The sequence below is a fragment of the Mixophyes fleayi genome, chromosome 2, assembly GCF_038048845.1.
Source record: "Mixophyes fleayi isolate aMixFle1 chromosome 2, aMixFle1.hap1, whole genome shotgun sequence".
Taxonomy (NCBI): domain Eukaryota; kingdom Metazoa; phylum Chordata; class Amphibia; order Anura; family Limnodynastidae; genus Mixophyes; species Mixophyes fleayi.
In genome coordinates, this window is record NC_134403.1 from 227,166,473 (window position 1) to 227,238,561 (window position 72,089).

Consider the following 72,089-nt stretch of genomic DNA (forward strand, 5'->3'; position numbering starts at 1 on the left):
CAGAGAGTGACCACATGGCATAACAACATGGTGGACAGACAAAGACGTTACAAAATGGAGGCTAGACACACATCTCTCACATGCAGGGGTGGATTGGTCATAGGCCTTATTGGGAACTTTCCCGGTAGGTCGATGACCTAATGAGGCCGCCTGACTGGTTTTATTTTCCGTTGAATGTTTTTTTTTACTTTGAACAAGGTCCTCAAGTGGCCCCAGATCTCCTGTATCTCCCTCCTGTGAGCAGCCTTTCACACAAGAAGTGTCCCATGTGAGCAGAGAAGCGCAGCTGGAAGCGTCTGAAAGGTAAATGAGCACAGCGGGGGGGCTGATTCCAGTGTGTGTGTGTGAGCGGAGAGGGTCTGATTCCAGTGTGTGTGTGTGTGAGCGGAGAGGGGGCTGATTCCAGTGTGTGTGTGTGTGTGTGTGCTCAGCGGGGGGAGCTGATGGCAGTATGTGTGAGCGGAAGGGGGGCTGATTCTAGTGTGTGTGTGTTTGTGTGTGTGTGAGCGAGCAGAAGGCGGGCTGATTCCAGTGTGTGTGAAGGCAGCAGGGGGGGGGCTGATGACAATGTGTGTGTGAAGGCAGCAGGGGGGGCTGATGGCAATGTGTGTGTAAAAGCAGCATGGTGGGCTGATGGCAATGGTGTGTGTTGGCAAAGGGGGCTTGTGGCATTGTAAAATGGGTGTGAGGTAGGTGGTGGCTAATTAATGGGGGTGATTTTGTTTGTGGAGTGATGGTGGGGTAATTAATTGAATGTGGGGGTGAGTTTGGAAAGAAATGAGGTCTATTTATTAAATGAGATTTGAATTATTTAATGCCAGTGATGGTTGCCGGAAATAGGTATATTTATTAAACGTAAATGCTATTCATTTATTGCTGGGGCTGTGGACGTTCTCTACTATAATTTGGGTGTTAGGTAGGCTAGTAATTTAATGGACTGCAGGTTGGAGCTAATTATTTAATGGTGGGTGCTATTAATTTATTTGTGGAGTTATGGTGGTGCTATTTAATTTAATAGTGGAGCCTATTGATCTAAGGTGAGGTGACGGGACCTGTAATTTAATGGTGGGGTAGTTTGGGGCTATTAATTGAATGTGGGGCTCAGTTTGGGAAGAGGGCTATTTATTAAATATGAATATGAGTTATTTAATGGCGGCATGGTCGTGGGAAATGGTTATATTTATTAAATGTAAATGCTGTTAATTTATTGCTGGGGCTGTTTGGAGGAAGAAAATAGGTTTATTTATTAAATGTGAATTCTAGCATTTTAATGTTGAAGCTGGAGGGAAGCCTATTTATTAAATGTGGGTGCTTTTGATTTAACACCAGAGCTTGTTGGAGTTTTATAAATTTCATGTACTCATATTTTTTCCAAATAGGGCCCCCTGCATTCCAGGATCCAGACAAGCGGAACTGATCAAGAGACACCAGCAACCATAGTCCTGATTTAGGACTCTGTCCCATGAGTGGGAATCGTGGGACTAAGGTGGTATGTAATGCGCAGTCTAGCAATATTCAGCCCTCTGATGGCATAATCAACTTTGTATTAATCCCGCCTCTTTTTGTGTTTGCCCTGCCTACACTTGATTGGGTCCCACCCACATGAGGCCACTTCCAGATTTTTTTACAGGGCCACTTTATGTTCCCAATACGCCCCTGCTCATATGGCTCACACAGGAGTCATTTTGCTCATTTAATTTATCCAGCACTAAACTGCATTGCACAATCCACAATCTATTCATATACAGCAATGTTTTAGTACAAAACTCCCTTATCTCAACTATTTCTCTTTCTAAGTAACAATTTCCAATATCACTTTCTAATCCAATCCCTTCTCAGTGTATTAAACTTTCCCATGTCACTTTCCATACAATCTTATCATTACTATTTCAGTTTCTCACTATCCAGTCCCTTAACACACAATTTAAAACAAGTACACTAAACACTGTCTTTGCCTAGCAGCCATTACAGCACCAAAACTGCAATACTTCTTTCATGTCAGTATATTTCCCATCTAAGTAACAATTGCCACAATCTTCACTTCAGGCTTTAAAAGTACAATGTAACCAACTAACTTCCATTGCAATCATTCTAATCACTTTCTAAGTAACTAACAATATCACATACAAATCAACTAAAAACTAACACATCACAAATACCTATGCTACATATTACAACAATTCCAGTTTTATGTACTCAGCCTTATTTTGAAACTCCATGTCTGTAATGCCATGTGCTGGAGCAGGAAGACAGAGATTTCCCGTGATGTTCCCCACTCAGTAGAATAAGAGTGATATCTGTGTGTTTTTACAATTGACCCCCAAAGGTAAGTGGAGTACCAGTACAGGATCTCTTAAGGGATGTTAATTAAGCAATGACCTAAGCAGCTCCTATTTCTTACACCAGAAAAACAGGTTTATTAAGAGGGGGAGGTGTGCACAGCTATGCTGGCCCCCAGCAGATCTGTGATACGTTGCCCCAAGGTGCGCGCTATTACAACGTTTTTAATATTGTGCAGGTGCAGTACGTGTGTGAAAATGCAGCACACATCATGAAATTACTTACTGCACACATGCCAATTGGTGCATGTGCGGTCTGCATTTAAAAACATAATATTCACATTGAGCCACGATTACATCATCACGGGTGGCTTGTTCAGGAGCAATCGTTCCTTCACAGGAACATAAAGCAAACAGGGCGTAAAGCACATAATGCAATACAGTAGCAGTTAATGAACCCCTGCAGATGAGGAAGTGACAATATGAATAGAATAAGCTACAATTGTAGAAAAACAGGTATGAGCAGTAGGTTACACTGTGAGCAACATTCTGAACATGAGTAGCGATAATAAAAAAAAAATATCAAAAAGGCATTCAACAACATTATTTGGTAACAACAAGTCTCAGAAAATGCTCCAGGAGTGGCCAGGACATGGCATCAGAGCAAGGCTACCCAATGTAACAATCACAGTAGTAGATCCAAAAGGATGAGTTACAAAGGGGGGGACACAGTCAATAGGGATGGTAAGAGTAAACATAATGTTCAGGAAAAACTTCTAAGTTAATCTGGTGCTTTCAATAATACCACATAGTAGGCCTATGTCATTAAAGAGAGAAATGCATAATAAGGGAGTAACTTTGCACCTGGGCAAAGCCATGTTGCATTGGAGGTGGAGGTAAATTTAAAATGTGGGGACAGATTTATTGTTAGGTTAAGGTATGTCCTAGATCAACTTTAAATTTCAGTGTAAAAATAAGTCAGTAGTTAACTTGTGTGTGCAAAATAATTTATTAATTTAAATCCCTTGCATTGTAACATGGTTTGTCGTTTGTCCAGGAGAATTTTTTACTTTGCATTCCCTAATGACTCAGACCCCAGTATGTTTAAAGTACTGATAAATAAGTGTTGTGTGGAACGAGGTAAACTATGAATAGAGATGTTCACTGACCCCCGTGTTTTGGTTTTGTCAAAACTGCCCTCGCGTGTTTTGGTTTTGGTTTTGAATCTGTATTTTTTAGAAAAATAGTTAAAATATGCTAAAATTACATATTTTTGCTAATTTTCATCTTCATCAATTTTCAATCAATTTTGACCACCCCACAGTTCACAACATTATTTTCATCCACTTTTGAACAAAGACTGCAGCGAGCTGACTGAATGTTAAGCGACAAAGCAACGACTCAAACACATGGCAGTTCATAGCACATCTAGGAAACATTGCCACACAGCAGAAAAAAAAAGAAAAGTTATGCAAGATGGAATTGTCTTTGGGCGCTCCCACCCACCCTTATGTAAGATATTAAAAATTACATGTACAGTTTAACAAAGCAGGTGCTCCAGCGACAAGGAGTGCCACTTTTGTGGCTGAAGTGCTTGGCTTGTTTGGGCCAACCACAAAACAAGCTACCAATTGATTAGCTGCCTTAAGCCCAATAATACTGTCAATGAACTTTACATTATTAAACCATGTCTGCTCGTGCTGCATCTTTAATCTCCTTCTCCTTTCTGGATACCTCCCTCTCATCCCTGAAGAACTGTCAAACTTATGTGTAGACAGGAATAGATATTACAACTGGAGTGGCATTACATCTACTTCAGACAGACTGTGACACGAAACATGTGAGCAGCATGGAATCCGTCATCTTGGAATACGCTATATTGAATAGAGATTTAAACCAATATATAGATGAAGTTGAGGAAACTGTACTTAAGTTAAAACGTGACCCACCGGATGAGATCCAGGATTTAAGAGAGCTTGTACACGTGAGATACACTGCGATTCAGAACAATAATACAGAGGAGGCCCTGAGGCAAGATCATAAATATGTCCAGTTTAAAGAACAGCTAAGAGACCTGAGAAAACAAATGGGTATGTCACCGGCACCTGCAGATGATGATTTGGAAGATGAAGATGAGAAGATCGCCGTCACCCAGAGCACGCCTATAACTAGAGATGGACGGACTCGGTTCCCCGAGATCCGAATCCTACCGAATTTAGCCTATCTGAGTACCGAGCCGAGCAGGCTCGGTACTCTCCCGCCCATTCGGAATCGAAATCGAGGCAAAAACATCATCGTGACGTATTCGTATTTCGGAGCTCGGTTCTCGCGAGATTTGAAAAGCATAAATACCCGCCTGCACAGCAATCCATCGCCATTTGACAGAGGAAGAGAGCAGGTTTAGGTCAAAGGCTATATTAGCGCAGGGACAGAGCAAGTAGTGTACACATAACTGTTTCTATCCTAATCTCTACAATTACAATATTAATAGCATTTGCAATTATTAGAGCAGTGATAGAGGAGGTTTTTTTTTTCTTTTGTGGGCACTCCAAGTGCTTTTGGGGTGTCTCATATTCTGCAGTGTTTTACACTAAATTGTTCTGGCTGTCAAAAAAAGTCATCTTTGTCAGCAATATCTATGTAATACATTATTTTGCACTGCAATTGTTTTGGGGTGTGCAATACTCCGCAGTGTGTTATAACTACTTTGCTGGCTGTCAAAAAAAGTCATCTATAACTACTTTTCTGGCTGTCAAAAAAAGTCATCTTTGTCAGCAATATCTATCTAATACATTATTTTGCACTGCAATTGATTTGGGTTCATTAAAATGGATTCAAATCAGTCCACATATGAGCAGAATCCGCAACCAGGTTCTGTCACCAGTCCTGATGGTAGTGTTCCCAGTACGTCATCTGGGAAAGGCGATGTAAAAGTACATAGTTTTTTTAAATCTGGGAAAAAAACACACACCAAAAAGAAATTTACCATGTTGAAGCGAAAAAGAAGTGTAACTGAGGAAAAGTTAACTGCCGACAAAAAAAAAATTGCCAACATGCCATTCTACACACGCAGTGGCAAAGAAAGAATGAGGCCTTTGCCTTTCTCTATTAGTAAAACAAAAAAATCCACTTCTTATGTGTGGAATTATTTCTACCCAAATCCAGACAACAATTATATAGCCATTTGCAGTGTATGTCAAGCCACAGTCAGTCGAGGGAGGGACCTTAACCATCTTGGAACCTCATCTATGTTATGCCATTTAACGAGAGTTCATGGCAAAGTGTTGGGAAAAGCTGAAAGTTCTTCCAAAAAAATTACAAGCACTCCATCATCAGCTAGGACCCTCCGGTCACCGACATCCTGACGGCTACAAAATTCACCCACCACATCATCCTCATCAATATCCTCAGTGGCGCTCGGAGTTAGCCCTGCATCCCACTTATTAAGGCTGGATGACTCCTGTACTATAATTGATTCCTCTGCTGCTGCTGTTGCTGCTGCTGGGGGTGAATCGGCAGCCCAGAGGCAGGCCAAGAAAATGAGCAGTCCTATATTTCAGCAATTAACTGTGAAACAATCATTTGCTAGGGGAAGCAAATATGACAGCAGTCACCCATTCACCAAGCGAATCACAAACGCCATGGCTGCCATGTTAGTGTTAGATCTGCGTCCTATATCCACAATAAACGCAGCTGGTTTTTCACAGTTAATTGAGGTTTTGTGTCTATGTTACAGAATTCCATCGCGACACCATTTTTCCCGTAAAGCTATTCCACAACTATACCAAAAAGTGTGTACAAATGTAGAGATTGCGCTGAAAAATGCCATTCTGCCCACTGTCCACTTAACCACAGATATGTGGACAAGTGGAAGTGGGCAAACCAAAGACTATATGACTTTGACAGCCCACTGGGTTGGTCATTCACCTTCACCAGCAGGAAGAGCAGCAGCATTTACACCACTACGTAACATTTGTCACAGGCAGACCACTTTTTGTATCACCGGCTTCACTAACAGGCATACAGCTGACAATTTGTTACGCAAACTAAGAGATGTGATTGATACATGGCTTATACCACTTGGACTCTCCCCAGGATATGTCATTTCTGTTAAACGCCAACAATATAGTGCGAGCATTACAGCTGGGTGATTTCCAGCACATTCCCTGTTTTGCTCACACTATCAACTTGGTGGTGCAGAGCTTCCTATGAAATAACCGTGAGGTGCAGAAGATGCTTTCGGTGGCCCATAAAATTTCAGGCCATTTTAAGCATTCTGCCACAGCATATAGGAGATTGCAGCAGCTCCAAGAGCAGTTTAACTTGCCCTGCCACCAACTTAAGCAAGAGGTGGTAGCTAGGTGGAAATCCACCCTGTACTTGCTTCAGAGGATGGAGGAACAGCGCAAAGCCATCCAAGCGTATTGCACAAGCCATGACATTGGGAAAGGAGGGGGGATGAATTTCAGTCTTGCACAGTGGGGAATCCTTTCAGTGCTGTGCAAGGTGCTGAAACCATTTGAAGTTGTGACGTGTGAAGTGAGTGCAGATTCTGCTAGTTTGAGCCAAGTCATTCCTTTAATTAGACTATTGGAAGAGCAGCTTGAGAAACTGAAGGAGGAGATGAAAGCAAGCAATTCAGCTAAGTATGTTGGCCTTGTCGATCAAGTACTTAATTCGCTTCACAATGATCCTCGAGTTATTAAGATCTTGAACTCGAATCAGTACATTTTGGCCACTGTGCTTGATCCAAGGTTTAAGACCTACATTGAGTCTTTACTTGTAAATGAGCGAGATGTGAACTTTTGCAAGGAGCTATTGCTCAACAAGTTGGCCGCTGAACTGGGCCTTGGCTTGACGACGTGTCCTCTTTCACTTTCTCAAGCAGCTGCTGCTCGTAAAAAATTAAATTTCCCAAAAAAAAGCAGGAAAGACGCAGGGGCCAGACCAGAACAATTTAACATCTGGGCTGGTTTGAAGGATTTTTCAAAAAAACGTGTCACCTTGCCCATACCTCCATCCAATACGAGTATAAACATGCAAAGGATGGTGGAGGATTATTTTCAAGAGGTAATTGGTATGGAAATGTCAGACAGTCCCTTTCCTTACTGGGAGGAAAAGCAGGCCATTTGGAAACCCATGTACAAACTTGCTTTGCAATACCTAAGCTGCCCACCCTCCAGTGTGTACTCTGAACGAGTGTTCAGCGCAGCCAGGAACTTAGTCAGTGATCGCCGTAGAAGGTTACTTCCAAAAAATGTGGAGAAAATGATGTTTCTAAAAATGAACTACATCTTGCACGAGGAAGGCCTTCACCATCAAAGACATCTAAGCACTGACTGTTCTCTAATGGCGGATTCAAGTGGCGATGAATTGATATTCTGTGATGATGACGTACACACTGATGAGGGTGAGGATGAAGCTCCAGATGATGACGATAACATCTTTTTAAACTTTCTATTTAAGTCTAGGGTGCAATCTACCCCCAAAGAGGAAAGGGACTTGGGGCATTTCCATATCACGTACCGTCCTGAAAGGTTGCTGTTTTGGCAATTTCTCATTATGGGTAGGGTGTCATACACAGACTAACCCCAAACTGCCTTTGTCCATTTCAATTAATATTGTACAGTCTATAACGGCTGATTTGTTTTGTATTTTCTACAAGTGGAGGGGGGCCTATAGAGACAGAAACCAAACTGCCTTTGTCCATTTCTTTACATATTTAACTATAAGTGTAGGGTGTAATATACACCCATAGACGATGGCTGCATTGCCAATATGCATAGATGGAGAGGAAGACAATCTGGTTTGTGTGTAGAATTAATGAAGGCCTACCTACCAGGAATTAAACTGTTTTTTTGATAATTTATTAGCTTTACAATTACATTACTTATCCAAGAAACAGGTGGAGCACTAAATTTGGTTATTGTAGGCCCAAAAACATTGATTTTCCAACAAAATACCAAAACAAAACCAAACAAAACCAAAACCAAAACACGCAATGGCGGTTTTGCAAAACCAAAACCAAAACACAACGGTAATCCAGATCCAAAACCAAAACCAAAACACGGGGATCAGTGAGCATCTCAACCTATAACACAGGTGAAGATGGTGAATCCAGTGAAAAAGTATGTGGTCACATGTACGAGAGAGAAGCAATTTAAAGGATGATTGAAAACAAACTTCAACACTTATAGCACATGTAGGTAACACTAGCACACAGTGGTAGCTGGAAGAAAAAGTGGTGCAAGATCGAATTGTCCTTCATTTTGTAGTTCATTTTGATGAACATCATCTTTTCCTCATCGATAGGAAGTATTCTCCTATGCCAATCGCCAACAAGGTTCTCGGCTGTGCTGAAAAGTCTTTCCGAGTACACACTGGAGAGTGGGCAGGTTAGGTATTGCAAAATGAGTTTGTACATGGTCTCCAATTTGCCTTTTTTCCTCCTGGTATGTAAAGGAACTGTCTGACATGTCTATTTCTATGCTGTCATTAAAATAATCATCCACCAAGCTTTGGATGTTGATAACTGGATCAGTTTGCATTACGGTAGTGGTGCCATAATTTTTTGGGCAATTCTTTTAGACCAGACCAGATGTCAAAATGTTCTTCAGAATCATCTACATCATCCTTGGGTCTCTTAGAAAAGCTTAGTTTTTTCCTAGCAGCAGTAGCCTGAGAAACTGAAGGAGGGGACGCCGCCATGTCAGGTACCTCTTCAGCTGTCAACTTGCTCACCAGGATCTCATTGCATCACTTATTATCTGGGAGAGTTGAAAGTAAAGAGAAGGCATAGCTCTTAAACCTAGGATCAAGCATAGTCACCAAAATGTAGTGATCCGATTTCCAGAAGTTGATAACTCTTCGATCCTGGCGAAGCGATTAAAGTACTTCTTCTACAAGTCCGACATACTTAGCGTAATTTCTGTTTCATCTCCTCCTTCAAATTTTCAAGGTCCTTTTCCAAAAGTCTAATTAAGGGAATCACTTTGCTCAAGCTAGCAGTGTCTGAACTCACTTCACAGGTGACTACTTCGAATCATTTCAGAACCTTGCACAACACGGAAAGTACTTTCCACTGCGCTGCACTAAAATACATTCCCCTCCTTTCCCAATGTCATGACTTGTGGATTAAGCGTGGATGGCTTTTAGCTGTTCCTCCATCCTCACAAGCATATAAAGTGTGGAATTCCACCTTGTTACCACCTCTGGCTTCACTTGGTGACAGGGCAAAATTAATTGTTCCTGCAGCTGCTGCAATCTCCTACATGCTGTTGTAGAATGCCGAAAATGTCCCGAAAGTTTTAGGGATGCTGTCTGTGTCTCCAGATAATTCAGGTCATTTTCGGCATTCTACAACAGCATGTAGGAGATTGCAGCAGCTGCAGGAACAATTAATTTTGCCCTGTCAACAGCATGTAGGAGATTGCAGCTGCTGAAAGAAGAATTGAATTTGAGGGGGAATGTACTTTAGTCCAGCTAAGTGGAGAATACTTTCCGTGTTGTGCAAGGTGCTGAAACCGCTCTGAGTAGTCATCTGTGAAGTGAGTTCAGACACTGTAAGCTTGAGTCAAGTGATTCCCCTAATTAGACTTTTGGAAAAGCAGCTAGAGAAATTGAAGGAGGAGATGAAAATAAGCAATTCCGCTAACTATGTAGAACTTGTAAATTAAGTATTTTATTCACTTCGCCAAGATCCGAGAGTTGTCAACATCTTGAAATGAGATCACTATATTTTGGCAACTGTGCATGATCCTAGGTTTAATAGCTATGTCTTCTCTTTCTTTCCAACTGACCCAGATCTTAAGAGATGCAATTAGCTCCTGGTCAGCAAGCTGACAGCTCAAGTGGCACATGACACGACGACTCTTAGTCCTTAATGTTTCTTTGGCAACTGCTGATAGGAAAAAACCTAGCTTTCCCAAGACACCCAGTGGTGATGCAGATGAGTCAGCACAACATTTTGACATTTGGTCTGGTGTAAAAGAATTGCCCAAAAATTGTGACAGCTCTGTTGTAAATGAACTACACATTCCACGGGGAAGGCCATTACCGGCAATTACATCAAAGTACAGAGACTTCTGGAATGGTGGATTCCAGTCGGGATAAATTAGTATTGTGTGAGGATGATGTACACACTGATGAGGGTGAGGATGATGACAGTGTAGATTGCAGGTGCTGGGATCTAGCTGAGGGAAGGGAGCTAGCTATGCTTGTTAATATGATGGGTAGAATGGCATGTTTTTTCATTCAAAAAGGTACTAGCTTTTTATTTACATTTTTCTTTCCCTGACTTAAAACCACTATGCACTTGAACATAGGCTTCAGCACATGAGGTAGAGGGATAAGTATCATCATGACTGAAGACTGGAGAGTGACAAGAACACTGCTACCCCTGTTTCTGTGTGACCAACAGCAGTGAGATTGGAGAGTGACAAGAACAATGTGACTGGAGACTGGAGAGTGACAAGGACACTGCCACCCCTCCTGTTTCTGGGTGAGCTATGACAGAGTAGAATGTGACTGGAAACTTTTAATAATACTGCCAGCCCTATTATTTGAATTTCTGTTTCAGCACTAAACACTGTCATCTCTCCTATCTCTGAGTGGGCTATGGCACAGCAAAATGTCACTGAGGACATATAAAAACACTGCCAGCCCTATTATTTGGATTTCTGTTTCAGCACTAAACACTGCCACCTCTCCTATTTCTGTGTGAGCTATTTATCTGTAGAATGTCACTGGAGCCTTTGAAGAACACTGCCAGCCCTATAATTTGTCTTTCAGCAGTGAAAATTGCCGCCTCTCCTGTTTCTGGGTGAACTATAACTCTAGAATGTCACAGGAACCTTTGAAGAACACTGCTACCCCTCCTCTTTCTGTTTAAGCTATGACGCTGCCCAACTACACTGGAGACTGTCAACAGGGCTGCTACCCCGACTGTGTCTCTCTGTCAAATGGCGCAGGATCTCCGTGGAGGATCCGACGATGCGATAATGACGTTTTGCTTCGTTTTCAGTTCCGAGGGCGCGCGAAAGTACCGAGTCGGCTCGGCTCGGTACTCGGATCGGCTAAGTTCAGGTGGGCTCGGGCATCTCTAACTATTAATAAAGCTTTCCCATGTTGTAAAAAGTTTTCAGTGTGTGATTCTTTAAATAACGATGCCTCCATTCTGTGGATTCCAAAGATAAAGAAAAGTATGCTCTTAAACAGAGACAAAGTAGGAGGTTGTTTGTGTATCCACTTGGTAGAACACATTTTCTAGCTACTGCCAAAAGGATCAGCAACAATTTCTATCCCCTTTAGATATTTTCAAGGAAGGATCAGTTATAAATAGAATGGCCCATTCAGAAGAGAATGGGAAGTAATTTAGGAGATGACTGGAGGCATAAATCTGAGCTTGTTTCCAGAAGTGTTTAATTCTGTGAAATTTCCACATACAATGTACAAAAGAAGCTCCAGAAGAAAAACCTTTTCAAGTGTCCCTTTCAAGCGAAAGGTACACTTGCGACAGGCTACGATTTTGGGGATGAAACATGGTGGGGAAGGGGCAGATATATGTAGGCAATGTACAGTAAAGGATTTCCCCTGCAGATATGTCTGATTCAAACTCGGACGCATGCAGAAGTACGCTGTTTTATCAGACATAGAGCCTGCGTCTAGCCTAAGTCCTAGTGTTGACCAAATACAGCATTCAAAACCTCTCCATCTAATGAGAGAATGAACTATTCACCTGCATACACCTGCACACACTCATCTCGTTATACAACAAGACTGCCAGAGGAAGATCACTATGATGTCATTTAGATAAATGACTGTTTTTACCAGTATTTGCTGAGGATTATAGCATTGTTATATACCAAAGAGGTAGGTACATTCTTTTATATTTAACTAGCACTGCATATCTATGTGGATTTTGTCTTTTTTTCCTTTCTTTTTTCATACATTTTTGTCAACTTTAACTCATGAGTCTGGACATTACCAATGCTTGTCTGTTTTTAAATGTCATGTGTGTCTTGTATAGTTCATTCATGCTTACATACATGTGTATTGCGGTTGCATTCTTTAAAATATGTAAAATATATTGTCATCTACTGTTTATGCCTATGTAGTACTTTTTCTTTTTCTTTCTTGTCACTCTGTATAGGCTTCCCCAAACTATTCCAGCTATAAAAAAATTTGATTTTATTATACTTTATGTGAAGGGTTTCTCTGGTGGCCATAGCTGCAATTGCAGTCAGTACTTTCTGCCCTGGCTAGCTGGTGGGTACGGGCAACTAATACCAGAGGATCCTCCGAATGCACAGGTGTTTAACACAGTCACATGTGGACAGACTCTAGTGCAGTGGTGTGGTACAATACAAATGAAATATTGGGCGCCAGGCCATCTCAGTTGAAAACAGAATAAAACTTTATTGAACTCCTCTTCTCTTCCAGCACAAAAGAGCATAACGTTTGCAGGTAAAGGTTAAAAGACCACTTCAACTCCTCCAGCACACACTTTGCATTAATAACATATTTCTGGCAATTCACGCACCTGATGTTGTAGGAGCAGTCATTACACAGCATCAGCAGAGCCAATCATTTTCACAGTCAAACTGTAGGCATGGTCCACAAGTTCTTGCACTATGCTCATGCACACCATCCCCTCAATCAGGGACCCTATTTTCCAATTTTTAGTCACTCTGCCGCCACACAGCAACCCCCCCTCAAGGTATCGGGGTACTTTCCAAGGAGGCTCCTGCTGCTACTGTGTGGAGTAATTCCCCGCTAGTCAAGGACCTCCCATCAGTCCTCTTCTGAAGCTATGTTTAACTATTTGGGGGAACACTTCCAGATTATTTTATACTTGTCACATATCCCAGTTGTCAGTGACTTTTCCATCATATACTTGTAGTCACACGCTGACTCACAGTACTCCCCTGACTGCAGGGTCCAATCGTACTGCTGCACGTGGCAGTCTCCCTCCAGATTAAGGACAAATAACTCAGTCTCACAGGACATTTGGCCATGAACTCTCTTCCCGCTGCTGACATTCTTCGGAGCTATATCCAGGGACTCTCTTCACTCCCTGCCATCACACAAATGTTTTTCTGTGTCAGCTGCCATGCTCTCACCCCTATCCAGAGTGTCTAGCTGCCATCCACCCATGTCTTTCTCTTTCAGGCATACGTTTCCGGCAGCTTCTCATCCAAAGGCTCTACCTATCTGCTGGCCTTGATAGTGGGGGACTCTCCCTCTCTTGTCCACTGTCATCCAGGAGGGTTGGGTACAGTTTTTCGATTCTGAAAAGCCCAACACCTAGTTGACCTACAAAGAAAAAATGAAAATGTTAAAAACTGAAGTAAATATTAATAGACTTACCTTGAAACCGACTCTGCAGATCACCAATTGAGCAGAATGCTGACCGCAAGTGATTTCGACTGAAGAGCTGTCGGGCACTACTGTTTAGTGTCATTGCGAGTTCTATTAATCTGAATTTAAAGCGGCAATGCTGGGCCCCCGCAGGTTAAGTGTTTAAACACTTAACCCAACATTGTCGTAATTGTGGTACTCTTGGGAGTACCCCTGAAGGTGGGGATCCCCCTCTAACACTGCCCCTTTCTCTGGGATTCTTTAATGCCCTCACTGGACCATTAAGTTTGCAGCTCTTTACTTGCACTCACTGGGCTCTTATTGCCAGGGGCACTGTCCCCCTTACAAGAGTGGTTCAAGATGTGGGACTCTACTGCTATTGTGCTGTTTCCTTCCCCTAATAGACTTTCCAGGATGTCCCCTCATGGTGCCTCGTGGTAACCGCCGCGTCCCCACCCCTTCCACTTGCCGGGAGCTGGGACTACCTCCTCCCTCCCAGGTCCCGGCTAGAAAATGGCTCCCCTCTCTCGACACCTATCCCCGTTAGCCATGACCCCATTGGACACGCCACCATCACTGACACAGCCACTCGCTTAACCAGGGGGCAAGGCCTAACGGTCGGCCTTCTTACACTTTACATGTATGTACCTTTTGGCCTTTGCTTCAAATGTAATGCTTAAAGTAAATGGACAAAAACAGGTTTTTTTTCAAAATAATGTATTGCAGCAAACATCAAAATTATTAAAGACAAACCACACGTAACAATTTTTTAGACCAATATTTATTGTCTTCAGCCCTGTTTTCTCCTTGGGCCGACATTCAGAAGGCGTTTGGGCAGCAGAGGGCGTTTGGGCAACAGAGAACAGAGGAGCAACATATGTCAGTGGAGCTGGAGAGGGCAGTGGGGCAGGGGCTGTAAATTTGGAAAGGATAAGGAGGGTAACTCTGGGGAGGCTAACAAGGGTAAAATTGGGGCATAGAGGCCTGGGGAGACATATATATGCTGGTTGAAAAATGTATATGCTACCAAATTTTTAACAAATTCTTTTTCTTCCTTACACTATGTTAGGTGAAGATGCACATACAGTGGAAGAGGAGGAGGACCTGGCAGAGATGACTCGTGTTGTGGAAGAGCCGAAGAGCCTCACACGTCAGGCCCCCGCAGGTTAAGTGTTTAAACACTTAACCCAACATTGCCACTTTAAATTCAGATGACAGTAAACAGTAGTGCCGGACACCTCTTCAATCGAAATCAATTGCGGTCAGCATACGGGTCCAACGCTCATCTGCAGAGTCGCTTTAAATGTAAGTCTATAAATATTAACATCGCTTTTTAAAACTTTCGTGGTTTTTTGTAGGTGAAGTGGGTGTCAGATTTTTCGAAAAACCGTACCCAACCTATATCAACATAGACATCCAACAAGGGAAACACCAGAAATACTTCTTTTAGATGCTATTTTTTATTCAGATAAAAATCGTTTACATGTGTGTTTTAAGAAATCAATGTGCTGTTGGAATAATGTTTATTGATTGTTCTTGGAAGGGTTATGTCTGCTTCAAAAAACCCAAAGCTTTATCTATTGATTGTAGTATACCATAAAAAGTGTATGTGTTAGGAGTTGGGAATGCCCACTGACGCAGTCCCTGTGACTCTTTGGCAGAGTGGAAGAACTTGAAAGAAGTGCAGAAGAGGTGGGGAAAATGAAAAAGTGCATAAAATGCTTAACGGCTGATAACCTTTCCTTACATTATACTCTTATCGTTTTAACCATAACCATAATAAAGACACGACAACTTAAGTATGGGGAAAGTAACACTGGATTTATTGCCAGGTATGGTGGTGGAGAAATAGCAGTCCGAGTCGACATCCGCCAGGCCAAACAGGATGCCCCAAGCCTTCCAGGGGGCATCCGCAAACGGGGGACAACCACACACCCCAAGGCGCACATATCTACCTAAACGGGGCTACCACCCCGGGCACTACAGAACCCTCCCCTTTTCTAGGCTAACGGAAGCAACCACAAGTCAACCCGGTCGGGAAGTACTTGTACCGAGACTAATAGCCTATTCCATTTGAAAACAGGTGGGTTAAGCGTGCCCGATACCGTCATGTGCCCTTACCACTGGCCATCGACTGTACTGCGATTTCCAGCCACTGCTCCTCCAAGATAACCACCACCGCCAAACTGTATCGGTACAGGATCACTGCAGATGACCATCTTTATCGTTCCATAGGGAGGGAGGGTGGGCAACGTCCAGCAGCCTTGAGAGAAAGATTCTTCTCCGCCCATTCCAGATATAACCTCCATAACTCCTCCCCATGACTCATCTGGACGTCATGAGCAGACCACACAAATTAACCCCCAGAGTACCAATACAGTTCAATACAGCCTTAGCTTTTATTATCCTTCGAGCTTAGATACAGCCCTCTGTTCTTAATACTAAAAGCAACTGACCTTTGTATCAAAAGGGATAGGAAAAGCACAACGAAAAGGTGTGGTTTGCAAAAACAGTGTGGTTTGCAAAAGAAGCACAAATATTGTGAAAGCAAAACAGATGGCATTTAGGAAATATAAGCACTCAGAATAATAAAGACAAAGCGGTATATCTTGTTAGACAGTATGAGACTTAGAAGGCATTCGGGATCTGCAAAGGCACAAGCTGAAGAGAAAAGGGCTAAGTCAGTAGGTAAAGGGGACAAAACTTTTTTTAGGCATATAATTGAAAGAAGAAAAGAAAAAAGAGGAATAATAAGACTAAAAACAGAGAGTGAAAGTCTTGTTGAGGGAGACAGGGTAATAGCAGATAATATTAATAGTTATTTTTGCCCTGTGTTCATTAAAGAAAGAGAGGGGAAGGGACCACAGTTAACTTGCAAGTATATTCATAAAAAGGAGTTAGATACAATAAATTTACAGAGGAGAAAGTCCTGACAGAACTCTCAAAACTGAAAGCAGCAAGACTTACTACTTTGAAAGAGGATAGAGACGCCTCTTATGAATATGTTGCTAAGTTACAAGAGGTGATTGCATACCAGGCCTCCGAACTCAGAGATCTCCGGGCAAAGGTAGATAATCTTGATAATCGGGGACGCCGCAACAACCTACGAAATAGGGGGATACCGGAAGACGTTCCTCCCTAGGGGATTGTAGATGTCCTTACAAAGATCTTCAATGAGGTGTTGAAACTTGATCCATCAAACTGCATCATCTTTTATAGAGCCCATAGAGCCCTGCGCCCCAAAGCCCTCGCTATATAAAAAAACAGAGACATAATTTGCAGATTGCATTACCACACCCAAAATGAAGAAATCTTGAAGAAACTCAGAGACCTGGACATCATTGACTTTAATTGTAATAGAGTCCAGATATTACAAGATCTCTCCTGGCACACTTTACAGGAAGAGCTCCGCAAACGCAAAATAAAATATCGATGGGGATTCCCTTTTAGTCTACTCGCCAACTGTGATGGAAAACAGGCCCTACTAAAAGACCCCACAGCATAGCCGTAACTTAGAATTCTAGCGCCTGAGGCGAGAAAGACAAATCCGCCCCCCTAGCCCTCAATTTTAACCGAATGAACCTAAAACATTTCTAAACTGCGCCCCCTTCAGCGTTGCGCCCTGGGCGGTCGCCCCTATCGCAGAGCCCTAGTTATGGCCCTACCCCACAGATCTTAATACTTTCTGCTCAACTTTGAATATTGCTCAGATACCCTTACCAGAGTTCAACGGGAGCAATGGCAACAAGTCTGTCACCCAAACATTGCTATTATATATCAAACCCAGATTTATGGTCAGGTTACTTACCTTTATCTAATTTCATTCAAATCATTTTTTTTCAGTTTCAGTGTTTATAATAGACTTTGTATTGTAAAATCTTGGGAGGGCAGTAGTCGCCTTACCCTTGTTCTATACACCACTTGATTTTTCAGACCTGTCACCATGTATTGGGTTGACCCCCACATGGTCCACAGGTGCTGTACATTGTACTTGTTTTCATGTTTTTTCCTTTGTCAAAAGTTTCTTCCCTCTTCTTATATTCCTGTGCATTTCTCATTATGTTCCTCTCCTCTCTATTCCCTTCTTCTCTCTTCTCTGCCACCACCAAACTCCTCCTGTCTTAAGAAGACACTCTACTTAGATCCCCCCTAAAAAATGACGCCAGTTAATAATGTTTTAGGGAATGATTTTACTTCAGGGCACCCCCTCAAAATATATTCCATTAATGTCAAAGGCTTAAATATTCCTGAGAAATGGTTACAGGCATTACATTCTTTCTATGCAAATCGGGCTCATTTCAATTTAGATTCAGCACCCCTTTTGCGGAATAAACATTACCCTCATGCTTTTTATAATAATAACCCTGCAGGGAAAACAAAGGGCGTCGTGGTTTTACTATCTAAGTATCTCCAAATCTCGGATTTATCACACCACTCCTTTGATGAGAGCAGAGGTTTACTTGTGAAATGTAAGATCTTTCATCAACAATTTACGTTTATCAATATCTATGTACCAAACATTAACCAGGCATCCTTTCTAGCAGCAACCCTGAACCATCTCGAACCACGATTGGAAGGTGTAGTGGTGTTTGGAGGTGATTTGACTTGGACCCTGGATCCGACTTTGGATACTTCGGTGGGAGCTCTGAGACATCCGGGTAGTATATATCGCAAAATAAGGTGTGCTTTCCATGACTTCCAGCTGGTAGACTCCTGGGGCTAAATGTATCAAGGTCCGATTTTGCAAAATCAGCGATTTTCTCTGGAGAGTTGAAACTCGCAGATGTATGAAGCAGAGATTTCATGCAAAATCACCAGAGTTGTGCTTCTGTCAAAATCGCTATTTCCAAAAGCACCAGAGATCAAACTTCCGACTGTTTGCCACTGCAGCTATACAAGTCTCAAATGTATGAAGCTGCGAGTAAGCAAACTCAGGAGAGTTTGCTTTCAATCACGCCAGCGTGTTGTATAAACACATCACTGTTACACTGCCTGTCAGTGTAAAAATTGTAAAGAATAGATGAAATTCAAAAAAAAAACACGTGAGGTCCCCCCGCTATTCCTGCTTAACCCTAGTGCTGCCTGACTACTGCTGGTCCCGTGAAAATCGGGGAAAAATTTTGCGTGGGGTCCCCCCGATTTTCACTTAACCAGCACTAGGCAAACCAGCCGTGGTTGGAGGCACTATAGCAGGGAGGACATGCAGCAGGGGTCCCCCTGCCATAATGACTAACCAACCCCAGGCTGCCAGGCTGTTCAGCGCTGGGCTGGATTCCCTAGGGAGTGGGGTCCGCCAAAAAAATGAGCGCCCCCCCCCAGGGACACCCAGCCCAGTGCTGATAGCACTAGGGCTCTTCCTACCCCCGTGGGCTGTGGGTAGTAGGGTAATAACGGCGATAAATACTGGAAAAAAAAAACAGACGCCATTTTGTTTTGTGGAACTACAAGTCCAAGCCCGCCAGGTTGCCCAAAATAGTGTGGGCATGCTGCTGCTTGTATAACTACAAGCACCAGCATACCCACGGCAACCAGGGCATGTTGGCACTTGGAGAACCACAAGTGCCAACATGCCCTGACATCCATGGCTGGCTGGGACCTGTAGTTCCACAAAACAAAATGTTTAAAAAACCACCACACCCTCGTAAAAACCACTAATATTTAATAAAAATAAAAAACCCACAATAAACACAGTAAGCACCCTCATTTACACCATATATTTTTATTAAAAATAATAAATTCCCTGATACTCACCGATGAAGTTTTCTTTCTTTTGTCAGCAGCTTTCAATCCAAAAATGGCTGTCACAAATGTTCCGATTTGTCTTTGCCTTTCCCTCTTTAAGAACCCAACTGCGCGTATTAAGATTAATGACTCTCTCTCTGAGCCAGTCATTACAATGGCACACGTCAGGGATGCCCGTTGTCACCGTTGATTTTTGTCTTATATATGGAGGCACTTTCCTAGTCAATTAAAAAAAATCTGGATATTTCTGGGGTGAGGGTGGGGACGACAGAGCACAAATTGGCTCTCTTCGCAGATGACCTATTAGCGACGATAACCAATCCCTTAATCTCACTACCCAATTTAATGCTTGAATTTGAAAGGTTTGAGACACTGCTAAATTTTAAAATCAACTATACAAAATCTATGGCTCTGAACCTCTGCATCCCACCGTTCATTGCAGAAGGTCTTAAATGCTCATTCCCCTTCACCTGGCATCCCTCTCAAATTAATTACCTGGGGGTACTGCTATCGGAAGACCTCTCCATCTTATACAAAATTAATTTTATCCCATTGATTCTCAAATTTCGAGCAGACTTTGGCCGCTCGCGTTCTCGGGGCTTCTCATGGCTAGGGAGGATAAATATCATCAATGAATGAATATTCTTTCAAAGATCTTATACCTTTTTCAAACCCTTCTGATACATATTCCTCCCCGATTCTTCTTAGATCTACAAAGATTGGTACGCAAATTTGTTTGGGCTGGTAAGCCACCTAGGTTGTGTCATGAAATTTTATATAGGCGGAAGACTCAGGGGGGCTTTCAGTTCCCTCACTTTGCTAAATATTATCAGGCAGTACTTCTAAACAGGGTGATGGAGTAGACTAGAACGACACCCTTTAAGCAGTGGATTCATATTGAAGAACATGCAATGGGGGTCTCCACAACTATATTTCCCTGGTTGCCCAAACTCGCACACACTTCACATCCCTCAATTGGGCCCACTCTTCAATGCTGGGCCAGACTCCGAACTTTTAAATTTATATCATACCCACTATCGCCTCTTACTCCCCTGACTGCCAATCCTGACTTTACACCCAGACTCACACCAGGGGCTTTTGGAACTTGGTACACAGACAAGACGCTTTGGATTGGCCAGCTGGTGGTTAATGGAGGAGTATGTGCCTTCTTCCTCTTACAGGACAGACTAAGCCTATCTGCTTCAGAGTTTTGGTCATAACTGCAAATTAGACACTATTTACAATCGAGAGATGTTATGGAGGGTGCGAGTAGGGGTCTGACCGGCTTTGAGGAGTTGTGCTGTGTCTCCACCGAACCCAAACATACCATCTCAAACATATACCAAATGCTCATTGTTAACTTATACTCCAAATTACCTGTTTATGCCAGTACTTGGGACAGAGAATTGAGGAGCTTTCCAATACACGATGGCAAGCTCCTCTAGCCTCTCTGTGGTGGAGACGCGATACAAGGTCCTCTCCCGTTGGTACGGATGCCCTTCTCAACTTAGCAAAATTCACCCGGATGTCTCGGGTCGTGTTGGAGATGTGGTTCAGGACCAGGAACTACCTTCCACATATGGTGGTTCTGCCCTGTGATAGCGACATTTTGGAGTAAGGTGAAAACTGTTACAGAGAAGATTTTAGGCACCTCAGATGGACTAGACTTCTGGGTATTTAGTATCTCAAATATACCAATTTTTCAATATAAAAAATCCTTACTTCGGCATCTATGTAATGCCGCCTTAGCAGTTGTCCCAGTCCACTGGCGGGCTCCTGTGCCCCCTGACATATGGGAGTGGTTTAGATGGATGGACCTTAATTTGCTCATGGAGGACATATACTTCTCCAGCCAAAAGAAGGGCACTGAATATGCGACAATATAGCTACGATGGCTTGAATTTAAAGAATCCATGTCTTACCGCTCTCTTATTGACTCGGGTTAACTATTCTCAGTTGAGATCTGAATGTTGATAGATGCTTATGCGAGAGGTCACGTTATATGTAAACCCTGTGGACACTATCTCTTTTATCTGGGCTTTATACACCTCGAGGAGTTACCACCCCCTCCCCTATCCACTATTACCTCCCTTCTCTTTGACTTTTGTTCGTCTTGTTTTATGTCTATGTCATTACATCTTTATATATTTGTTTTGTTTTATATATTTGTAAAAAACTAAGTTACTTTACTGTGTGGCTTAGATTATGAATCTTATCTGTGACTCTAAGTTTGAAACATGCCTTACTTGTTACATGTACTTCATGTTTCTACTAATTTTGAAGATTTAATAAAAAAGCAAATTACACAAACCTGAAAGTGGATAAATCAATGGGGCAAGATGGTATACTTCCAAGGATACTAAAAGAGCTTAGGGGGGTGCTGGTAACACCATTAACAGAATTATTCAATCAGTCACTAGCTACAGGAGTAATTCCAGTAGACTGGAAAAGAGCAAATGTAGTAACACTGCACAAAAGTGGAAGCCCGGGAGATGCAAGCAACTACTGACCAGTAAGGCTTACATGAGTAGTAGGGAAATTGATGGAAACACTCTGAAAAGAGAGAGTTGTATAATATCAAATCAAGTAAATTACAGGAACCTAAACAGCATGGATTTATTGGGGGAGATCATGTCAATCAAATCTTATTGACTTTTTTGACTGTCCCGCATTGCAGAGCGCCACTGGAGGAAATCTAGTTCCTATCTCAATTTCCTCCACTATAAATTCATCCTTTCATCTTACAGCACTAGCCTTTCAATTGCCAAACAAACATTTTTCAAATCTCTAATATCCACCCAGTCTTCTAACCCACGTCGCCTCTTTGCCACCTTCAACTCACTTCTCTGCCCACCTGCACCTCCTAGCTCCCTCACTGCCCATGATTTTGCCACCTATTTTAAAGACAAAATTTTTTGACAAGATATTTCCTCCACTCTACCCACCTTTACCTACAGTCCCCAATCCACCCTTAATTCATTCTCACCAGTAACTGAAGATGAAGTCTCTGCACTCATCTTATCATCTCACTCTACAACTTGTCCACTCGACCCTATTCCCTCCCAACTATACTGCTCCCTCTCCTCCACTGCATGTCCTCCTCTAACTCACTTCTTCAACCTGTCTCTCTCCACTGGCACCTTTCCATCCTCCTTTAAACATGCACTCATCTCACCTATTCTAAAAAAAGCATCTCTTGATCCAGCCTCTCTCTCCAGCTACCACCCTATTTCTCTCCTCCTCTTTGCCTCCAAACCACTTGAGTGATTAGTGTACAAACGCCTGTCTCACTTTCTCTCCTCTCATTCTCTGCAATCAGGCTTCCGCCAATAACATTCCACTGAATCTGCTCTCACAAAAGTGACCAATGTTCTACTTACTGCAAAATCTAATGGTAATTTCTCCATACTAATTCTCCTAGACCTCTCTGTTGCTTTTGATATTGTTGATCACCTTCTTCTACTACACACTCTTCACTCCATTGGCCTTCGTGACACAGTCCTTTCCTGGTTCACTTCCTATCTATCGAACCGCTCCTTTAGTTTTTCTACCTCTGGCACTTCCTCCCCTCCACTCCCACTATCTGTTGTGGTCCCACAAGGCTCTATTCTTAGCCCTTTACTTTTTTCAATGTACACCTTTTCTCTTGGGGCACTAATTCACTCATTTGGCCTCCAATACCACCTCTACGCTGATGACACCCAAATCTATATCTCTTCCCCTAACCTCTCTACTTCTATTCTATCTCATGTAACCAACTGTCTTTCTGTTATCTTCATATAGATGTCTCATTGCTACCTAAAGCTCAACATGTCCAAAACAGAACTTATTATCTTCCTTCCTGCCAGAAACACCACCTGCTCTCAAATCTACCTCACTGTCAATAACACCACAATTTTCTCAGTCTCCCAAGTCCACTGCCTTGGTGTCACACTTGACTCCACCCTCTGCTTTATTCCTCACATCCAAACTCTCTCCCAGTCCTGTTGACTCCACCTTAAAAACATTGTCAGAATACGCCCTTTTCTTACTCAACATGCTACCAAAGCTCTTATCCATTCTATCATCATCTCCCGTCTTGACTATTGCAACCTCCTGCTATCTGGCAACCATATATCCACACTTCAATCATCCTAAATGCTGCTGCAAGACTGATCTTCCACTCTCTCACCAGTCCACATATGCTGTACCACTTTGCAAATCCCTACACTGGCTCCCTGTATCCTCCATGTCATGTACTGGTTACTAGCTGGTATTGGTGCAGCCGTGCGTGGAGGCGCGGAGTCTAACGGACCCCAGGTATTCACCAGGCACCCCCACAAGGGAGTTTGGGCTTCGCTGCAAGGGGTGCGCAGGTCGTGGTTCTCCAACACGGCCACCAGCGAAGGAACAGAGTGGACTAAGCATAGTCAAGCAAACCGGTTCCAAAGGGAAATCCAAAGAATAGTCAGAGACGGGCCAAATATCAGGAAACCGGAATTCAAATTCAAATTACTCACCCTTACCTACAAAGCCCTCAACAACAACACCTCTGCATACATCTCAAAACTCATATCAAAACACTCTCCCTCCCGCCCTCTTAGATCTACCACTGAGCTGGCCTTTTCTCCTCTCTGATAACCACCTCTCACCAGGGCCACCGAGAGGGGGGGAGCGGGTACTAATTACCCGGGCCCGGTCCGGGCCCTCGCTGCCGACGATTTTTTTGGGGATTTTTTTTTTTCAAACTAAATTTTTGGTCGTTGGTGGGGGGAACAGGATAGTTAAAAAAATAAACTTACTCACGTGATCGTGGTGCCGGCGTCCCCCCTCTCTGCTCCTCTCTGCTCCATTCAGACTGAATGCTGGGAGTGACGTCATCATGTCACGCTCGGCATTCAGTCTGAATTGAGCAGAGAGGACCAGAGAGGACCAAGAAAGAACAGAGAAGAAAAGGAAACTGGGTGCATGGTTCCTTAAAACGCCACTAGGGGGCATTACAACAATATACCACAGTACCTGATAACCTAGAGGCTAAGGAGCAGGCACCAAAAAGTTCCTGAGTTCAAAGATAGTCTTTAGTTGCTTCATTTATCAATCTCTAAACTTTTCTTTCTCATTCTGCAGGTTGTTACTGTGTAACTAATCTAATACATCTCATATCCTACTGTGTCTTATGCTGTCTTTCTTCTTTCCCCCTGATCCCCCCTCCTGCACCCTTCTCCCACTCATTTGCTAGTCCTTTCTCTCCCCTTCTATCTTACCATTCTCTACTCTTTCAGTCTTTCACCATGTCTCCTCATTCCCATCCAATACCCTTCCTTACCCTTTGCACTCATCTTCATCCCAGATCTAGAACTCCCCATACACCAGCAACCCTGCTATTCTCATCCATATCTCTCCACTTTACTCTATCCCTTAATTCTGTGCTCTCTGGAATTCCAGATCCATCCACAATAAACTGTCCTCTATCCACTGTCTTTTCATCTCTAACTCTCTTAACCTTCTTGCCATAACAGAAAACTGTACTTCTTCCACTGATAATGCTTCCCTTGCTGCTCTCTCCTATGGGGGCCTCACTTTCACCCACTCTGTCAGACTTGATGACTGTCCAGGCGGCAGGGTAGACATCCCTCCTTTTCATTCTCCTCTCTTTGACCCCATCCATTACTGTGTATCAGTCATCTACTGCCCCCCTGATCCCACTTCACAAACTCTTGATAATTTTGTAGCCTGGCTTCCCCACTACCTCTCCTCAGACCCCCCTCCATCATCCTAGATGACTGTAACAATCAAACATCTTGCCCTTTCTTCCTTCTTTGGCCTCTCAAAATGGACCTCTTCCGCCACCCACTGTCTCAGTGATTCCCTTGACCTTGCCTTCTCCCATCAATGTGCTCTTTCTGACTTCTCCAACTCTCCCTTCCCACTCTCTGACCACAACCTCCTCTCCTTCACTCTTTCCTCACCTCCTGGACTCCTCCAATTGTCCAAATCAAATCTTACTAGATGCAATCTTGATGCTCTTGATTCTGCTATTTTGTCCTCTTGGCTTGGAATTCTTCTCTCCCCTCTATCCACCCTGGCATGTTTCAACCAGGTGTCCTCCCTCTACAACCGCACCCTCACTAAGGCTCTTCACTCCAAATTTACCCAGTACCTTCAAAAATGCACACGCACCGCAAAACATCACTAGAGGAAATTTCGTTCCTTGGGAGTTCATCCAAGTTCATCCTCTCATCTTATAGTTCCGTCCTCTCCCTCGCTAAACAATCCTTCTTTAAGTCTCTAATCTCTTAACAGTCCTCCAATTCCAATTGCCTTTTGCCACTTTCAACACACTCATTTACCCCACCCTCCTCCTTCCCTCCTATCCTCCCTTACTGACTTTGCCTCCCTTTTCAGTTCCAAAAGTGAGGCAATCAGACAGGAATTCTCATCCTCCTATCACTCTTCTGCCACCGATACTTCTCCACCCTCTTCTCCCTACCGCCACCACCTCTTGTGCTCCTTCCACACCACTACGGGTGACAAAGTCCATTCTCTTATATTATCCTCTCCGCCCTCAACCTACCCCCTGGAACCCATCACCTCTCACCTACTTCACTCCCTCTCCCCCACTGCCTGCTCCCACTTTGCTCATCAATCTATCCATCTCCACTGGCATCTTCCCCGCATTCTTCAAACTTGCTCTTGTCTCACCCATTCTTAAAAACTTAACCTTGATCTCACCTTACTCTCTACCACCCCATTTCTCTTCTCCCCTTTGCCTGCAAAATACTTGAGCGGCTTGTCTAAAACTGTCTCACCAGTTACATCTCTTACAACTCCCTCCTCTATCCTCTCCAATCTGGCTTCTGCCCCTTCACTCCACTGAACCTGCCTTGACCAAAATCACAAACAATAATCTCTCGGCTAAACCCAGGGGCCACTTCTCCCTGCTTATACTCATTGATCTCTCCATGGCATTTGACAACGTGGATTACCTTCTCCTACTGCACAGTCTTCATACCATTGGCCTTTCTGACACCGTCCTTTCATGGTTTGCCTCCTACGTTGCCAATCACTCCTTCTCTGTTTCTAACTCTGGTTCCTGCTCTCCCCATCCATCCTTCCAGTAAGAGTCACACAGGGTTCTGTCCTTGGCCCTCTGCTCTTTTCTCTGTACACCTCTTCCCTGGGTGAACTCATCAGTTCATTCAGCCTCCAATTTCACCTCTATGCTGACGACACTCAACTCTACCTCTCATCTCCTGATGTCTCCCCTTCCGTCTTCTCTTGGGTATCCAGATGCCTCTCCAACATCTCCTCCTGGATGTCCTTACGCTTTCTCAAACTTAACATGGCCAAAACTGAACTCATAGTCTTCCCTTCATCAAGAGTCTCTTCCCCTCCTGACCTCTCTATCACTGTCGACAACACCACTATATCCTCTGCTCCCTGACTCCGCTGTCTAGGTGTCATTCTTGACTCCTCCCTCTCCTTCGCTCCCCGCCCCCCTAACATTCAATCTCTTGTCCAGTCCTTTTGCTTCCATCTCCACAACATCACTCTTATCGGACCCTTCCTCTCCCTAGATGCCCCCAAAAATCAAAAATCTTGTCCACTCACTGATCATTTCTTGTCTCGACTACTGTAACCTTCTCCTCCCTCATTCCTATCTCACACCTCTTCGACTATTACTTACAATCAGCTGGAGAGTCTAGTCTGTGTTGAAACAAATAACCCTACAAATATGGAGTAAGTGTTTACTTAGTGTCGATTGCCCCGCCATCAGAAGAATAGCCAGTGAAATGTTTCACGAATTGGGTGAACATTTTTAAGGAATCTCCAAAGACACAAAGTATAAGTCGATTGATATATGGTGTTGGGTTCCTTACTCAGTATTTATGCTATAACATTACTACACTTGCGGTTTTTCCTTTTTTGTCTTTCCATGTTATCGAGAGACTCCATGAGAAAAATATGAACTGTAGGAGTTGTCCTTTATTATAAAAGAAAGAGACGTTATATTTCTTTGAACAAAGGCAATCTATTGACTAGTACTTTGACTGATTTATGAAAGATTTTGATTGCTTATGAATATTGACATCTATGGACATACGTGTCAAATTTTAGAACATATTTGGTTTTGCGCCTGTGATATACACTTATGTATGAAATTATTGTATGGATAAATAAGTGATAAGTGGCACTTTTTTTTTATATGTAAGCAACAATCCAAGTAGGAGCGCTAAGAGGAGGTCCTACATATAAATATATATGTAATTTTATATATATCCTTCCCAAGGTTTCCCTAATTATCCTTCCCAAGTTATCCCTAATTATCCTCCCCAAGTTATCCCTAATTATCCTCCCCAAGTTATCCCTAATTATCCTCCCCAAGTTTACCCTCATTTTCAGCCCCAAGGTTTCCCTTTGGCCCCACTGCCCTCTGCTGGCCCTCCACCATGATGCAGCATGTGCCCTTCAACCACCTGTAGCATCATTTGCTCCTCCACAATTATTTGTTTCACTTTATACACCATGTTGAAAAAAAAATATGTTTCCTTGTTTATTTGTCCATTTACTTTAAGCATTACATTTGAAGCAAAGCCCACAAGGTACTTACATATAAAGTATGATGAAATGACATATACTTTGAAGCCAGAATAGCCCTGGGAAACTTGTACACTTTGACAAATACATTTAGAGTTTCTTTAAAAAGGTGTATAATAATTTCTTCAGTATGAAAAAAAGAAGAAAACTGATACATCTGCATTACTAATTTTGAAAATATGGTAGGTCTCATGTAAACTGCCCTGTATACAGAAATGTAAAAAAAATATTGATAATCTCAACCAATGAGCTAATTATAGGAAGTGCTACTGAGTGAATATTTGACATGTACCTAAGGGAAACAATTTTAGGGGTAAATCTACGAAAACTGTGACACTCCCTGAAAATCATATACAGTCATCAGCTGTGCATACACCTGTTTATTTCTGCCAAATCAGCTTTTTAAGTTAAAGAAAGGTAATCCCTTAGAGACCCGCCCGTCCTGCTACAAAAGAAAGTCATCTGTGAGAAAGAGACATCCTGTCACTTGCTCTACACACGCTGAGAGAATGCACTACAGAATGTTGCTGCTGCTGGGCTCTATTATGCAGCTGGCTGCACTGGGGATTGCAGGTATGAAGTCATTAAAAATATTTGGAGAAGGTATCCTAACTATTCATTGCCATTGTCACACTTTTAAATATGCTGAATTTGATAATAAATACTGTAATATAAAAATAATAGATGGATAATTATCACACCCGCATATACTGACTGACATAAAAATTTTATTATGTAATAATATCTCAATTCACACTACTGATTGGGAAAATTGCCATAGCCAAAACCCAAATGTTCTCAATGAATGATTGTATGTTACATATTGTTCACCTGTAGTAACTTATTCTTATACCACACATGTAAATTTAAATGCTCGATGGGGAACTATTAGTTTGGAGCCTCACCATAAAACCATATATATTTTGGAATATTTTTAAACTGCCCACATATTTGTGTTAGATTAGCTACAATTACTGCAATACTTGGAGCATAAGGCTATATATATATATGAAGCTTGCGAGCAGGGTTCTCTTACCTCTCTGTATGTATTACCCAGTATTGTTTTATTAATGTTTGTTCCCAATTGTAAAGCGCTATGGAATTTGCTGGCGCTATATAAATAAATGATGATGATGATGATATATATCTATCTATATATATATATATATATATATATATATAATTACTACTTTGTTTATATATTATATGTACTTCTCATACCAGCTATTGGTTTTTTTTCTTTACAGGATCAACCCCTTCGTGTTATGGTGAGTTTTAAAAGCACGTATATTGAACGTATACTTGTTTCAACAGTCATTCTCAATACATCAGTCCAGCATGACATCTACTCATTTACATATATATAATCTTAGCATTTTTATGCATGTGTTGTGGAGGTCAAATGTGTTTTGATTCCTAATGGATAATGTTTCTATATTTGTAGATAATAAAACTGTTAGAGGTGACTATACAAAGGCTTGAGGCTGCATACCCAGTACCCTTATAGCCTTATAGAGGCCACTGAACTCTAAGACTAAAATCCTAATAAGTTAAACAGTGCAGGATATTTATGCGTATTTGTTTAGTCAGAGGCATCTCAAGATGCATTCTGCTCTTTACCAATAATATATAGTTCAGGCGCACTTGCACCCAGATACAGTTACAAACTTGTCAAAAGCACATGTTTTTTTAACATTTTGCTAACAAAAAATGCATTGGCTATTAGGTTTTATTTAAATAAAAAAAAACTGCTACAATAAAGCAGGCTTAATCTTTCTTCTTGTGTTCAAATCAAAGTAGCAAAAAATTTATTAAAAACAGACCCACAAAATCATATCATAAAGGCACGAGCAATAAAAAAGCTTCAAAGGTGTATCCGCAATCAGACAATTAGAAGTGGCTAGCTAGCCAGCTAAAGTGGCTAGCCATCTTTGGTGACCGTCCATCATCATCAGTACCCACAATTGATATGGCTACTGACAGATGTATCTGATTCTCCATGGTGGTCTGCCTCAGTCAGCAATTACATGAGCACACCTAACTAAACTCAGACTTCGTTTGCATGCCCTTTCCTTTCCCCATTCCACCTCTCAAAGTGTAAAGAGGCACCAGTACCAAATATGCATATGGATGTAGGCATACAATTCAGCATGAGCCCCACAATGCTCATGTTCGTTTTGCAAAGGGTATTTTGTGTTTCCTAACTCTTAGGGCTAGATTTACTAAGCTGCGGGCTTGAAAAAGTGGGGATGTTGCCTATAGCAACCAATCAGATTCTAGCTGTCATTTTGTAGAAGGTACTAAATACATGAAAGCTAGAATCTGATTGGTTGCTATAGGCAACATCCCCACTTTTTCAAACCCGCAGCTTAGTAAATCTAGGCCTAAGTGATTTGTAGTTAAGAAAAACACCCACTAATTTTGAAAGTGTTCCGTGATGGGATGTGTTCAGGTTCAGATGTGCTTCTAAGGCTAATGCCACATTGTTTACAGCACCCACAGAGAGTATCATTGTTTGTGTCTTAGGAACTCAATGCTTGAACACTATTTGCTTATTTGCCTCTCTCTGATTAGTATTTTACTGTCCATGCACCTACTTCCATTTTTTATGTCTTAAAATTAGTCCTGATAAAGTTATCTTAGCTTCTTTTTTATGTCCTACTGACAATAGGAGGGTTTCCAATATTGATACTTACACACAAAGCTATATTTCCAAGTCTGATACATAACACTGTTATTCTGGTCATTCCTTACCATGGCGAATCTCTGGTTTGCTATGAAGATGTAGGGAGTATAAACACTCTGACTAACAGGAGAAAAGTCTTTACATATTAACATAAAAAGAAAGTTTATGTTCAAAAACAATCACTTAAATAACATGGTGCTTGCCTCATTTACTTCTAAATTTAGAGGGGTAACAGTTCTAATCAAAAGGGGGTTACAAATCACAAAACGCATCCGTTTTGCTGATTATGAAGGCTGCTACGAATTACTGGATATTATCATACATGAACGTAGATTGATATTGTGTCAGTTGTACAATCCCAACAAAAAATGCAGATTATAGCACGGCTCCATAATTTTCTCTTGGTCAGGTTATCATGGGTGGATCCTTTAATATAACAGTTGATGCAGTTTTGGATTAAATAAGATATACAGCGTGAAAAAATGTCCTAGAATTGGTATAGAATATATTAACACACAGCTCCAGCTAGTGGATAGTTGGAGTACTATGCATCCTTAGGATAGGAATTATACATTTCTCACTAATGTTTTATTATACAAGTTATAATTTTCCTGGTAGATACACATTTTTATTAATACCATGCATGCCAATATTGAACCAGTTTTGCAATCAGGTAATGAATGTGTTGGTGTGGTCCTCAATGTCTTTAAAAATGGACAAATGCTCTTCTAAATTTTAGACATTTCCAGTAAGATTTGCTTCATCTCGAACCATGAGGACGTTTTAAGATTACAGTTGTGTGTAATTTTTGAATGATAATATAGGATCATCGATGGGTTATGGATTATTATGGGAAACCACTAAGGCTGTATTAAAATATGCTATTTATATAACAGCAAACTAACTAAAGACCTATTTTACAGCACATAATCTGACAGCTGCCATTGGTAATAAATAAATAAATAAAACCCCACAGAAATTTATTAAAGAAAAATGAAGAAATTCAATGTTATAATGCAACAAGTGCAAAAAATAGCAATGGAATTCCAGAAATTAAACTCCACAAATATGTTATTAAGCCCAGTAAGTTGTTATCAAATTAAGCAAAAGTGGAACAAATTAAAGCTAATGTTAAACCGTTAATGAAATTGGAAGTCTCCATCACAGAGCTAAAGTTTTGAAAATCTATTGAGAATGTCATAGCAAACTATATTGGGAAGAAGATTTTGACCATTTCTGAAATTACTATAATTTACCTTAAGTCACAGACACACAATTGTGAAGAGTAAATTAGGTAATAACTAAATAGTAGGCATTTTTGTCCTAGGTTCACCGGAGATTTTTTTAAATCCTTTAAGATAAAATTATATATATATATATATATATATATATATTTTTTAATACTTTATTGGAATTCAAAAAAACAACTAGAAGACATAACATTCAAGTTTACTGCATTGCAGCGCACCCAAAACACAAATCGCCATTAACCATCATTAAACATAAGATATGTGTACTAGTACTAAACAGGGCATATAGCATACAATGTGACATCTTACAGTATACATCATGTACATTATGTATTTATAGACCGCATAAAACATTTCCAACAAAGATCATGCAGTGTGATAGGAAGGCAGGGAGTGATCGCAGGAAATCAAGGGTTATCTTGAAAGACAGACACTTATAAGGGGGAACTGGTAAAAGGTCTAGAAGTCCACTTCTTCGTCAGGACGGTCTATGATGGAATATTCCTGGACCAGCATGTTCTCCATTTTCAATACATGGTTATTTCAGGCAAGCCATAAAGCATCCTTAACACAGCTCATAATGTGCCAGGCCTTCTGGATTCCTCCCTTACTATGAGTGCCAGGAAACAGTCCAAGTACTGAGTGTGTTCCTGAGCACACTGAGTCTGAGTTTATGCTCCAGGGCATCCAATAGTGCCTGTGAAGAGAGGCAGTTCAAAAATAGGTGCATAGATGCTTCCTTGCTGACGAAGCACTAGATAATGTCTATGTCTGCACAGGTTCCAAGAATGCATAAATGTCCTGATGGCAACATTGGCCAAGCTATTCATTACTATGGCAGCAGGAGCCTTGGAATAAACTCCATCTTGTCCACAGCATGCACAGTAAAACATTTAGGAATTTATAGTACAGCTAAGTTGCACTTACGCACCCCCTATGCCTGGAGAGGCAGATCGATCTGTAAAGCTACAAGTGCCAACATGATCATTGTAGCTGGAGCATGCTGATGCTTGGAGAACTACATATTCCAGCATGTCCTGGCAGCCAAAGCCTTCTGGGACCAGTTGTTCCACATATTAACAGTTATTAAACATGCTGACTCTGTATACAATATTTTTTTATAAAAATAACCAATTATTTTATTTTTCTCCTAAGGAGGCCAACACTTGTGGTAGTTGCTCTTCTGGCACCACAAGGAACAATATGCACGAGTCAATGGTCAAGAGTGACCATTAAATTTGAACATTTAACCCTGGTACCCACTGGCCAGTGTTACCAGGAGGAGCCAGTACTGCTTAACATTGGGCCGAGCATCTCTAGTGTTCAGGGACCAAACATTTGAGAGGATCAGTCCCAGAAGGGCCGGGCTATTTTTATAACATTCTTTATTTATTATTTTATTTTTACATGCCTATCACAACCACCTCTTTTTTTCCCATGATTTTTTTGCAGCGATTTGGAAAAAAATCTGAACAGTGAGAAAGATACTCTCTTGCAGGACACCTAGTTATGAGCCATAACTTATGACTCATAAGATATGTGCACTGGTTCATTGAATTCAGGTACTGTGAATTGCCAGTCACTGGGGGGGGGGGGGTTAATCGTGGCATCAGCGCAGTTTGACATAATATGTCAGCAGCTCAGCACCGTAAGAGGTGCGGGAGAAAAAAAAGAAGACGACAGGAGCAACAATCAAGAGGATTCTTCTTTTTATTGTGAGTATTATTATTATTTTATTATTTATTATGCAATTAAAAGCCCCAGCCAATTTATTGTTAAAGAAAACAAAGTGAGGGGAGTAGCATAAGAGCCATTGAGGTTGGACGTGTCTCTGTAGAACTCCTGACCGTCAGTGGTATCATCCCTGAACCCTCCTATTTGCAGATAGTGTAAAGGGGATCACTATCCACCTGCCTGGCTACCTCATATTGCCTCCGCGGCTGAATCCTCAACACTGTGGACCGAAGGCCAAACCACCTGTGAGACCCGCGTGGATACCCTTCAACATCCCAGCATCCTTGGAACGGCTTCCTCTGAGGCACGGTACCAGTTTGCCTCCCTTCAGCTCACTGGTTGCTAACCTCCTACTGCCGGCGGTTCTGCCCTCCATCTTACTGCATAGCGGCTGTGCGGCGTTGTGACCGGAGACCCATGATCGCTTCCCGAGTGGCGACGAACCCAGGGGCATATTTAAGAAAGCACGATAGTGCTTTTACCGAGTAATTAAGGTGCCTCCGTGTCCTCCGCAAATTTATTAAGGGTGCATCGCAGCAGATATCATGGATATCTGCTGCTTTGCATTCCTCTTCGTTTTTGGGAGCAGTCACCATTCAACAGAATGGTGACTGCTCCCAGCTGCAATCTAACAAGTTCCGAAAAAATATTTTTTTCGGAAACTTGTCTTGATAATGTACGCCAGCTGAAGCTGGCGTACATTATCAGAAATGAAAAAACCCAATGCTGTCAGCTCTGCTCCGAAGAGCAGAGCTGGACAGTGCATGTGTGGAGGGATCACATGATCCCTCCCTGTCACTCACCGCTCGCAGAATTGCAGAGAGACCGGGATCTTTGTGGAACTGCACATGCGCAATGGAAAGAAGAAGAGGAACGAAGATGACGTGAAGGAGATCCTAGAGACAGCGCGTCCCGAAGAGGGGGGTAAGTATGATTTTTTTTATCACAGAAACAGCAGTTTTCGGAACTGCTGTTTCTGTGTTCCATTTTTAATAAATTTGAGAAATAGATCAATCCTTATCCATGCGATAAGGATTGATAACTATTTCTCATTTCTGCCGATGATTGATAAATGTGCCCCCCAGTCTGTGCTCCAGCGGTCAGCCTTCGCAGAATCCACGGTCACCTGATCTCCCTTCGAATGGCTCTTCTATTTGGCCTGAAGCAATGCCTCATTGTGTGACCGAAAGTACCCGACGCTATAACTGGCTTCACTTCTGGCCCTCCAGCTTGAATGGGGATTGTGACACTCCTCCAGATTCCTCTAGCTACCAGTGGTCCTGCAGCTGGAGAAGGCCTACAGTGCCATTCCATCTCCCAACATTGTTGAAGTGGCTGTGCAACTAGAGTCCACTACTCTTCTGATCATTACTGGGCATGCTCACACCAGACCTTGCTTCATCTTAGGATCATTGCTGCCACCAGGTGATTATTATTTGTCATTGCATCCTGTGATTACTGAGTGCACACTGATATTTCTAGTACAAACTCTACACCATCCCTTTGTACTAGATGTATTACGGGGTACCTCGGTACTGGAGCCTGCCCAGTCTTGCATAAATATTCCCGTTCTGCTATACAGCTCCTACCTACACCACCTGACAAGCAAATAATTACCTCTACAGCGATCTTTGATCTTTGCTACTAGGTGTGCCACCTGAGCAGCTCCGGCAGTCTGGTGATTGTCTCCACGGTTCCCCGTTGGTCCACTGATGCCCTTGACTGGGGCTGATTCCTCTTTGGGAAAGATTCACTATAAATCCATAAGGATGTATGAATAATTACCTTTTCTGGGCCTACACTCTGACCTTGCACCCCTACATGCCATAGCCCAGGGGTCGCAACCCCCTGGCACGCCGCCCCCTGAGTCCTGGCACGCCGGCCGCCCGACTGTTCTAAATGACAGCCGAAGAAGAGCTGAACTGCTGCGCAAGCGCAGCAGTTCAGCTCTTCTCCGGCTGTCATTCCTTCCCCGACACTGAACTGCTGCACTTGCGCAGCAGTTCAGTGTCGGCTGCACAGTTCCTCCAGTTTCTGCAGACCGTTTCACGCTTGGAACAGGTAAGTATAAAATGAGATAATTTTTTATTCATTTTTTTTTTAGACAATTCTGAGGCCATAAGAGTCATTGGGGGCATTACTGTGGCATAAAAGATAATGGGGACATTACTGTGGCAAAAAATGTATTGGGGGCAACTGTGGCATAAAATGTATTGGGGGCAACTGTGGCATACTATGTGTTTCTGTGGGCAACTGTGGCATATTATGTGTTTCTGGGAGCAACTGTGGCATATTATGTATTTATGGGGGCAACTGTGAAATACTATATATTTCTGGGGGCAACTGTGGCATACTATGTGTTTCTGTGGGCAACTGTGGCAAAGTATGAATTGGGGGCACAACTATGTGGCATAAGATGAATTGGGGGCACAATTATGAGGTATGATGTGAACTGGGGCACTACTGTGCGACATAACATTTTTTTTTGCTGGTCCCTTACTGGTAATATGATATTAGCCTCATAAAATGAGAAATAATTATATATATATAGCCGCCAAGAGGGGAGGGGCGGCTACAAATTGCCTGGGCCTGCTTGGTGGCCCGAGTCCCCTCTGGAGAACTAATTTTGAAAAAAAATAAATATATATTTTAAAAGTACTTTTTTAAAAAAATTGTTATTGAGTGCAGGGGGATCAGTAGTGGCTAAATCCCCTTCAGCTCAGGTATCTTCAGATGCCAGGTCATGTGACTGCAGTGGTCACATGGTACTCGGCGGCTTCTGGATATCTTCCCATGCTGTGCAGTGGAGAATAAGGTAAGAAGAAGGTGTGCTGGAGAGGGGGCATGTGTGACGAAAGGTGATGGAGAGGGGCATGTGTCACTAAAGGTGCTGGGCAGAGGGGGGGCAAGTGTGATTAAAGCATGTGGGCAGAGGAGACATAGGTGAGCAAAGCTGCTGAGCAAGGGGGCATGTGTGTGTGTAATGCATTTTTTCTGTAAGAGGGTGGCCTGGTGCTTTTCACCTGCTAGACTTCCCCCCAATGATGTACTGCCACACCCTCAACTGTATAACCACCTGCACGGTAAAAAAAAATGTTGTGCCGTGCTTAGCTATAAAGGAGGACCCATGGAGTTGCTGTACTGGGGCCATGAATTTCTCTAGGCAGTGTTGTATGTATTTATGTGTGTGTATATATGTATATATGTGTGTGTATATATATATATATATATATATATATATATATATATATATATATATATATATATATATATATATATATATATATATATATATATATATATATATATATATACATATATACATATATACACAGAGCTGGCACACCTGGGCTTGACTATTTTTTAGCCGGCACTCCGATAGAAAAAGGTTGCCAACCCCTGCCATAGCCTATCTGGGCATCTGCTCTCGGGACTGTCTATATCTTTAGTGGTCACAGTATCCAGTCTGGTTCCTTCATCTCCTGTTGAGAACTTGCCGACTAAAAAGTTTATGCCGAATAAATCGGCTCCTCCATTAAACTTTACCCCACTCCCATCAGACGGCAAAAACGGTAAGGTAACCATCACAGGCCTCTCCTCCCAGGTCACAGCAGGAGCTCACCAACTCTCCAGAGGACTCCCAGTCTCTTGAAATGGATGGCCCCATCACTCTACGACCTAATCAATCCCTATTAATAGTCCTTAAAGCAGACATCACTTCTGAATTCAGGGCATCGATTAAAAAAATCAGATCATAGGTCGCAAGCCTTGGCGTTAGAACATCTCGAGAATAAGACAGAAGAGCTTGTTTCTTCCCACAATGACCTGATCTCTACTCATGACTTATTGCATGATGAAGTCTCTGGTATTAAGAACAAACTCATCTATCTCGAAGACAGGTCACGATGCAATAGGATCAAACTACGGGGTATCCCTGACTCTGTGGCCAATGCCGACCTGTATAAATATGTTACTGATCTTTTTCACAAATTGCTGCTATCAGCCTTGTCCAATGACCTTCTTATGGACAGAATACACCGCCTGCCCAAGTCCAGAAATGCCCCTGACTCTGCACCTAAAGACACTCTGTTTAGGCTGCATTTCTTCCGAATAAAGGAACAGATGCTGAGAGCATCATTACCATCCTCCCCCACACAAGAGGCGCTGGACAACCTACTCGAACATTTCTGCTGCTACCTTGACCAAACGTAGATTGCAACCTAATCCATAGGTCCTTGATTTGCTTTGACTCTCGTGACCATCAGCTGGTAAGACATTCTCCTCATCCCAAATACAACATCCGTCCCTTCTGTTGTTTCACAGTTCTACTCAATATATAGTGACTGCGACTGTTTTGATCATTACTATTATCCATTTGTTTAGGTTTTGTCATGTAAAGATTTACCAATGCTTGCAATTGTTTTACTCACATGTGGTTCTATCATTTAAGTATAGTAGGATATGTACTTTGTCTGTATAACTTCATGTGAGGTATCCATACTTTCTACATCTCCTCGAATGTTATGTTTCTGTTTAGATAGGTCAGAGTGTTTTAAGCCTGAGCTCACGCCCCCACATAATTACTTTATTCTGACTCATTATTTCTCTCCTATAGCGGCAAAGGTGTTAGTTCCCTAATGGGTACTATTTTGGTTTTCCTTTCTGTTCTTCTTCTTTTCTATACTTCAACCCCATCTTCCCCTTCCATTCCTGTTCAGTGGGAGACTGTCTGGAGGAGACGCCCACCTCGCTTGAGCTCCCTGAGGCGGTGGATCACGCATTTCCATATTATCACCAATGGTTAGATTTCTCTCCATAAATGCTAAGGGCCTGAATTCCCCTAACAAGCGTAGGGTTGTATTTTGCAGCTCAAAAAGCTGTTATTGTTGCTGTCAAGGAGATACACTCACTCTCCGCCTCAATTTCACAATTATAAATATCCTATATGTTATACTGCTTACCGGTCTATTGCGCTCCTTAATTCAGACCTCAAAATATTTGCCAGGCTCATTGCAAATAGGCTGAATCCCTTCTTGCCGCGTCTGATTAAACTAGATCAGGTGGGTTTTGTGCCTGGTAGACAGGCTCCAGACAACACAAGACGAGTTCTCAATGTCTTGAAGACCCATGCAGCCAACTCTGTACCCATGCTGCTCCTCTCATTGGACGCTGAAAAGGCGTTTGATAGGATCAGTTGGGCTTACCTGTCTTCTGTTTTAACCAAATTTGGGTTCTCTGGATTCTTTCTCCAGGCTATAAGCACCCTCTATTCTAGACCCTCGGCTAGACTATTCAGTAATAGGTTCCTCTCCCCTACCTTCCAGATTTCCAATCGCACTAGACAGGGCTGCCCCTTATCTCCCCTGATTTTTGCTTTAGCCATAGAGTCCTTGACTGAAAAGAATAGAACATCTGACTGTTACGGGGTCCCACATTGGCAATTATCACCATAAAATGTGCCTTTTCGCCGATGATGTCTAGTTATTTGACACTAAACCTGAGACTTCTATTCCCGCTCTATATCGAATTTTATTAGACTACTCTGCAGCCTCCTACTATAGTCTCAACCCATCTAATTCGGAAGCACTGGGGGTTGCACTTTGCACAGGACTCCCTCCAGTCCCTTCAAGCTGCATATCGGTTCCATTGGTGTTCATCTACACTGAAGTATTTGGGAATACTCATCCCCTCAGATACTACAAGTTGTTGAATGTAATTATCAACCATTACTGAAATCCTTAGAAATCCTACCCATGTTGACATGATGGCATCACGCATTTGCTGACTTATCAGCTGCATGTTCATACTGTGAATCTCCTGTTCCACCACATCCCAGAGGTGCTCTACTGGATTGAAGTCTGGTGACTGTGGAGAACATTGAAGCACACCAGAGTCATTGTCATATTTTAGGACCAGCTTCAGATGGTATGTGCATTGGGACATGTTGCGGCATTATCCTGCTGGCCATCCTAACATTGAAAAGCAATAGTAAAAGCAAGAAGGTGTTTATGTCTGCATCTCCTGAAGTGTGCCCATGTCACAATATATTATATACATGAGTGTGTGTGTGTATGTGTATATATATATATATATATATATATATATATATATATATATATATATATATATATATATATATATATATATATATTATACAATAGTCAGTGTAATATATTTTTATATAGATTCAAGTTCTATTTATTTATTTTCTTAACTTTTCATGTTATGCACTCTTTGCTTTGTTCAAAAAAAAAAACAGAAAAATTTTCATGTATGTTTCTGTTAAAGCACTTTATAAGTAAAAATAAAAAAAGTTTTTTTTCTAATCAACCATTGTTTGTATTTTTGCCTTCAATGGTCAGTGAAATAACATACCTTACCTCTAAACTGTCCCAATTTCATCAGGATAGTACTGATTATAGGCGCTATCCTGATCGGCCAGAAGCTTGTCCCGGCATGAGGGACAGCTAGGACATATTTCCACTCTTCACTTTACATACATGCTGTCTGAACCAGTTAGTGGTGCCCTCTTTATGTAAGTGAAGATAAGATGGTGATGTAGGTGGTTGGAGGGAAGTGCAACGTATGCCCTCCAGGGTGCTGGCCACACCCACACAGAACTGGGTACACCCACACAATACTGACCACATGTCCAGCGGGACAGCACTTCCCACAATAGGCCCTTGATGATATTCAGCTCCAGGCCTTTGTGGCCCTTATTTTCGCCCTGATTGAAAGTAGACATTTTGTGAGAATAATGGAAAACCACATGCTTCCTTCGTACATTATATGTTTCTTTCACCTGATATGTTTAAAAAAAGAGTAATAAAGTAATATAATTATAAAAATAAAGAAGAATTAAGAACAGAGGGAAGGGAATGTGGAATGAGCAAAAGTAAGTAATCTACTGTAGGAAGGGCAGAATAGGAGCGTAAAGCAACATGTCGGAAACTGAAAGAGACAGAGCAGGAAGAATATAAAATTAAAGCCCAAAAGAGAGATGAAAAAAGTAGGGCAATCTAGTCCTTGTTCTTACCACCACCTTGCAGCAAGCCACATATATGCTGGCAGAAAAGAACTGTTACTAATGTCTGTTTTTAGACTGGGAGATCTATGCTGTAAGAAAGGTGAAGAATGCTTAGAGTTTTTACATTGACTTTACACAAAAACAGATTTCAATTGAACATAACTAGAATTTTTTTTTACTGTGCAATCTTGAGGTAGTGTGTGTCTTTGCTACAAAATGTGATTAATATAATTAATTCAGCATTTGCCTTTACTGTAAAAATGCTATGTTTTTTTTCTCTTTCAGCTGGCATAAATGGGGATCCTGCTTTCTGTTCCACATGCAGCGGGAGCTGTACTGCCATGACTGGGTGCACATGTTCAACTTCTTTGGCATCCTGTCTTCCTGACCAACATACTTGTATCTTAAACTCCACAGCTTGCTGCCTCCCTAGTCTCTCCTGGTACCCAGACCTGGCCTGCTGTGTAGGTCAGTATTTATGTGACTGGGAAATAGGCACACATTTGGGAGGATGTATATATAGATTCATGTCTGAAGAAACCATTTGGAAACAGTGACATCTAGAGGCAGTACTGTATATATTATAGTAACCTAATAGGAAATATGATACAAATATTATGGCAGTGTGCAGTCTTCTCCACTCTCTTAAACCTGAGTGGTCTGAAACAGGGCCTGATAATAGCTCTGTGTGCAAGAACCATTTGACCCATTATTAAAATTTTATATTAGAACTACCATGGAAACTCATCTATTACCAGTGAGAGAAGCCTTTTTATAGCAGGAGAGATGCAATGCAATTCTCCTTTGTACTTCAGCAATAATACATCACTTAATAATAGTAATCAAGTAATGACAGCTAAAGTTCCAAATTACAAGCCCCTATATGTCAGAAGTGTCGATTTTAAAAATCCTCACTCAGGGCCTGATTTATTAAGGCAGGAAAATGCCTGTAAAAGTGCAGTATTTTGCGCAAAATCACTCAAACGAAACATACACCGAAAAACGGAGCAACATCCAAATCATCTTCTAGCACAGAGGACCCTGACTACAGCCTACGATTTCAGGGGCAGAACGGGGTGGGGCCTGGCGTATGTACATACTTAATGTACAGTAAGGGTGTGCTAAGCTCAAACGCATGCAACAGCATCTGATTCAAGCTCTTAGCATCTCGAAGATACATGATTTTCAGTCATATAACTTGCACCAGCTACAGGTCGGGTGCAAGTGTCGATTTCTAATAATGACAGTCACATACGCAAGCTAGGCGCTTGTAATTAGGAGTAACTGTAATAATGTATTTTATGTAATAGTAGACATTAATAACACCTCTTTTAATATTATTAAATCTTTGTCATTAATGACTATATAATTAACAGGTGACATTAATTGAACAGGTTTTTTTCTGTGCATTCTTTTGTGACCTAATATTCCACATATGTATTGGTATCCTGCAGTGTTTTTTGTCTGTTAGGGCAGAGTAGACCTAGACCCATATTAAATTAAAAGAATGCACAATACATTAATTCTGCCTTCCTTGATGAGTGAGGCCTTTACTACAGCTAGTACAGCAGGAGAATGAATTGTTACTGAAGCACCATGGTGGGGTTGGCAATCTCCCAGACAATAGGGAATCTGTGCATCACAGTCCTGTTCTGAAACTTGGGGTGAGATGATTTTGTAGGGCATTGGGTAATTATAAAATTGCTTTAGAAAACAATTATCTAAATCTGAATAAAAATGTAATTTCCAGGAGTAATAAAATATGCTTGGTAAAAAAGTATTTGACACAATGAAATAGAAGTTAGTAGCCTTGCACCTTCAATTAGATTATTCAGTCAGTGTTACACAGCAGTGACCACAAATATGTATTCAATAAAACTGTACATGGAGCTGAATGTTTCCCAATGTGAATTGTTAAGCTAAAGACTAAACAATAGTGATACATATTACAAAATTCAGTTATTGAGATGTAGGTGGATTTATAAGTAAATGGAATTACTCTTCTAGTTTTTATGGAGGCAGTTTGTATTTAGACAGTGATATTTGGCTTGCTTTAGTTCTTACTGACGCAACCTATTTTCATTTTTCCTCTGTCAGTTTTACTGATTATACGTTTTTACTAATGATGGCCTTTAAGTTACACTAAACTCCAATAAATTTCCTGTATTTTCAGCAAAATGTCTGCAACGGTATGCAAAAAATAACTAATATATAGTTACTAGAGATGAGCTAAATTTCCAAATCGTACTCAGTCTTAACACAAACTCTCCACACAGCAGATGGAATTGGCCATCTTCCCAGCTATATTTATAAACTACATACAAATGTACAAATTCAGTGCCATTTTGTTGAATGGTGAAAGTAAAAGTGGAACTTGTAGATTGTACTTTTGTGAAATGATTTGTTGTGCCGTGATCTCGATTTGCACAGCTTTATTCATCTCTACTGTTAGATCCAGTTTTGACTAAATTAGATTCTCTGAGTAATTACATGGGCATATATTCAAGCAGAAAGTTCCTGGTGAACAGACATTCTAACGTAACTCATTATTAAACTTCAATTAAATTATTTACCCTATTGCCCTGTTTCAGTGTACAATATTCAGCATCCTATGTGTTTACTTTAGTGCACAATGAATATTTATGGATTCCATTAAACTAAATGGAACTAGCACTTGTGTGGCATTTTCCAATGTCCCTATGTACACCAAATAAGCAACTGACATAAAAAATTACCATATTTCTGTGAAAATTATAGTGAAGAAATACCTTCATTGACTCTTAGAGCTGAGTGAACAAAATGTGTTAATTAGATCCATTAAATAGCAAACTGTGTATTTATTTGTGGATCACTGGTTCTCTTTGACCCAATTATATCAAAAGAATATACCAGTGATGTATCATTTAAAGTCTATTTATGTCTTCAAGCTGAGACCCCTAGTGTCTGTGTGTCACTTTTCTGGGACTCCATAAGAGACAGACAGATCTCAATAGTGTACTGACAATCAAGGAACCCAAAAACAGGTACTGGGACAAGACCCAAATGCTGTGCATGTCGATAATAGAGCACTGGCTGCTGGAATAATACCTATGACCAAAGCACCTTACTACACTTGTGAAATGCAGTTGTGAAATGAATTAATCATCTGAATGACAAATGCTTTAATAAAGCATAACACCTCTTAAAGCCCAACGTGTCTAAAACACTGGAAAATGTACACTATTGCGCTTGGCTAATGAGCTAGATTGTGAATGCGTGTGTGCACTGCAAACACGGGTTCCTCTACTAGTAAATATAGAAATAAATAAATACTTATCTATCTATAGCTGTGAAGAGTTCCATGGCTATAGACAGAGAAGTGTCTAAAATACTATACAAAGCATTTCATTGTAGGAGTTGCCATAGGTGTTATTGATCCCTTTGTCCAGGGGCTCGTGGCTAGCTGGCAAATTTTAGCATTGGGGGTGTCACGAACACCCCAGCCTGTCTCAGACACAGCAATCTGAACAGCTGGTCATGACTATTGTTACCTTAGTTAATTAACAATGAATACACCTTATCTGCCACCACGAAGGATTTATTATGGTGTCCTTACGTTCACCAGAACCACTTATTAATATTTCACACTTAAATCACATACACATGTAGCATGAGCCTCCCTGGGCTTCGTAAATTCACAAAGAATCATGGAGAACACACTAGATTAAATTTATTTAATCTGAAAAATGTTTCCAAGGCTTATTTACAAAATTAATAACAAAGACATACAATATGTTGCACAAATGAGTTTCAGATTTAAAATAGGAAATAAAAACCAGATTCCCTACTTACAAGTTCAGGAATTGGTGTGTGAGGAGTACACATTGAGAAGCATGGCACATTTCAGTCGTGATTCACCTACTCCAATAAATGAACACTGTACTACTGATACAAGGGATGTTTAAACCATTTCTTGTTGGCTCTTCACCCCCCACCTTAGGAATTTTACTTTCAATTAAGTCAGATTGATTTCCAAATTAACACAGTTTTCCCCGAAGTAAATTACCTATCACTAAGATATATGTTTGGACACCTTAGAGAATCGCTCACCTCTGCTCTTTCTGTCTGACTAAGTCTAACTCCTCTGCATACACAAACTACTCAGAGAGTTTATCTGTCTCTGGGCCTCGCTACTTTCAAAATACCATTGACACTTTCCTAGGTCAGACTTAGGTCAGTTAACCAAATACACTTTGAAAGGTTACATAAAATATTCACAGTGTGATACATAAATTCAAAGAAAATAACAATCAGTCATTAGATATACTACATTTCGTCACAAGGCGGCAAGTACACAGATCTGGCCCAAGAGCAGCAGCCAATCCCATAAAAGGTAGTTTTAGGTATAGAACTCAGTGGTTGATTTATCAAAGGCTGCAGAAAAATGTGTCAACCATCACTGTATCTCCACCTCCACCTATGCCACAATTGCAGGGAGAGAGATGCTAATCAGCTTTAGCAACTTTTTTCCAGCCCTTCTGCTACCTGTGATTTGCATAAACAGCACATACTTGGGATACAGAGGAGTGGAAAGTCCAAGAAAATCCACTTGAGTCACATGTCCTCTACTGAGCAGTATAGGTGTGATTCACAGTCTAGTTACATGTGAGCAGACTGGGTTCCCTAGCTGAAGGCTCAAACACTCGTTACTGTAGGTCACAGGCCAAGTAAATAGGCATTGTACTGTCCTCCACCTGTAACAAGTCCTGCTCATTTATGTAGCCAGTCCAGTTGTTGGTAAGCAGCGTACAGACTATGTGCAATTTGTTGATAATTAGAGTGTACGGCTAGGTGGGGCATGGTACATCTGAATTTCTTGCTGGGGGGGCTAACCTACGTGAGCCCTGTAGGGCCAATAATGTATTAGGGAATGACATGGCTGCGCATATGGCGGCCATTGCTGCATCAAAACTTACTGGGCTTGCCCATTATCAGCCCAAAATATTCAATGGGAGTCCCCTGGACCAGCCCATCCCTGCTTTGAAAACTTCATGTTACAAGTGGCATTAGCAACTTTTTTCCGCTGCTAATACTCCAGTAGTTAGCACTCTGATGTAAATGTATTCTCAGCATTGATTACTATAGATAGTGGCTATTTTCTCTTTACACAGTCAGTATAATAGTGGACCTGTCATTCCCAAACAATGCTTTACAGATACCTTTAAAGCATTGAATAAGGATTCTTAGAGGTGTGTAAGTGATACAGAAAGAGGACATTTCTTTCACGTTTTTCACGGTTCCTTTATATACTACCACCACAATCTTCTCAATCATATTTGTTGTGATAGATACTAACACTTCAGAAAAGGTGAACACATGTTTTAAATATATATAATTATGATGCAGTCATTTCTGGGATATTTTGTATATACTTGATAATAAATATTAACCTTAATTTTTACTGTTTTTACACTAACAGAGGAGCCTTACTGTACCCCAGCATGTCTAGCAGATGAAGCGTGCCAATATGTAAATCGCATTCCAGTTTGTGCAGCTAATACCACTTTCTACCAAACCCTGGGCCTTAGTAAGTTGATTTATCAGCACACTCATTTTCTTGTTTTTGGGTACCACAAAATTGAGATCTGGTACATTTGGTAGTATATTGATATCTTTCTGGTGTTTTTCTTCTTGGCAGCTGCGTATAATGTGAGCAATGTGGTGACATGCAGAGGTTCAAACATGACAGTGTCTGTGGGTAAGAATTTGCTGGAGGTCCTACACTACAATCCTTCTGCCTCTACTTTGTCAGAGCACAACTGTACAGGAGCAACGGTCAGCACACTGGATGGGCAGCGCGTGTACTCACTGACTGTGCATATCAGTGTAGGTACCTGCGGGAATATAATGACGGTAAGTTGGGAAATAAATTATGCAGTGTTATAGAATATAAGAAGTGCTAAGATTATCTTTGCTTATTCTTCTATGCTATCTCTTGAAATAATAGAATTTACATAAAACATGAAAAGGTATTTTTGAATTTAACTACAATGGTTCACATTCCTTTAGCTTACCACAGTTTTGAAGGTTCAAATCCTACATAGAATACTTGAGGATAAAATGGAGTACTGACTATCCCTTTTAAAATAATTGTAAAGTAAAATATAACAGCAATATGTTATTTGCCACTTATCCATAAGAGACTTTATCTGTGCTTCTAATTTAATTCTGATAACAACTGAAACTGGTAGACTAAACAAAATAATTATTCATACATTTTTCCCCATGGATTTGGAATTGTTTGAAATTTCCTCCTGTACCCATCTATACCATTGTGGCAGACAGGATTTTTTCTAGATTATCAAAACCTCAGTCATAGTCACTTCTACAATTTATACGGATATTGAAGGTCATTTATGAACCAAAAAATCTTCACACACGCAGCACATTTTATTTTGGACAAAATTACCTAATTGTCTGCATCATAAATAGCAATGAGCATTGTAGTTTTTGGAACGGCCCCATAGAAATTGTGGGCCTAATTCATTAAGGAAGGCAACGTGAACGCAATTAGTGTTATTTTTAATTGAATGGAAACTGCACGCAAGTGCGCCTGTGTTCAAGTATAAGCGGATCTCAATAAACGCTTCTAGTTGAATATGGGCGTAAGTGCGCTCAGTCTATACGGCACTCGCAGTATGCAGACAGACATAACATACTGCATGTGTATATATAAAGTCCCATCAGAATGCACAGATAAACAAAATATTATTAAATACATTAACACCTGTTAATAATGTAATCATTCATAAAAAGACACTGAAAAAAATTGTTTACTTTTCCATTTTTTTAACATGAAATACATTTATCATGATGTTGTTAATGCCTACTGTACAAGAATGCATTTTTACAGTTGCTGTTAATTGCAAACACATGTTTTAGCATACATACATGGCTGTCATCACTATTACTGAACTTTTACACCTGCCCTGTAGCTGGTGCAAGTGATACGGCTGAAAATCAAGTACCCCAGAGATGCCCAGAGCTTGAATCAGATGAATGTTTATGTGCTAAACCTTGGCCTCGTACTGTACATTTCCTACGTGCATACACCCCTTCCCTCCCCCATTACACCCTTGAATTTATAGGATGTCATTTGCGTTCAAGGACGAATTGTATGCACTTGCGTTCACTGGGAAGAGTCCGCTCTATAGGCCATATTGTAAAAGTCAGTAGGTTTTGCTCCAGGTAGCTGGTGGGTACAGGCAACCAATACCAGATGGACTCCCCCGAATACACAGGTGTTTAATAGTGCAGTGGTATGGTGCAGTGCAATGCAATATTGGGCGCCAGGCCCATTTTAGTTCACAACAGGAAAACATTTTATTGAACTCCTCTTCTCCTCCAGAACAAAAGAGCATGACAGTTGCAGGTAAAGGTTATATGACCACTTTAACTCCTCCAGCACACACTATTCAGCAGTAAAATATTTCTAACAGTTCACGCACCCGATGTTGTAGGAACAGTCTTTACACATCATCAGCAGATCCAATCAATACACAGACAGACGGTAGGCATGGACCAGAGGTTCTCGCACTACACTTGTGCACACCATCCTCTACGTCGGAGATCCTCCTTTTCAACTTGTTGCCACACAGACCCCCCTCAAAAGGGTTCTTTCCAAGGGGGCTCCTACTGGTGCTGTAATTCCACATTTCCAGGGACCTCCTGTCATCTCTCTCCTGAAACTGCATATAAGTATTTGGGGGAACACTTTCAGAATATTTTATAGGTGTTGCACATCATCATCACCATTTATTTATATAGCGCCACTAATTCCGCAGTACAGAGAACTCACTCACATCAGTCCCTGCCCCATTGGGGCTTACAGTCTAAATTCCCTAACACACACACTAAGACAAACACAGACTAGGGTCAATTTGTTAGCAGCCAATTAACCTTCCAGTATGTTTTTGGAGTGTGGGAGGAAATCAGAGCACCTGGAGGAAACCCACGCAAACAGGCAGAAGTGCTAACTACTACTTCATCCCAATTGTCAGGGATCTCTGCATCACTTTCTTTTAGACATATACTGTCTTGCTGACAGTTGCTTACAGCGCCCCCTCTCCTACTTTATTGCCCTTTCAGGCACTGTCCCCTTACATGGGTCCTGTATTTATTTGGTGCCCCCCTCCCCCATTTGTCGGGGATCCGGGACCACTGCCTCCCTCCCGGGTCACGGCTGCAAACTGACACACCCACAGTGGCGGGAAGCCAGAGTCTTTACAGACTCTAGCTCCCACCTGACCACCTCCGTCGCCCAGCGTGCTGCATCGTTGGCCATGCCCCCAACCAATGATGTGGCACTTGCGTAATCGAGGGGGCAAAGCCTAACGGCCACCGATGTTACAATTTTCTGAGTATGCGCAGAGCAAGTTTACGCAAAATATGGCACGTATCAGGATTTGCTTTCTTTAATGAATTGACATTTGGAAATGCACATAGTTGAAAGAGTGAAAATGTCACATGAACTTTTGGATCACTTAGATCATTAATTTGAATGTTAAAATATGGCTCAATTAAACTTATTTACATTTTAAACACAAATTGAAGGAACATCAGGGGGTAAATGTATGAAGCTCCGGGTTTTTCAACACCCGCGAGTTCGTCGTCTTCAGCGCTTAAATTTAAAGCGGCGCTGCCTTGTAAAGGGAAGGCAGCGCCGGTTTAAATTTAAGCGCTGAAGACGGCGAACTCGCGGGTGTTGAAAAACCCGGAGCTTCATACATTTACCCCCAGGACTCTCTTTAGTACATGTGTTACTCTTTAGTTCATTGGTAAAAAGACGCCTATAATGCACTTTCCTGTATAAATTGCAGCTGTAAGGTGTGCAGAGCATCCCATTCAAGGCCTGGTTCCCGTCACCTTCAATGTTGTGGTTAAACAAGTCTTAAAGGCTGTAGTGCTCCCATTCCAGCAAAATAATAAAATAGGAAAATCATTTTACTGTAGCTATATGGTTATTGAAGTAAAACAAGTAACAAAAAATATTTTTTATTATCACCATTCATTTTGCTTGAGACAAGGTTTCTGTACTGCAGGGACTGGGTAAAATATTCACCTTGGATCTCAGTGCGGGACCCATGTCAGGGCCCCAAGTTCTGCTGCTACAATTTTAGACCATTGTGCTAACCAATTACAACTTTTTCTTTATTATCCTAAAATATGGTATTATGCTTTATGCACTTTCACAAAAAATATCAGTGTTGCCTACTATTGTAAATACAGCAATGAACTAAGAACTAAGGGCTAGATTTACTAAGCTGCGGGTTTGAAAAAGTGGGGATATTGCCTATAGCAACCAATCAGATTCTAGCTATCATTTTGTAGAAGGTACTAAATAAATGAAAGCTAGAATCTGATTGGTTGCTATAGGCAACATCCCCACTTTTTCAAAACCACAGCTTAGTAAATCTAGCCCTAAGTGTGTTATCTAAATCCAGATTGGTTTTTAAATGGAAAGAACAAACATAAATGATTACTGGAAAGTCCTCTATTTCTTTGCAAGGTTTTAGGCTGAGAACTCAATAACAGGTTGCTGGTAAAATAAGTTACAATTAAATATGAAATATTTCAGATGCTACTAAAATATAGCTTTTAATTCTTTGCTATCTATTTGGTAAAAAGTATTTATACACCAAAGCCTTGTAAATAACATCCATTGGTGAAGTTAAAAAGGTCCGTTTTAATAAAACAAATTATATTAATATTGTGTATATCTTATTTGCAGAAAAATGCAACCCATGTGACATACACAAATACTATTAACATTCCCGGAAACAATATGAATGGAATTGTCACTGCCGGAAACATCAGCCTTCAGTTTTCCTGCACATATAATATTACCATGCAGACTGTGCTTTCCACTGTGATCAAACCAGTCATGAGGTATGTACATCTACTTTACACTTATTCAACACAAATCATACAATGCTTATAGTTAAATAATAAGTTGCATCATTTATTTTGTATTTTTATACTAATGATAACCCCCTATTACACATTGTAAAATTGTAAATTGTGTTGAATATCGCCTCTAATATCAAGGAAGATGTTTTAAACAGTTATCACTTGTCACAGCACAGAGAACCTTAACTCGGGAGGCACTGGAGGTGATGCTTTAACAACACTTGCAGCCTATGTCAACCCGTCGTACACCGTGCCCTTGCAACAATCACAGCAGCAAGAATTAGTTGTGGGATCAACTCTGTATTTTGGGATGAACACCCTGTTCCCTGACCCTGCCTTTGTCCTCCGGGTAGACCAGGCCTTTGCTACCCCTACTAGTGATGGCACTGGCTCACTTAAAATACAACTGATCCAAGGAGGGTAAGAAACCAATATACCAGATTGACTATGTAATGAGCACATAAAACCAACTAATGAATATGACTATTCTGTTACTCATATATTGTTGCCAGCATTTTAGAATATTTTTAAGAACATTTAAACATGACAGGTGCAATATATTATAAGTGTGCCTTTGTGCTCTATAATTCCAATTATGATAGGTTTACTAAACTTGATTAATGTTACATTTATGCATTTTAAATTATCTTTGTTTTTATTATGAAACAGTATTGAGAAGAAAATACATTTGGCTTGTACCTGCAGTAAATAAATTAAGCAGTATGATAGATTTGCTTTGTAGTTTTCACTCTAGTACTGTATATCTACTTTAGGTGTCTACAGCTAAGGATTTCACTATACTAGAGTAGGTCTGCTCTGTAATTTGCCCATAACAACTTTATTTTTGGGAGCAGAGGCCAATTACAACAAGGTATCCACTTATGAAAAATATTTACGTTCAACTGCTTACAACTTCCTGAACTTTTTGAGAGTCAGGAATCAATGTGCTACATAATTTAACCATTAAATTAGATTTCCTGAATAATTTACCTAATTATTCTGAAGCTACAACAACACAAGCCCTCAGTGATTGGATTGGCAAATAGAAAAAAAAACCTTTGAAACTGACAGCAAATTTGAGAAAATAGGAAAATATATATAAACATTATTACTTCTATAAACCAAATAAGTAACTATAACTATAAGTATGATTATTGTAATCCCTCTGAGCAGTGGTAGCTTAGGGGGTCCACTGGCAGTACCATCTACTATAGTCTGGAGGTCACACAGCAACAGAAAAAATGACAGTATTTGTATCCAGAGGGCTGCATGTCATTGTCAGCTTCTACCACTCCAAAGAGCAGTCAGGTGAACAATATTGGGGAAGGATATATTTTATATAACATATGCCTCACTTACATTTGTTCCTCTAGCGTTTTGAGCTGGATTGTGTTTTCCATGTCTCTACATCTAACACATTTGAATATGTAGTTGTTCAACTGATAATGGACCAAATATCCAAGTGATTGAAAATGGAGTATCCAAGGAGGTCAGGTTCAGCATTACATCTTTCGCCTTTCGGGGATATGATACTGTCTATATATTCTGTGATGCTCGGCTGTGTAATACTGCATCTGAGAGCTGTTCAGCAGTGAGTGATCTTTTTGTTTATCTTCACCTTTAATTAAACCCTTAATTTATCATATATAGAATACTTCCCTGCTTTTATGTAATTCTTTATTTTTATGGGTTTTTTTACTCCATGCAGTGCTCATCAACTCGTGAAGTTTCTGAAGGAGCTGTACAGTTCAGTCTGGGACCATTATCGTTCCAAGGTAAACATAATATTCATTGTTACTCTACACTTGCTAACATATGACAAAGAATTAACAGTAAGAGGAGAGTTATTGGACTGACATAGGGACATTTTAGTCAGGGTTGTTTATTAAAGACATGATAATTTACCATAGGTACACCAGTACAGGGAATCTACCATTAGATGTAATAGTAATGGAGCCTGGTAAGAGGAAAACTTAAAAAGTTTATACTCAGTCGCATGGTGCCCTAGGGAGATGAGAAGTCCTTCTTTTCAAAAAGGAGAATCTTTTCTTTCAAGCAAATTACTATGCAATAATATCCTAAGATCTCTTTGGTTATACTTTTGTTGTACAATTGTTAGCTACTCCTCCTGTATCAAACACATGTGTGGGGAACCACAAATGTGTAGTTTGCCCTGAGCCCACTTAAAACTTAAATCTTAAAGCGATCCTGATTTTCCTTTTTATACTACTTGACCTAATTCTGCTTGCATTTACTATTTTGGAAATCTCCTATAGCGGGTTCTTAGACTATTTGCAATATAGAGTGCACACCACTCTTATGGCATTTAAAAGTTCAGCTTTTTGGGGATTTAGAGCTTTTCCCATTTATCTTTTTCTCTTTACACTGGTAGTTATGCCAGATAAGGACAATGAGAAGTAGTAGTGAGTGAGACTACAAGTAAAAATATCATAGTCTGCTTAATTCTGCCTGCAAGATGGAGAACCTGAGTAGGTATGGTCCCAATTATAGAACATTTGGGGAGTCCAAGAAAAGATTTCTCATTATAACAATTAGTAATCATAGGAAGAATTTCAGGCAATTCTCCCTGTGAAGAACATTAAAATGAAGCCTCTCCAAAAGGAGCGCAGACCAAAATGGATCTATCTACATGTGGATATGCTGTGTCAGCAGAAACACATGTCATGTTCTGGAAACACATTGGGCAAGACATTAACTAAAAGATCTGTCTCATAGATGTAATTTTCCAGATGTCCCTCTTTTAGGTGAGCCTTACTTTAGGGAAAACTCTAAAAGTAAAAAATGGAATACCATGAGACTCTAAACCCAAGAGGTTCTATAATAATAATGTGTAAATTGCATAAATATTTCAATATTTATACTTTTTTTCCTTTGTCTTTAGATAACCTAGCAGATTCTTCTGGCCATCGCACAGGTAACAATGGTGTAACAGATGAAAAAACACTTTTTAAAGCTTCAGACAACTGTTATAAAAGACAGTCTATGCAATTAACATTAAAAGTGTAGCATGAGTAAAGTTTCTTATGTTCGAATGTAAAAAATTTTCCCAGGCAGGTAGGCTGTACTTTTGTTCTGCCTACGCTCTAAATCATTCCTCCTTTTTAGTAGAGATGAGCGCACTCGGATTTTTGAAATCCGAGCCCACCCGAACGTTGCCGATCCGAGTCGGATCCGAGACAGATCCGGGTATTGGCGCCAAATTCAAATCTGAAACTGAGGCTCTGACTCATAATCCCGTTGTCGGATCTCGCGATACTCGGATCCTATAAATTCCCCGCTAGTCGCCGCCATCTTCACTCGGGCATTGATCAGGGTAGAGGGAGGGTGTGTTAGGTGGTCCTCTGTCCTGCTATATCTCGTGCTGTGCTGTGCTGTGCTCAGTCCAGTGGTGCTGTGTCCTGTGCTCTGTGCTTCTAAGGGCATAGTTATTTCCCCAATATTCCAAAGTGTTTAAAAAAAATAAAAAAAAGTTATTTAAAAAAAATACAAAAAAATAATTACATTTTTTTTTAATTACAACAAAATTTGCACAACCAATCCTGCAGTATAAGCCCATTGGTACTGCAATATTACCAAGTTCACACATTCAGCAGTAAAAGTCCAGTGGTTCTGCAATATTACAAAGTTCACACATTCTGCAGTATCAGTCCAGTAGTGCTGCTGGGTCCTGCGCTGTGTCCTGTTCAGTCCAGTGGTGCTGTGTCCTGTGCTCTGTGCTTCTAAGGGCATAGTTATTTCCCCATTATTCCCAAGTTTTTAAAAAATAAAAAAAAAGTTATAAAAAAAATAAAAATTAAAAATTAAAAAAAAAAATAATTATAACCAAATTTGCAAAGCCAATCCAGTAGTATATAAGCCCATTGGTACTGCAATATTACCAAGTTCACACATTCAGCAGTAAAAGTCCAGTGGTACTGCTATTACAAAGTTCACTGATTCAGCAGTATAAGTCCAGTGCTACTCTCCTGTGCCGCATATAATTTTTAAAGGCTTTGCCGAGTGTGTGTGGCTTAGGGGTACGCTCTCTTGTGCTACATATAATGGAAAACCAAAATTTGGAGGATAAAGTAGGGAAAGATCAAGACCCACTTCCTCCTAATGCTGAAGCTGCTGCCACTAGTCATGACATAGACGATGAAATGCCATCAACGTCGTCTGGCAAGCCCGATGCCCAATCTCCTAGTACAGGGCATGTAAAATCTAAAAAGCCCAAGTTCTCAAAAAATAGCAAAAAGAGAAACTTAAAATCATCTGAGGAGAAACGTAAAGTTGGCAATATGCCATTTACGACACGTAGTGGCAAGGAACGGCTTAGGCCCTGGCCCGTGTTCATGACTAGTGGTCCAGCTTCACCCAAGGATCTAAGCCCTCCTCCCCCCCCTACAAAAAATTTAAGAGAGTTATGCTGTCAGCAACAACAACAAAACAGCAAAGAATTCTGCCTTCTAAACAGATGACATCACAAATCCCCAAGGCGAGTCCAAGGGTGTTGTTGGTTGTGAACCCTGACCTTCCCATCACTGTACGGGAAGAGGTGACTCCATCCAGCATTTGCAGCACGCCCTCTGCATATGCTGGAAGGATCACCCACAGTCCAGTTACAGATTTGGCTAATGAAGGTGTGAATGTTGTACACTGGGAGGAGGATATTGATGTAGCTGGCGCTGAGGAGGATGTTGATGATTATGATGCAGACAGATACCAAATTGCCTTTCTCAATTTCTATTTATATTCTCGATTATATAACGGCTGAAAAGTTTTCTGTTTTACTCCTAGTGGAGAGGGGATCTGATGCAGACAGATACCAAACTGCCTTTGTCCATTTCTTTGTATATTTGAATTTCTAGTTCTACAGTCTATGCAGGCTGCTTTATTTATATTCAACTGCAAGTGTAGGGCGGGGGGGGCATAGATAGCCACCAAAGTAACGTGGTCCATTTAATTTCACTTTCTAGCTCCACAGTCTGTGCAGCCTGCTTTTTTTATCTTCAAAGTATTTACAAGCCTTGCGATCTAAATTAACTAGAGGTAGTGACGTGGTAGAACTCCAAAAGGCAGTTTGGAAGCCCCTGTACAAACTGGCTCTATTTTTTAACTGAGTTGTCCCCCCTCCAGTGTGTACTCGGAAAGAGTTTTTAGTGCAGCGGGGAACCTGGTCAGTGAGCGGCGAAGGAGGTTGCTTCCTCACAACGTTGAAAAAATGATGTTTATAAAAATGAATAATCAATTCCTCAATGAAGTACAGCACTGCCCTCCAGACAGTACAGAGGGACTGTGGTTGTGGAGTCCAGCGGGGATGAATTGATAATGTGTGAGGAGGAGGAAGTACACACTGTAGGGGGAGAGGAATCAGAGGTTGAGGATGAGGACCACATCTTTCCTCAGTAGAGCCTGTTTAGTTTGTACAGGGAGAGATGAATTGTTTTATTGGTGTGGGGGCCCAAACAAACCAATCATTTCAGCCACAGTTGTTTGGTAGGCCCTGTCGCTGAAATGATTGGTTTGTTAAAGTGTGCATGTCCTATTTCAACAACATAAGGGTGGGTGTGAGGGCCCAAGGACAATTCCATCTTGGAACTTTTTTTTTTGCATTATATGACCAATCAACAGTCGTTTGCCATGTTCAAAAAGTAAAACCAAATTTAAATAAATTCAAGAAATTAAACCAAAAGTAAAATGCCCTGTCATAATTTAAAACAAGAGGTATTGACGTGCTCTAAAACTACTGTATTGTTGTTTATATTTTATAAACACTACACTTGAAAGCTTGAGTCTTTCAATAAAAAAGTAACTATCCATTGCACGAATATTTGCAACAGGGACAATTTTAGGGTTAAGAAAGTCAACTAATAACACTTCGACGCTGTCTGTCTTTATAAACACTACACTTGGAAGTTGGAGGAGGTATTGTGGCCCGGCACCAAATTTACTACCGGGGCCACTCCACTGTGCAGTCCATATTTAGGTGTATCAGATATTAAACAACGGTGACAGTTGATGCCCAATTTTTTAATTATATTGTGGCCTCGGTACCAAATTGTGTACCGGGGCCACCACACTACACAGTCCATACCCTTTTTTGGTGGAATTCTGACCCGTGGAGGGTTTTTTAATTATATTGTGGCCTCGGTACCAAATTGTGTACCGGGGCCACCACACTACGCAGTCCATACCCTTTTTTGGTGGAATTCTGACCCGTGGAGGGTTTTTTAATTATATTGTGGCCTCGGTACCAAATTGTGTACCGGGGCCACCACACTACGCAGTCAAGATAGATAGATGCGTATCATAGATAAAGTACATTCAGTGGTGTGGGGCAAATTGAAAAATATTCAAAATGCACTGACATTATCAAAAACAAGAGGTTGTCACACGCTGAAACTCCAACATGTATATGATGGAGAGGATGGAGGAGCAGTCGTATGTGCAGTGTAATGCAGACCTGTTGAAGGTTTTTTATATATTTTATTGTGGTGCCCAGTGCCCACTACTCTACGCAGTCCAGATACTATTTTTGGGTGTAATTCTGACCTGTTGAAGGTTTTTTATATATTATATTGTGGTGGCCAGTGGCCAGTCCTCTATGCAGCCCAGATACGATTTTTGGGTGTAATTCAGACCTGTTGAAGGTTTTCTATATATTATATTGTGGTGGCCAGTGGCCAGTCCTCTATGCAGCCCAGATACTATTTTTGGGTGTAATTCAGACCTGTTGAAGGATTTCTATATATTATATTGTGGTGGCCAGTGGCCAGTCCTCTATGCAGTCCAGATACTATTTTTGGGTGTAATTCAGACCTGTTGAAGGTTTTCTATATATTTTTTATTGTGGTGCCCAGTGCCCACTACTCTACGCAGTCCAGGTACATTTATTGGTGCGAATCATACAAGTTCAGGGTTTTTAATATATATTGTGGTGACCCACTCCTCTACGCAGTCCAGGTACATTTATTGGTGCGAATCATACAAGTTGATGGTTTTCTTATTATATATATTGTGGTGACCCACTCCTCTACGCAGTCCAGAAAGATACCTCGTTGCACTGTTTTGGACTAATAACTATATTGTGAGGTGTTCAGAATACACTGTAAATTAGTGGAAATGCTTGTTATTGAATGTTATTGAGGTTAATAATAGCGTAGGAGTGAAAATAAGCCCAAAAACTTGATTTTTAAACTTTTTATGTTTTTTTCAAAAAAAATCCGAATCCAAAACCTTAAATCCAAACCGAGACCTTTCGTCAAGTGTTTTGCGAGACAAATCCGAACCCCAAAAATAATGAAAATCCGGATCCAAAACACAAAACACGAGACCTCAAAAGTCGCCGGTGCACATCCCTACTTTTTGGTCATGTATTTCCCACCATTTTGCATTGGCCATAATGTAATTTAGCAGCTATCCAGTGGGCTGATGTAATCTTATGTAATCATTCTGAACCAATCAGAAGCCATTGATCTTGAATGCATCCCGTTTAAAGTGAGTGCTGATGTAAAAAAAAAGTGTCTAGGAAGCACAGTGAGCATACCTTTTGGTAGGGTATAGGATTGTTGTGCTCATTAATACTCATGAATACCTGCCCAGATAATGGATCTCATCACTGAACATCATGCAGACATGTAAAATATAAAAATACAGTAAACTATAGAATTCCCACAAATAATATATGTAACATATGTTTATTTTAATCTTGTTTAATAAGATTATGTGTGTTTAATGTTTAGGGCACAGGTTGGACAAAAGATGGATTACATCCAGTCCAGACAATTTCCTTTAAATAAATTTCTCTATTTTTAGGTTTGTCTTTTACTTTACTGGTGGGGAGCCTTATGAGCCTTTGGATACTTCTCTTGTCTGAGATCGTATAAGGTTGGAATGCTACATGTTGTGTGGAGAAGAAGATGCGTCAGACAACGTGTCAATCATTCATTCAGATTGAGGCACTCACAAGCATATTTTGTGTTATAAATCAGAGATCCATTTTATTATATTTTTCAATATTCTTCAATAATGTTACTGTCTACTCAGTTTGCAGAGGAAATTAACTACAAAATGTAAATATATCCCCCATTAAGATATAGTCAAGTTTTATTACATCAGCCGAATAGATTATATTCCAAGGGTAAATATTAGATTTTCCAATTATTGTCCAATCAGTTTGGCTATAAAAAAAAGAATCTCATAGGTATTTGTGGGAAAATGCTAACTTTAAACCTTTTGAATACCTGCTTGCTCACAGTCAGCTTTCTGTCTCAGCTTGTTATATCATTTGGGCAGTCTACTGTTATGCACAAAGACATGATCACTTAAGTTATATACTGTAATCCTCTTTTATGTTTGAAGAAAGAGTAGGTTTTAATTTATAGTTCCGTAACTACATTATTACCAACATTCTGGGTAAACTCAAGTATATGAACAGAATTAAGTGTTTTACTTTTAATTGGTATATGTAAAAAGAAATGTATCTATTGTATGTATTAATAATCTGCTATATAAATGAAACTACTCATTGAATTCTGTTTAATTTTTATGTTAACTTTATGTATTATCACTTATCTGGTCATCTTTTGGTCAGCTTAAAAGTAGACATGTGCGCAGACCCACATGTTTTGCTTCTGGTTCTAAAACCATCTTCATGTGTTTTGGTTTTATTTTTGGTGTTGGATCTGGACTTCATAAATAAATGTCAAAATCATGTGATTTTGAGCTGTTTTTGTTCCTACATTAGTATTTATAGCATTAACATTCATTTACAGTCATTTACAGTCTATCACCAATTTTGGCCAAAGACTGCAACAAGCTGGCTGGCTAAAATTAGTGACAGAGCAGTTTAATAAAAGAGACAATCCTTATGAAACATTGGAGCACAGTGGTTGCAGTTTAATAAAGTAAAGGACACCTTTAAAACATAAAAGCAGATCACTAGCTGATAGGATGGTCATTTTAGAAAGGAAAATATCCTAGGGTAGGTACACCCCACAACCAGGGCCGCAAAGAGGAATTTTGGGCCCCGGTAAGGCAACATTTTGGGGCTCCTACCATAGCCACCAAAAGAAACATGGCCACACTAGTTTTTCCTTTACTCTGTTATAGTGCCATGCCTTTAGGGGTCATTGCCTGCCACTATACTGGCAAGCCAGGATCCCCAGGTAGGCCCAGGACCCGGCACTTTTTAGCTGCTCCCCACCCCCCCTTGAGGCCTTGCCCACAGCTGAAATGGTTTGAAAAAATCTCTGAAGCTGAGTGTGATACATATGTTCAACAGTTGCATGATCCAGATTTATATGGTCGACACTATAATATTGACAGGGTTGGAAAGTCAGCAATAATGACATTGACAGCATTATTAAGTTGACCACTGAAATGTAGACAATATTATTAGGTAGACAATTTGAATATAGACAGTATTAGGTCGATAATTCAAATGTAGACAGTATTATTAAGTCCACCTAATAATACTGTCGACAATTCGAATTGTCGACCTGATACTGTCGATCATGTGAATGGTTTTTTGTAGCTGATTTAATGATCTACATGCGGTAGCTGAATGCTGAAAATGTCCAGAAATTTTACAGGACACAGACAGCATCTTCAGCACTGACCTTTCATTTTTTTTAAGAAATTCTGATCAACCAAGTTTTGTGTGCAAGGTATGTTACATGTTTCAATTCACCCAGTTGTAATGCACACACTATGTTCACTCCATTATCGGCAATGAGGAATCCTGGGAAGAGACTTAGTGGGTTGAGTCATGTTGCTATGACATTCCTCAGTTTTTCCAATAGATTGATACTGGTATGCTTCTTAGAGAAGCCAGCAAGACAGAGAGTAGCATGCCTGTGTTTGACTTTGAGCAGTACACGCTCCAAAAAATATTTCTTGATCTTAAAATCCAAGTGTTTGACTGTGAAGGCAATTGTGGGAGGGGCGGTATCACATTTGTACTAGTAAGTGGCCAATAGCAGGGCGCTGTGTTTGACTGCACAATCCAAATAAAACAAAACATTTTCTTTAACAAGACAATTGTATTAATTGTATTAATTTTTAATGATATTATAGAGAAGTGTCTACATTGCGAAGTACCAGTCCTCCTTTCCCTATCTCATTGGGCATTCACATGGTGTGGTGGCGGCTACAAGTAGTTTCAGCTTCAAGTAGTTTTACTCCTGCTGTCAATCATAGATCAGTCTATAGATCAGAAGCATCCCAGTACTAGTACTGTCAGTAGTAATACTCTGTCAACCTATCAGAGCAAGAAAAGGTAATGTGGCAAGAAAATGTAAGAAAGGACACTCCAAATCTTGATGTAAATTATTACAGGTAAAATAGTGGATGTCCGATCAAGTTGTGGTTCAATAGCACAAATGGTTTATTTCACAAATAAAAGTAAGTTCAAAAGTACCGCCATTATAGTGTGCAGGCACTGCTAGTACCAGCATGAAGCTTCTCTCAAGATTGCTTGGTTGTCCAAAGAGCAGATCTGAGTTATTTATGCACAAGAGGGTGCAGGGGTGGATTATATAACACGAGATTCAGTCAGAGTTACACTGTTCTCTTTCCTATAGGTCAAAGGTCAGGGACAGTCCAATAACAAATAAGTCATCTCTTCAGTTGTTTGTTCTTGAGGCTTGGGTTTTTCCCCATGGTAACTGTGTATGTGGCCAACTGCTCATCCCACCAGAAAACCACCACATATTGGTTAAACAAGTATTGCCCTCAGGCTCCTGCCATTAAAGAGTTAAATGAGTGTACTTAGTATGTTATATAAAGTCTTATTTTATACAGAATGAAAAAATAATATTAATAAAATAGATGTGATCGGAACAGTGTATGACATGATGGCAACTAAACACAAATGTCTGTGTTTAAATTAGAGATGTTCACTGACCCCCCCCGTGTTTTGGTTTTGGATCTGTATTTTGTTGAAAAATTGCTAAAATATGCTAAAATCACATAATTTGGCTCTTTTTTTGTTCCTGCATTACATTTTAACCTCAATAACACTAATTTCCAGTCAATTTCAAACACCTCACAGGTCACAATATTATTTTTATCCACTTTCGGCCAAAGACCGGCTAGATACTAAGTGACAGAGCAAACACACGAAAACAAGGCAGTTCATAGCACATCTAGGAAACATTGCCACACAGCAGTGGCAGAAAAGAATAGTGGTTCAAGATGGAATTGTCCTTGGAAAATATGTTAAAAATGTTTAACAAACTCACACAGAAACAGAAGGGCTAGCATGTACAGTTTAATACGCTTTTGAAGCATATAAAGGGTGAAATTCTACCTTGCTACAATCTCCTGCTTCGGTTGGTGGCAGGGCAAATTGTATTCTGCTTGTAGTTACTGCAATCTAATTGATAGAGCAAAGGCACAAACACATGACAGTTTATAGCACATCTAGGAAACAATGCTTCACAGTAGTGGCAGAAAATATAAGTGGTGCAAGATGGAATTGTCCTTGGGCCCTCCCACCCATAATTATGTTGGATCTTGAAGAGGACATGCACACTTTGACAAACAAAGTAATTCAGCGACAAAGAGTGCCAGTTTTGTGGCTGAAGAGCATATTTTGTTTCGTCCCCCACATAACAAGCCATCAGTGGGCTTTAGGCTGCTAAGCTAACAGTGCTGTTAATAAACTCTACAGTGGCAAGTCATGCACCGGTGGATGAAGATCTTACCAATGATAAGAAGAAGGACATTGTCATGCCTGGGCATAAGACCAAAAAATCCACCTCTTCTGTGTGGAATTATTTTTACCAAAATCCTGACAACAGTTGTCTAGCCATTTGTAGTGTTTGTAAAGCCACAGTCTGTAGAGGTATGGACCTTAACGATCTAGGAACCTTATCCATGTTACGACTTTTGAAGCGAGTTCATAGAAAGCTCTTGGGAAAATCAGAAACTTATGCTAAAAAAATAACAAGCAGTCCAGCATCAGCTAGCTCCCTTCTCTCAGTTAGATCCCATCAACTGCAATCTACACCCCCCAACACCTTCATCATCAATATCCTCACTAATGATCAGAGCTAGTCCTGCATCCAAGCTGCTAAGGCTAGATGACTCCTCCCATATCAGGATTTCTCAGAAGAATCTTTGAGCATTAGGCCCACTGCTCCTGCTGCTGGGGGTGGATCTTCAGCCCAGAAGTAGACCAAGAAGAAGACTACTAGTATTTTACAACAATAGACTGTTAAACAATCCTTTGCAAGAGGAAGCAAATATGACAGCTGTCACCCAGTCGCATAGCGGATCACAGACGCCATTGTGACTATGCTAGTATTAGATCTGCATCCAATGTCCACTATTGATGCAGCAGGTTTTAGACAGTTAATTTGAGGTCCTGTGTTCCTGTTACAAAATTCCATCTCGACACCATTTTACTAGACAAGCAATTCCTCACTTGTACCAGGAGGTTACAAAAAAAAAAATGATTGAGCTACAAAATGCCATTCTACCCACTGTACACTTAACCACAGATATGGGGACAAGCTGAACTTGGAAAATTAAAGATTATATCACTGTGACAGGCCACTGGGTTGGTGAATTGCCTTCAGCAGCAGGAACAGCAGCAGTATCTAACAAACAAAGCGAGATCTTTCAGAGGCAGGCTACTCTGTGTATCACCTGCTTCAATAAGAGGCTGACAACCTGTTTGAAAGACTAACGGATGTCATTACAAAATAGCTTATTCCACTTGGACTCTCCTGAGGATATGTGATTTCTGATAACGCCACCAATATTGTTAGAGCATTACAGTGAGAAGAATTTCATCACATTCCCTGTTTTGCTCACGCAATCAACATGGTGGTACAGAGCTTTTTTTAAAAAAATGACACTGACATGCAGGTGATGCTGCCTGTGTCCTGAAATATTTCGGGTCATTCTGCAACAGCATGTTGGAGATTGCAGAAGCTGCAAGAATAATAGACTTTGAGGGCGAGTGTGCTTTAGTCCAGCACAGTGGAGAATACATTCCGTGTTGTGCAAAGTGCTGAAACCCCAGGAAGCAGACACTGCTAGCCTGAGTAAAGTGATTCCCCTAATTTTGGAAAAGCAGCTTGAGAAATTGAAGGAGGAGATTGTTGAAGTCGTATAATTGGATGAACGAAAGTATATTGGTTTAATATTGGTTTGCCGTGCGTATTGCGAAGCGTACGCCACGTGTTACGTGACGTGGTGCGTTCGCACGGTAAAATACGCACGCACACACTCGCATTACAACAGTTAGTTATTTATATAATTTCATATTGGTTCTGTTACACTGTAATTCAGGAGCAGATAGTATTCGGTTTATTATTAGTCTATATATATATATATATATATATATATATATATATATATATATATATATATATATATATATTGATTATATGTACATTGTAGTGTTATTAAAGGTTTAGGTAATAGGAAAGGTGTCATGCCTGATATCATATTGAAGCCCTAATCATCAGCAGCTGTCCGGTGCAGTCGGCGAAGAGATCGCACATTGCATACTTTAGTTATTGATATTAGAGAGTAAAACCTTTGTATGATACTGGCTATGAAAAGGAGCAGACCCCCTGGAGAGAAGACCCCCACCTTTGGATTCCTTAGATTGAATCAACCTATTACCTGTCTGGCCTGGACCCACCCAACGTCTGGACCTATAGAAACAATCTACGTCATCTCTATTGTTCACAATGAAACACTGACTGTATATATATTAGTTGCATCTCACTGGGGCCTCAGTCAACTCTGACACAATATTCTATACAGAATATTGTCCATCGGGTCCGGTGATTGCGCAGCGTGCGCAAGCGATTGCATTTGGTATGTACTTATCTTTTGGTATTGGCTGTGCTGTACTGTACTTTATCATGATATAATAATGTATTGAATTGTTGACTATTTACATCTGTTAAAAATAAATCACTTTGTGCTTTGGACACACATTCAATTGATTGGGCAATGCTTATTTTAAAACGATAGAATTACTTTAATAATATGGGGGCTCGTGAGTTAGGAATTACGTTATCGGCAGGTATGCAACGCTTACGATATTCGGTTCCTCAACAAAGGGTGGATGGACGGACGCGTCGTATAAAGCAGGAAAGAACGTAATACGTCTAATACCTGTGGTTCACTGTGTGTTGCGAAACCGAATGTCCGTTGTTGCATAGACTGAAGGAACGCTAATTAGAATCTAGGGACAAGAAAGAAAAATGTTTCTTTTTATTGTCGTTTTAATGGTTTAAAGTGTATTGCATTGCTGTGCGTGTGTGTACTTCCTGCTGTGCGTACGCAAACTTCCGGTAGATTTGCCACGTGGTTGAACAATTGTTTTGATAGTTATTATACATGCATAGTATAATTACTTGTGAAAGCCTCTGAGACATTATTACTGTTGTTGGGAACTTTTGATTTTCTGCGCAGAAAAGGTGTATAGTGTGTGATGTTGTAACGTAGATACACTGTTTTATTGTTGAGGTGCTCAGTTGCTGTCTGACGAGGCGGATTGCCCAACTGAAGGACGGTATACAGGGCAGGTATACCGAATGCGAAAACGAAGTTTTCGCAAAAGCGCTACCAATAGATCGCAAGGTTTGCTAATAATTAGTATTGGTAGGCAGTGCGATCCGGTCGCACCGTTAGTGCGAATTGGTGAAGCAGCTAGGAGGAATTATACTGGAAAGGCAGGTTGATTGTATCGACTTTGCGCTCCCAGCGATAATAAACTCAGCAGATTTTTGTGGTTTAGCCAGGGTATCGAGGAGCTGATAGCCCTTGGGGCCCACAGTGATATTTCTGTATTAGGGACCCTCGCCAAGGGCGAGAAAAGCGAGTGAACGCGGCTAACAGGAAATACGTTCACCGAGGATTATAGATCTCTAGCGGTGAGTATAGCAACAGAGTTGAAATTATTTGGTGGAAAGAACAGAGCATTGCGGTGTGTCTGTGTTTCACATTTGGCCGGAAGGAACAGAGCATTGTGGTGTGTCTGTGTTCCGGGTAGAAAGTATATTGTGCAACATGGGTGCTAGGCATACGCTAGAGATTGCCAGTTTACTGCCTAAGGAAGGTCTTATTGAGTCAGCGAGGTTTCTCATGTGTGCAAAATATGGTGCATACGCAACTGTGTATTGTGACACGTGGGTCGAAATGACCAAAGAATGTGATAGGCCTTTCCCAACAACAGGGAGTTTTAATGCAGAGGTGCTAAATACCGTAAAAGATAAGGTACGGTTGATTAAGTCAACGAAAGTGAGAAATGCACATAATCATTGTTTAAAATCGTGGCAAATGGAAGGTAACACGTGGCAGAGCAGCGAACGCACAGCGGAAGTGAGTGTAAGGAAAAACACGTGTTCAAGCGGAAGTAAGCGTACCGGAAACAAGCATTCCGGAAGTGTGCGTTGCAAAGCGTGGCGAACTGAGCGCAAACACGCCCCCGATAAATTCGGTCGGGGCGGGAAGTACAGCCAATACCAAAAATGTAAAAACTGTAACTAGTAACTTGTATGTTGTTTTAAGTAACGTTAAAAGTAATGTTTCAGGACAAAGAAGAGGAACGGTCCCACCAGCAGGGGCAGCTGCTGAAAGTGGTGAGAGTAATGAAAAGGTTAACACAGGGGGAGACATCCATTGTACTGCAGCAGCAATTTCAGCAACTAGTTTCAGTGATTTGGTAGACTTACATCCTGTCTGCACAGCAGCAGTTCCCAGTGGGAAAGCAGACAGGAATAGTGATGTTCCCTTAAAACATGTAGCAAAGCATGATCCATGCACTAGGTCTGAAACATTTTCAATTTTGTCTGATTTCCCTGATCCTAGGAAAGATTTGACCAAATGTCAGCAGTTTATTAGATATTATGGTAATGTGTATGAGCCAACTAATAACGATTGGCGAGTATTATTGAAGACCTGTCTTCCTCTCAATACTGACATACAAAAGTTCATTAAGGATTGTATGTTGGAGGAGGATGAATCCTTAACCGAGGATGATAATCAGGACAATATTAGACATATAATCACACAGTTGGCCACATATTTCCCAGTGATAGTGGACTGGAGTAAAATTTTTAGTATCCAGCAAAAAGATAGTGAAAATGCAGCAGACTATTTTTGCAGAGCTTTGATAACAATGGGCAAATGTACTGGGGTACCAGACATAAAAGATAATCTATATTACAGAGAGGTTGCTGTTAAAGTTCTAATGGATGGCCTCAGGGAAAACTTGAAAAGAAGAGTGCAAACTTCATTACCATACTGGAAAGGAACCACTGTAAGTGCTCTCAGGGAGTCAGCTATAGAACATGATAAAAGTATAAACAAACAGAAAGAGACACTAAGTAATAGGGTAATGATGATAAGTATCCCAGCACTAGAGGGACTGCACACACGACCACCAGAATACAACCCACATAACAGGAAACCCAGAATAGTGAGATGTTACAATTGCAGAGAAGAAGGACACATTAGGAAAGATTGTAAAAAGGAAGAGAAACAACACGAGTTGAGGAAGTGTTTTCAAGGCAATAAAATAGGACACCTAGCAAAACATTGTGAAGACATGACAGGGACGTGCTTCTACTGCCATAAGAAGGGACACATGAGTAGGAACTGTGTAGAGAGAAGAATGAATACCTGGGTTGGAAATCACATAGACATCCACAAAGGAGGCGTACACTTCTCTTAGAGGTTCCCCTTTAATTGATTGCACACTCTGTAACAACTAATATTCTGGGGGAGAAATATAGCCGACTCTAGAGTTAATCTGTGGTGAGCATTAAGGTGCAAAATGTAGAAAGAAACTTATTTTTTTTAAAAGTAATCTTTGTTGATTTTGTTTGTTCGTTTTATGTTGTCACATGTTTGTTTTCCTAAATCGCTAGCCGACGGCAAAGAATAGAAATGTTTGTTTTGTTTGCTGTTTTAAGATAACTATCTTGTTTTTCTTTTCACAGATAAAAGGGACACAAAAGAAGTATAGACAAGTGTTTAAAAGGGGTGAGATAGAGAAATAGAAGAATTACTCTTGAAAGACTAATTAACAATAGACAATTGGAACCCTCTTTTGTTTTAGGCTGCAGTGACTCATGATAATTTGTTTGGCTGAGAATCATTATCCAACAATGAAGTATGTACATACTTTGCTCCAAAATATCGTTTTATGTATCTCAGAGAAAATATGAGTCACTAAGAGTACATTTTTCACATTTCTCTATTATAAGTTAGAAAAGTCCGTTGAAAAGGTATGTAGTCAATGAGATACCGAGTTCTTAATGAACAAATGACGGACGACACTGGATTGCACTGTTAAGAACCCCTAGTCAAGTATGGGGAGGGGTCATAGTTAGCAAATAGCTAAGGGGAACAGTGGAATGAATACAGCCATTTCCCCATAGAGTCAGAGTCCAATCCAGCTGTCATTTTGTTGTAAAAAAAATCTCCCTTTCTACATGTATGTTTGTATTCAAACCTTTGTATTCCCATCATTCATTGCTTTCCTATTTCTCATTCTTTACACAAACGCTAGTCTCTCTCCCTCCCTCTCTCTCTCTCCCTCTCTCTCTCTCTCCCTCTCTCTCTTTTTCTCCCTCTCTCTCTCTCTCCCTCTCTCTCTCTCTCTCTCTCTCCCGCTCCCGCTCCCTCTCTCTCTCTCTCTCTACCTCTCTCTCCCTCTCTCTCTCTGCTCTGGTAGAGATAAAATCAGACAGTCTCAACAATGGGGCTAAAACATATTTTTATGTTTTTACATAAGACAAATTCAGAGATACACACACTAGATTGACATGAGTTACAGAAACAGTCAGGGGTTTTGTTTTCATGTGTATAGAAACTGCTGATTTTAAGCAGAAAGGTTCTGTTGTGGAAATACGATTCATGTTTTATAGATTGCATATCTGTTTTGTTTTTTTTGTTTTTTTGTTGTTTTGGTTCGTGCCTCCTGTACAAAAATGTGCCTTTTTATGGATGCACAAAGGGTGGAGACAGGAGATTGCTAGAGGATAGGCATACAGATATGCATCTCTGTATAGAACATTGGAGTAGGATTTTTACCACAAGATACGACATAATGTGAAACCCTAGAAAATGTAGAATTTTCATGTTTTATAATTTTCACTGTTAGACAGGCATGTACTGGATACTGTTATATTTGAAGAAAGTGTTATATAAAGAGGCCTCTTTGCCCTTCCCACTTAGTCAAGCAGCTGAATATGAGGTACTGAGAATGACATGTGAGTTGGCAGAGTGAAAATCGATTGATATACATTGGTCTTTAGCATTTTTCTAGTCTAGAGGGCGATGTTGAGGTGACTGAGAAATCGTTTTATAGCAATACCAGCACATGATTAGGACACTACATAGAGGACTTTATACAGTGACACAGTTACCAACTGAAGTAGCTGCTAGTAAGGTCCACACTTACACGCACAACCATACAGGGCTGTCACACCAGGGAGAACATAGCTGTCAAATAGACAACAGGGTTTTATGTGACAGCTAACAAATCTATGTTTTGTTTGTTTTTCGTTGTATTGTTTTAGTTTTAAAAGGTGAACACACACACATGCACGCATACACATATTGGTTAATATAGGAAGATTTGTGTTACCCGAGGGATAAACTGTCTGGAAGGTGAAGAGATGTGGTGAGGAGTCTGGTGGACTCTGGAGAGATGGACAAGGTAGACCAATAGAGCCATCCCATATCCCTCCTGCTGATGGGTTTTCCTCCAGGTAAAACAAATACACGTCATCCAATTACCACCATGCAGGATCCTCAAGTATACACAGGTGTACCAATGAAATATGTCTGGGTAGAGGTGTATTGAAATGTGTCTAATGTATTACTGTATCATACTCAAAGCTTTTGTTATTTAATGTGATAGTCCTAGAGTTATAATAGATGATAGGGGTATTCATGTTGTTGATAATAGATGTATAATGTATGAGTAGTGGTAACAAATCACATACTTTCAGTTAACCATAAACCAGTGTGAACATAAAGTAGTGGTACTCGGTAGAATGAATTGAATAGAATAAGAATTGGAACTTGATTGAAGTGCCACTAGTCCTTTCCCGCTACCAAGAGATCACCTCTGGGCAGACTCCTAACCTGTCAGTTTTTGAAATGTTCTTGACCCCTCGTGAGATGAGATTGTAACTGGGAGGCTAGGTTAGACCTTGAGAGAAGGTAAATAGTGAGACAGCAACCGAGAACGTCCAAAACACTGTTTCCTGAAGGGTCACACTAACTGTCAGGATGTTGGATCAGGAGAGTAAGTTGTGGAGCAGAAATTTCTTAAGCTTAGGTTATTTGCCAGACAGGTACCAGGTGTAGGCTACCAGCCTCACGGCTTTAAGGGTAGCAGAGACACACTGGTGCCCATACCACCCACTGCAGAGGGGCCAACACTCAGAGAAGGGTCCAAGGGCACTCATGAGTCTGTACTGGAAGGCCTCGAATGCAGTTAGTAGCACCTGAGCCAAAGGCTAAGACTGTTGTCCAGCATGAAGTTGTAGTTTTTCCTGTTTTGTGTTCTCTCATTTCATTTTCTTCTCAGGGCGGTTAATTCTTTTGATTATTAGCAGGTGTCAGAGACTGGTCCAGGTAGTGATAAGGAGGTATTGGGGAGGAAGAAGTTAGTAGCATAATCAGTCCAGTCAATTACTCTATTCAATTCAGGGGTAAAGGAAAATTTAGAAACCTTGGAGCTTGGAGAAAGTGCGAGGGGCTATTGTCTGAGTAGCATTACGTCCGTAAGTACGGCGACCCCATAGTTAAAAAAAAGAGACACACCCAGCGATGCCAGTCCAGTAATATCCGGACTCGAGCAGGCATCCTTGAGAATGATTATCATTCTTGGGAGGGTAAGGTTTTAGACCAAACAAAGTGCTGGGCGTGCTCACACGTGCCTCAGTGATTATATCAAGTAGGATTAGTTCTCTTTCCACTAAATATTCTTGAGGTACCCGAACTATAGGCGGGAGGTCACTAAAGGGAAAAAGTAGGACACCTAGGTCCCTTAGTCTGAAGTCTCCCAATGCTTTGCAAGCCAATCACTGTTAAATCTGAGTATTGAGAGACTGGGAAGAACGAACAGACAATAGCCCGCCCACAAGTGTTGATGAAAAGAACTGGTGACATTATTAGATGTGTGTATATTAACGTAAGCTGAAGGAGATTGCATATGACATTATTGATAGACATAGGATGATGCTATTGATGAACATGAAGTGTTTAAATGTATTCTGAGCTTAAAGACATGCGTTGGACAGAAGAACCTGTTAAACTTGAAGAACTGTAGTAGAGAATTCTGTATAGCTGATACACGTTCTACTGTACCTTGTACCTTTCCAAATAATGTATTAAGTGTTTTATTGCACCCTTGAAGGGCATACAAAAGGTTATCTCCAAGCTCCAGAAGTGTACGGTTTATAGTAAAAGAAGAAGTCGTTTAGAGGATTAAGACTCTCTCTTATGATAACTTGTTTAGATCTACAAACAGTGTGGACATACACCAAAGGGGATTTGTATTACATAACAATGAAACGTGGTACTGAGATCCTGCTTATAACATCTTTAAGGTGATAGTTTATTGTACTATCAAAGGGTGGACTGTTGAAGTCGTATAATTGGATGAACGAAAGTATATTGGTTTAATATTGGTTTGCCGTGCGTATTGCGAAGCGTACGCCACGTGTTACGTGACGTGGTGCGTTCGCACGGTAAAATACGCACGCACACACTCGCATTACAACAGTTAGTTATTTATATAATTTCATATTGGTTCTGTTACACTGTAATTCAGGAGCAGATAGTATTCGGTTTATTATTAGTCTATATATATATATATATATGTTGATTATATGTACATTGTAGTGTTATTAAAGGTTTAGGTAATAGGAAAGGTGTCATGCCTGATATCATATTGAAGCCCTAATCATCAGCAGCTGTCCGGTGCAGTCGGCGAAGAGATCGCACATTGCATACTTTAGTTATTGATATTAGAGAGTAAAACCTTTGTATGATACTGGCTATGAAAAGGAGCAGACCCCCTGGAGAGAAGACCCCCACCTTTGGATTCCTTAGATTGAATCAACCTATTACCTGTCTGGCCTGGACCCACCCAACGTCTGGACCTATAGAAACAATCTACGTCATCTCTATTGTTCACAATGAAACACTGACTGTATATATATTAGTTGCATCTCACTGGGGCCTCAGTCAACTCTGACACAATATTCTATACAGAATATTGTCCATCGGGTCCGGTGATTGCGCAGCGTGCGCAAGCGATTGCATTTGGTATGTACTTATCTTTTGGTATTGGCTGTGCTGTACTGTACTTTATCATGATATAATAATGTATTGAATTGTTGACTATTTACATCTGTTAAAAATAAATCACTTTGTGCTTTGGACACACATTCAATTGATTGGGCAATGCTTATTTTAAAACGATAGAATTACTT

General features: G+C 40.7%; 1 protein-coding gene across 1 annotated transcript; it reads left to right on the forward strand.

Moving 5' to 3' along the window:
• The first annotated feature begins 28,462 nt into the window (after window positions 1–28,462).
• On the forward strand, window positions 28,463–59,429 carry LOC142140309 (uromodulin-like). Its single transcript, XM_075198113.1, has 11 exons — window positions 28,463–28,529; window positions 29,204–29,224; window positions 40,939–41,121; window positions 46,112–46,219; window positions 46,331–46,545; window positions 50,423–50,580; window positions 50,773–51,021; window positions 52,033–52,192; window positions 52,310–52,376; window positions 53,504–53,536; window positions 58,417–59,429. The coding sequence occupies exons 1-11, from the start codon at window positions 28,466–28,468 to the stop codon at window positions 58,485–58,487; spliced, it is 1,329 nt and encodes a 442-aa protein (XP_075054214.1). The 5' UTR covers window positions 28,463–28,465; the 3' UTR covers window positions 58,488–59,429.
• Window positions 59,430–72,089: the final 12,660 nt, after the last annotated feature.

What these genes read in the sequence shown, in the direction of transcription:
- LOC142140309 (XM_075198113.1), top strand. Translation starts at nt 28,466, where the DNA reads ATGCACTACAGAATGTTGCTGCTGCTGGGCTCTATTATGCAGCTGGCT. An exon ending in ATCAACCCCTTCGTGTTATG is followed by an intron (nt 29,225 to 40,938) that starts GTGAGTTTTAAA and finishes TTTCTCTTTCAG; the next exon opens with CTGGCATAAATGGGGATCCT. An exon ending in TTCTTCTGGCCATCGCACAG is followed by an intron (nt 53,537 to 58,416) that starts GTAACAATGGTG and finishes CTCTATTTTTAG; the next exon opens with GTTTGTCTTTTACTTTACTG.